The sequence below is a fragment of the Protopterus annectens genome, chromosome 9.part0, assembly GCF_019279795.1.
Source record: "Protopterus annectens isolate FY-2018-M chromosome 9.part0, PAN1.0, whole genome shotgun sequence".
Lineage (NCBI taxonomy): Eukaryota > Metazoa > Chordata > Ceratodontiformes > Protopteridae > Protopterus > Protopterus annectens.
The window spans coordinates 399,137,298-399,209,386 of record NC_056743.1 but is presented as its reverse complement, the minus strand read 5'-3'; the positions used below and the strand labels follow the sequence as shown (position 1 = coordinate 399,209,386).

The 72,089-nt window shown below is 39.3% G+C and overlaps 2 protein-coding genes across 2 annotated transcripts in view; both read right to left on the bottom strand.

The window, feature by feature from the left end:
• The window catches only part of BIN3 (bridging integrator 3), a 2,343,840-nt gene extending 2,339,714 nt beyond the window's left edge, over window positions 1–4,126 (bottom strand). Inside the window, exon 1 of the mRNA XM_044082933.1 lies at window positions 3,992–4,126. Within this exon, the coding sequence (XP_043938868.1) occupies window positions 3,992–3,999 (8 nt within the window). The 5' untranslated portion in view covers window positions 4,000–4,126. The remainder of the gene's footprint in view (window positions 1–3,991) is intronic.
• A 21,920-nt stretch (window positions 4,127–26,046) lies between these two features.
• On the bottom strand, window positions 26,047–32,614 carry EGR3 (early growth response 3). Its single transcript, XM_044082932.1, has 2 exons — window positions 32,268–32,614; window positions 26,047–30,427 (listed from the first exon to the last, which is right to left on the bottom strand). Exons 1-2 carry the CDS (start codon window positions 32,401–32,403, stop codon window positions 29,391–29,393), a joined length of 1,173 nt encoding a protein of 390 aa, XP_043938867.1. The 5' UTR covers window positions 32,404–32,614; the 3' UTR covers window positions 26,047–29,390.
• Between the last annotated feature and the right edge of the window lie 39,475 nt (window positions 32,615–72,089).

Below are 72,089 nucleotides of genomic sequence, written 5' to 3'. Positions count from 1 at the left end.
TGGAATGGTGTAAAAATATTTCCATATGTCTGGGACAGTGGATTCCTGCACAGACCTATTAATCAAAATGGAAACATACATGTGTTGTAGCATTTTGGGAGCCCCTAGCAAATGTCAAGTTGGGTGTCCCTAGGCACTTCCAGTCCAAGTATCACCCTGTCACTGCCACCCCTCCTAAATAACCTTTTACTTCACGCTACAAACTTTTAGGAGTAGTACTCACAGCTACAATGCTCTTACAACAGGCCTATGTACCACACTATGTTTGCCCATCTCACAAAGGGCCATTCACTTTTAGCAATGATGCATTACAACTCTATGTACAGGTCTGGACTTAGGTGTAATGATGCCCTATGCCTACTGTTTCAGCCTCCCCATATGCACCCTCCAGTCCTTTGTTTCTTCCATCTTGGGATCCCCATGCTATGCACATTCCTTTTTCTTCCTTTTCTTAAATTTTGCCTTACTTTTTTTCAGATTTTTCAAGAAGCCATAACTTTCTATAGTCTCTGAAGTATACTTTTAAAGTTTTTTTTTCTTTGTGCACAACCTTTTCATCCAACGAGGACTTAAAATATGATTAAGGAAAGAAATTTAGTGTTGCTGTTCAGCTTTAGTTTTCCTTGCATCCTTTCAATACACCTTTCTTGATCAAGATAGCACAGTAATAAACATTTAGAAAATAACTCAAATAAGCCAGGGGTTCAAGAAGCCACAGGGAATACTGCCCGCCCACTAACCCCTCAAAAAAGTCACTGCCTATGCATCCCTCTGGTGTTAGGCTAGAATGAAAGCAGAGGTTCAAAGTGACACATTTGTGTATTTCAAGTGTCTGCTGATATATACAGCATGCCTCTTAACTCCTCATCCCAAACTCCCCAAAGGTAGTCACCTGCATACATGCCTGATGTGTGATTGTGAAGATTATAGTACTCTACCTTGTTGCTCCTAGACAGTGCACTGCCCCTACACAAGCTATTGTAATCTTCTTTGGACATCTCCGATGTCTATGAGAAAGGTAAAAGAAACAACGACCACACTGGCCTTAACCCATACACAAGTTATAAAAACCTCCTGTGCACACCTCTAAGGTGATGAAAATTAAGAAGTAATAACTACACAATCCCCAGCCCCCCCTCCCCCCACATAACCTACAGCAGCTTTCTCTACACACACATCTGAGCACAGCTGGTTTTAGAATGGGTGTGGCTGACATCAGAGGCCATTATCAGCTTTATCCTAAAGAGGTCATATCACAACCCTGTTCAGGTTAGAGAGTGCAAGCAGAAACTTAATACATTTTTTCCTCATCATTTTTCCCCAACCAGCAACATCTTTTGTGGGGCCCACACAGTCAAAGATGATTAAGACAGTCCCTTGTATCCATTTATACAGTCTGCGGAGTGGTGGCCACCAGATTCCTAGAAGATCTGAGTCTGAATGTTTTGTGATGTATTTTATGCCTTAGTTTTGAAATATAATTACTTGACAGCTGCATTTTTTACGGATATGAAGAAGAGAAAGTATGTGTCCTTGCATTATTGGGTGTGTGCACAGATGAAAAATTAGTGATACATTTAAAAATCAGACATGCATAAGCCATAGCAATTCTAGTTTTGTACTTATTTCAGCAAACAGTAATACACTGTGCAACACTGGTACTGCCACACTAGATCAGTGACTGACCTTTTGAAGTTGGCAAACAGCAGCATGGGTAAGTCACTTTTATTTACCTCGTTGAGGAATAATGCAAACCTTTCACTGTTTCTTTCATAGATCTTCCCTGATTTTGCTCATAATTTTGCTCCGTCCTTCATAAAAAGACGGATTTGCTGGTAAAGCATTCAGGATTACAGGCAGTCAATAAATCTAAGCATCAGTGTTTTATACTGCCTATTGCACAAAAAGTGCATGTTGATGTAAAAACATGTTATTCTATTAACTTTTTAAGTGAATTAGAGTAATATTTAAAACAGGTTTTAAATATTTAATGTCTGGGTGGCCGCGGTAGTGCAGCAGTTAGTGTTGTCACCTCACAACAAGAAGTTCTCCGGTTCAATTCTCAGCTGGGGTGCCTTCTATGTGGAGTTTGCATTTGCTCCCTGTGGTCACGTGGGTTTCTTCCGGGTGCTCCAGTTTCCTCCCACATTCCAAAGGTATGCAGTAGGTGGAATGGAGACTCTAATTTGGCCGAGTGTGTGTGCATGTGAGTGAGTGGTGTGAATTAATTACCATAGCAGGGCTAGCCACATGGCAGTGCAAACCTTGGCTTGAGATGATTGTCACCGTAGAAGTGACACCCTGACCCCATGTGCAAAATGAGAAAAGGGGTTGAGGATGGATTTAAAACAAGTTTTTGATTTTGAGCCTTTATTCAGCTCTTATTTTCAGCTTTGCCCAGAATTCTTGAGCAAAGAGTATCTGGTTCTGCCAGCATTTATAAAATTCCCTGAAAGAGAAAAATATTTCTGAAGATAAAAAGCATCAGCTCTTCTTGAAATCCAAGGTATGCACTGATATCAGTCACTCTGGGTTGTTGCTCTCTCTAGTGCTAACACTGCTCGTGTTCATTATCAGCTTTACCCCAACAGGGTCATATCACAGCCCTGTTCAGGTTAGAGAGTATATAATCAGGAAATTAGTACATTTTTCCTCGTCATTTTTCCCCAACAAGCAGCACCTTTTGTAGGGCCCCCACACAATCAAGGCTAATTAAGGAGGGGGCTTACTGCACCCACATGTATTGCAGATACCTAAAGCTGGCTATGTTGTTAGTTTTAGTGGACATAATGCCCACCAGCTGGGTTTAAGGATCAGTATGTAAAACAGTTAATGGAATTGTGAAGCCTGTTACTTGATAAAACGCCATTACTATAATTAGAGATATCTTTGAATTTTAAAGTAGATATAAATAAGAGTTATTACCCACCTGCTTTATTAAGTAGTCAATATTGCTGTACCAGCTTTTTTACGGTTTTACAGACGTTACAAAATATTAAGATAAAATAACTTGCTGTGGTTGGGGGGACCACCAGCAACAGCAGGGTTCGCTGGTGCCTCAAGCCATAAAAATCAGTATAGCATGATGACTAAAGCAGGAAACAAACTTGAAAAAAAAATTAGTTCGAATTCCATCATCCCCCACATGCGTACAGTACGAGCCTTAGTAAGTAGCGAAGCTTTACTGTTATCACACGAAAAGAGTGCTCTAGACTACGCGATTATTTGCCATGTAAAACTAAATAAACTCAAACTATATTAAAAACTGCAGCCAAAATATATCCATATTTCGAAATGAATTGCACAGTTAAATGCAGAATATTTCTGGTGTAATTAAAATACTCTATGCCTGCAATGATAAAAACAATGAAAATAATTCAACACTTTCTCCTTCAGCTGTTGGTACAACTTTTGGAAAGGACACCAATGTTGCGGAGGGCCTGGCCTGCATTATTAACGGCTTGTATACGTTTTAAGTATATAACGAACGTATTTACGTTGTGGATATGTACGACCACTCAGTGATAATTGGAAGGGCTCCAAGTTCGTTCATTAGCGTACCCATTACACAGGGATGTAGCTCGTGTTACATTACAAAAAGGTCACTAGGGTCCTAAGTTTAACTAGCAATAGCAATGACAGGTATTTCGGGTTCAGTCCACTTTTTGTTGCAAGCCACCTGTAGTTTTACGCTAATTAAGCTACTTACATTATCTCAAAGATATGTTAATACCTGCATAGCTCTGCAAGTTTATCCAAATATGAAAAAAAAAACATTTTGACAGTACTGCACTTTTTAACACGTACCATCATCTATATACCATACCTAAAAAGTTTGCTTCCTCAAACTTGCAGCAGGTGTTTATAAACATACTGAACTCAATAGTTGGTAGTCAGTTGTGTGATGTCAGTGAGCTTCACATCAGTTGCATTCTCCTTTACATAACTGTAATAACCACCTATTCCCAAGTCACTAATTTGATGTACTCACCAACTCATATTGCCGACCCCTTCTGGCTCTCTACACAATACTTTTCCCCCCGACTCCCCGCTTCTCCAGTCCCTTCCGGAATAGCTCCGTTTCTAGGAAATAGCTGCCAGGAAAGTAGGGTCAGAGAGCGAAAAGGCGGTGCGAGTTCAAGGGGCGGAGCCGAATGTTGATTATAGGCACAAACGAGCGTGCGGTACTCTGGACACAAGGAGCACTGTCCTCGCGGTAGGAAGTAAGAAGGAAAATGCCTTCTAAACCTGTATAGTACCTCGGCATGCGCATCGGTTTTCGACTTAGGTGTTGGTTGCAATGGTTTGGAAGTGGCGTATTTTAGATCTGCAGCTTCTTTTAGATGTTTTATTTGAGTTGGGCACCGCAATTTTAATTTTAATGTAGGTGGTAGTAGTGGGTTGTTAGCACAGCCTTACTGTTTCTCAGCGTGTCTTTTTAATGCGCTTCATGTATTGTTTCCACCCCCTTACACCTATTTTAACCTCACTTAAACTTGTGGCGAGGGCGTGAAGGTGGGAAATAAAAAAGCATGGAAATGATATACTGTTTGTTCGGGAATTGCATGAAAGGTGTCCACTGGAAACAGATGGTTATTCGCTTAAAAAAGTATAAAATCACAGCTGTTTTTTTTTTTTTCGGAGTGTTTCAAATCATATCAGAGCCTATTGTCCTCAGCCTTCTCTTGCCTCCAGAATCAGGATCAAATATAGAAGTAATTGAGCACTTTCGTTGCAGTATTATAGGCATACGAGTGTGATTTTTTTCCTCTCAAAATTGGCGGCACTTCTAGATTTATTGATCTTCAAAAAATCAAAATTAAGAATTCTCACATTTAGAAACTATTCATCTGTTAATAATGATGTATTTATTGCATAGCTCTCCAACCTTTTCGAACAAAAATTCTAGACAAACGCCCACATATAGGGCCAGGTTTTATATATTGTTATTATAAACTTAGAAATTTGGTAGAATACAAGGATTTATGTTAGGCGAATTGCATCTAAATATTATTTATGCAGGAAAGTAACTCATGCTGCTCCTTCTGACCCTTGGCTGTGATATTTTACAGGTCACTACTGTGTTTTTTAATGCATGGAAGAGAGATATGCAGTAGCCAGTACCCAGGAGTAACACATGGAACTTCTCTGTGTAAGCACTATTTCCAAGGTCAGTACTTCACAAGTCGGCTATTAGAACACCTACTGATCGTTAGCTTCCATACCTGTTGACCCCCTTCTTGTCATCCCTGTCTCATTTTATAGTACTGTATTTATTTGCAGTTTAACAAGCCGGGAAAGTCCACTGGGCCGTTTAGAACCTATTTTCAGTGGAGGCCCAGGGAGAAAGGCTCCTGAACCCAATAAAAAAGCAGAGATTTATACATTGGTAATTAACAATAACCTAACAGATTGATTTACAAGTTAGAAACACAGTTAGGAATCCAGTTGCAAGACAAAATAGCAGAAGCAAATTACAATGTTTTAGAGATAATTAGAGCAAAGAGGAATTATTGGTAAACGGAGAGTTAAAGTAAAATAAAAAAAAATGTATCCTTAGAACTTAGGTATTCAAGGAGGCTGAGTGCAGTACTCGCTCATCTGCTGACCTAGAGTGGTGTCGTAGCAGCTCGGGATTTGGTCACTCAATACTTTCAAGATTCAGGGGCAAAAACGAATTCTAGTCACATGCCTTCTGAACCCAGTTATTATACCAGTATATCCAAACCCATTCTGTCATCTATAGGTAGGTACTAGGCTATATTGGCCCGAGGGTATAAGTAAGCCTAGCCAAAAGTGTCTTGGCTTTCACCACCCATGTAGATTAAATTCCTGCCCCTCTATCGAGCAGAGCCATAGACATGATTCCAGGGGTGAATTGCCTATTACCCATCCACTCATCAAGGTTTTTCTGGAAGAGTGGTAATGATGAGCTCTGCTCGATACAGATGGGAATTTTGTTCCAGAGCATTGGAAGTCTCTGGGTCAAGAATCTAATATATGTTTAAAATTATTCTCAGTGGTAATGATGTTTAGGATGTTAGAAATCTGCAATTAAACTGGCATTTTTTTTTTCAGAAATCTGTTTTATTTATTTCCGAGATAATTCACCAACAAATGTACAACAGTCCATTGTACAAAGTGGGGATATACAAACAAGGAATGCAACCATATAGGGCGTAAGACCATATAGATAATTTACCAGCAAGGTTACAATAAACAAGGAAATGGCACATAAGCAACAGTAATGTTGATAGCTTTGCATTTAAAAAAAAATAGTAGTATGAATTAATATAAAGATTTTTGACCTTTAGTTAACCCACAACTATATACAATATTTACAACTGCTATGATAAGAAGTATCATAGAGCAGGGAGTTTACTGTTTCGTATGTTCTATACAGCTAATATGAAACTGCAGAATTTACCCTGCTTATATTATTACCTATACAGAGGACAGACGGTAGTGATTATTATAAGCTAATGTCTGTAATATCTACAGAAAGTATAATTCCTTAAGAATGTGGTCAATGAGAAAACCCCAAAACTTCTGGTAGTAGGAACGTTTTTTACTATTATTTTATTGGAGGTGATGTATTTGAGCGCCATGTTTCTGTGTCCCTCCCATGCTAATTTGGATCAGTCTAACCAGTTTTGAGTGATATAAAGTTTCATTAACATGAATAAAGTGATAAGAATGTGGAATTTCTGCTGGGTATTCTGTGTGTGGCAATGTGTGAAGGATTACAAACTCCCATGAGATAGTAGTTTTCCCATATCCCATCTTTTCTAGTCTGACTCTTAATGAACCCCATAGATTTTCAGCAAATTTGCAATACCAAAGTATGTGAATTAGATTTGCATTCGTCTTTGGACAGAAAAGGGAAGAGTTTGAGTTAAATTTGTTCAGTCTTAATTGGTGTGTTATAAGTGTTGTTATTGATCATTAAGTGTGTATATAGTAGATTTCTAAAAGGAGATAATGTAACAGTATTTTCTATAGCATGTGAAACATGTTCCTTGGGAATTGTATTGTTTATTCCGTTCCAATATTTAGAGAATAGGGTACAGGCGTGATATTTTATTATTGTAATTAATTTGTACACAGTAGAAAGCATTTTCTTTTTATACAATAGACATGGAATTTTATTTTTATTGTCCTGACTTGAGAGTGGAAGTACTTATTTGTGTATGTGCAATATATATATGTATGTGTATATATATATATATATATATATATATATATATATATATACACATATGCACACACACACACACACACACACACACACACACACACACACACACACACACATAATAAAAGAAGCACTGAGTCCTCATCAGTTTAATTGTTTAAATAAGTTTCCTTCGGACGACCGGCAGGTGTTCAAAAGGCAGTTTTCAAGTGGGCAGAATGCTGAACCAGAAAACATCAACTACACTACAGAGAATGTGTACTGTAGTTCGATTTTCTGAGTTTGGCATTGTGTACGGAGATCGCAGTTCAGTGAGGAACAGGGAATTAACCCATTTCCTCACTGTAGTGCGATCTCGGAGTTGGTATATATAATTTGCAGTGGGCATGATGGGGGCTTGCCCTCCCCTGCAAAATAGTAAAATACACGTACCGATGACTGTGGAAAGTCACGGTACGGTAAGCTGTATAGCATGGTTGACTGAGGTCACCTCCTGCTATGTCAAATACATCGAACTCCGAGAATCGATGTATTCCATTTCGAGTTTGCTGCCTATTTGACGATACGGATTTGTCTTTCCAGGTCGATGTTTTGACTGGTCGACCAAAGCAGTTTCAGGAATGTAATAATAAACCGTTTAAATAAGCTGTCATCCTTGATAGCATTTTACTCTGATACCGGGTCCCCACTTTGCCTCATATCCCAGAAGGAACTGATTTAAACTTAAAGGCCTTTCAGCACAGAAAATGATATTTACTTATTGGTATTTTATTTGTGAAATTCATTTGAATGTGTTCCCCTTTTGACATGTGAGCACACACATAGTGGCATAGAAGTGGATGCTGAGTATAGGGATCACTGAAAGCACTTGCCTTGGAGAGAGAGAGCACACAGGCAAGTCTCAAAAGGGAATAGGATGGAGCATTGGAGCATTTTGGGAAGGATATCATGCACAGTACCAGAGAAGCAGGTAGATGCCAGACCCCTGGGTACAGAATTTGCAGAGGATTTTCAGAGAAGCTGTCCCTAAGCCTGAAGCTGGGGTGTTCCTTATGCTCAGAGGAAAAACGGGTGTTGCTCTGTATTGAAGGCTAATGGAATTGCCCTGCCTTTTAGAAAGTTGTTCTTAATGAAATAAACTTGAACTGTATTAAGTATTGTCTTGGGCTTTGAAAAACCCCATGACTAAAGAAGTACAGAACTTTATACCCTGATTGTGAACTGAACTTTGAATCTTACTGAATAGAGTTCAGTTTTGTTCTCTAAAATATTTTTGTAATTTCTTTACTGCAAGAAAACTTGATTATATTTATCCTTGTAAACAAACTTGTAATGAATAATCTAAACTGGTTAAATCACAGTTTTATTTCTGAAGGCACTAAAAAGATGCTATATTGGTAGCTGCAGCAGGCACAAAAATATTGTTTATATAAGTCGTAACTTCTGAAACAGCTACCTGTAAAGTACTGTCTATGCCTAAGCTTTTTTTCACATTCAAGCAAACTTTTGTTCATAGATAGTTAGTAGGCATGCAGTTCAGGAGACCATTAAGTAGCTTACCCCAGTGATTGTCTGGTTAAGTTACTATGCTTAGCCCAGTTATTGTCTGGTTAAGTTACTATGCTTAGCCCAGTTATTGTCTGGCTAAGTTACTATGCTTAGCCCAGTTATTGTCTGGCTAAGTTACTATGCTTAGCCCAGTTATTGTCTGGCTAAGTTACTATGCTTAGCCCAGTTATTGTCTGGTTAAGTTATTATGCTTAGCCCAGTTATTGTCTGGTTAAGTTACTATGCTTAGCCCTGTTATTGTCTGGTTAAGTTACTATGCTTAGCCCTGTTATTGTCTGGTTAAGTTACTATGCTTAGCCCAGTTATTGTCTGGTTACATTACTATGCTTAGCCCAGTTATTGTCTGGTTACGTTACTATGCTTAGCCCAGTTATTGTCTGGTTACGTTACTATGCTTAGCCCAGTTATTGTCTGGTTACGTTACTATGCTTAGCCCAGTTATTGTCTGGTTACGTTACTATGCTTAGCCCAGTTATTGTCTGGTTACGTTACTATGCTTAGCCCAGTTATTGTCTGGTTACGTTACTATGCTTAGCCCAGTTATTGTCTGGTTAAGTTACTATGCTTAGCCCAGTTATTGTCTGATTAAGTTACTATGCTTAGCCCAGTTATTGTCTGGTTAAGTTACTATGCTTAGCCCAGTTATTGTCTGGTTACGTTACTATGCTTAGCCCAGTTATTGTCTGGTTAAGTTACTATGCTTAGCCCAGTTATTGTCTGGTTAAGTTACTATGCTTAGCCCAGTTATTGTCTGGTTAAGTTACTATGCTTAGCCCAGTTATTGTCTGGTTAAGTTACTTGCTTAGAGTCACTCATTAGACAAACTGTCTCATTAACAGTTCATAGCCTTAATCCTCTGTGCTGTCAGGTACTGAGAAGCCGTTACCAACTGACTGTTTAACAGCAGTAATCCTCCAGAGTGAATGCTACCTGTTTAAAGAAGTATGAACTTGTGTTGCTTAAAAAGCTTTCTGAAATTGAGAAATTGTTAAATCCTTCTGCCTGTATGGGTTGTTACTCTGAAATTCTGTTAGCAGTAAAAAAGGGTTACTCTGAGGAGCTGGTCAAATCCTTGTGCTCGTACAAGGATATGTTCTGTTCAAGAACCCTCATGGCAGTCAAAAGGGGTCATCTTGTATCTGTTCTCTGGTTGTGTATTTTCCTCTAAAGCCAAATCCCTGTGTGTGTGACTTAACTGCAGTTACTGATTCTTATGCAAAGTAGAAACGCTACTCAAGGCGTTGGTGAACTCGAGCAAGGCCCTTCATGAAATAAGTGTTGCTACTGATCAACACCTGCTTAGCTTCCAATGGAGAAGTCTAGTCAGTACTCCACACCTAAGTATGTACCTTTACCTGCAAACAAGAAAGAAGTGTTATCAGCTGGGGTTGTTTTAAATGTTCTAGAAAAGGATGTATTGTCAAGTACTGCACAGCTAATAATACTTTGCTTATAAAAGCTGTTATTGCTAACGAACACAAATCTAAAAGCATAGCTATGGAATGTGAACCTATAGAATATAATAATGCTGAAGTTTTATCTTCTGGAAGTGTAGACTATCTTTTTGTCTATATGCTATTAGTAAACTTGTGCAATGTAATATAGTAGAGGAAAAAGAAATGCAAGGATTGCTGTATTCTGGGAGTATAATTACATTAGTTAAATCACAGTGTGCTTTCAAGTACGAAACAACTACTACACAGAAAGATTGACTAATATGCCTACATGGGAACAACTGAGAATACTCCGTAAAACGTGTAGAAATGCAAAGTTTTCTAGGTTAAGTGTTATATCCAGTAACTGTAGTGCCTAACTTAAAACATGATAATTAGCAAAGACTTTCCCCAATCTAAAGAATATGGAAATTATAGGGAGAAAAGGTTCAGACAGATTTACTGTCAGAAATATATTACACAGGTAAAGAAAAGGGGGTAGAGCTAGAAAGCACAAAAGAAGCTAAGATTTGGGTCTTGGTGGAAGAGTAAGATATAGCTGACATGGAGTCTTACCAAAAGGCTCCAGTAGGTAAGACAAGAAAAGAAGTTCATGTAGAAAGTGGCAAGAGATAGGAAATCTTCCCAAAATGCCCCAATACGTAAAATAATAAGTCGGTGTGGAAATTTCACAGGAAAGAGACAATGGTTTAGAATCCACTAAGAGAAGTCGGTCTGGAAACTGAGGAAGAATGGACGACTTTCATACTGAAGAAAAATGGAAGGTCCAATTAGGAGCAGAAGTAGGACTCTTAAGGGTAAATAAAATGATAAAACACTGAAGAAGAGAGAGGCATTCTACCAGTACCCCAGTGGAGTTTTTTCATGTTTTGCTTTTTATATGAGATGAACTAGATGAATGGGAAAAGGTAGTACCTGTATTTTTATAGGAGAAGAGACTATAGCCTCCATCTCAGGACTGGATCGTGAGGATAGTAATGCTGAGTTTTCTGTCCCCAGATAAGCTGTGTCAAGTTCAAGAACACTTGGTGGGAAGGCAATACATTAAATAGAGCTAAAGAAAATCTAGAAGCAAAAGAACAGAACAAACCCATATTTTGAACTAAGACATGGCCTGCTGTCCAAGGTAACCAAAGGCAATGCAGATAATGATCCATTAGTTCCAAATCGTTTTAGAACACTTGGAATAAAGTTAGCACGTAGACACATTTTTGTGGTCATTTATGAAGAATAAGACATTAGGTAGAGTTTTAGCTAGATTTTACTTGCCTGGAATTATGAAGGTTGTAAATTGTGCAGCTTGCCCAGCTCGTCAAAGGCAACATTTGATTTTGGGGTTAAGAACCCTTTGAAATTCTTACCCGTCATAATATCAATTGAACATACAGCAATGGACACTGTGGATCTATTTGTAAAATTGAGTAAGGGCAGCCAGTATATCCTAGTAATTCTTAAGTATGCAAAACTGAAGCAATACCCAATACAAGAAGTCAATGCAAAGGCTGTAGGGAAAGGACTACTACTACTACCTTTTTTTAGGGGAGGAGATCCACAAGAAACTCTCACAGATCAAACCACCCCATTGGTGTCCTGAGTAATGCACAAACTTTGCCATTTTTTTAACTGAGACAACTAAGAACATCAGTATTCTACCTTGAGACAGATGTATTAATGGAGCACTTTAATAAAACCTTAGTCTGTTACAAAAAAGCTACATGTAGATGACAGAAACTGTCCTTATATCTTCTTTTTGGTGTAAAGTTAATACTCTGAGCCTCAAATTTGTTCATGTTATTTGAGCTACTGTAGGGCAGACATGCCTGAGGCTTGCTAAGTGTAGCAAAAGAGATACTGAAAGAAGCAAATACCCTTTTTAAAAATGTGATGGAACATTTTTGTACATCTAGAACAGGTTAAGAACTATAATGCCTAGAGTTGGAGGGTGGCCTAATGGTTAAGGTGCTTGCCTTACAAACACAAGGTGCAGGGTTTGAGTCTCACAAGGGATAAATTGGCTAGGCTTAAAATGGCTCGCAAGAGCAGTTAGCCTAGTACTAATCTATGAATCTATATGGGTAAGGCACAATAGAGAGCATATAAAAAATTGTTCATCACAGAAAATGCAAACCAAGTGATATATACTTGTATTAGTACTCAGTGCTGGCAAGCAGTTCCTTTAAAAAACTTTTAGGAACATTCTGAAGTTGTCTCAACTTCTAAGTCACTTAATTTACTTGTTTCTACAACTGGGGTAAAAAGGAAACAATTATATTACATAAATGTTCTGAATCCTTGTAGAGAGAAACTGAAGTTTCTGTAGGAGGTGCGTTTGCCGAAGAAGTTAAAACTTCCACAGTATGTCTTGAAGTTAGAAAGGAAACACATCCAATCGAAGGATTAAGGGCATGTTCGAGTAGGATCCTAGCATAAAAAACATGCCTGGTGAGAAGGCATTGCCATAGGTAGGGAAGGGTGAAGGGGCAGCTGCCTTGAGTGCAAACTGTTAGTGCAGTAAGGTAAAAAAATTGCTGATCAGGCACAAGTGGGGTATTGACAATTACTTATGCAGCAGGGGTTAATGTTCTTTACCACAGTTAATAGTGTTAAGATGGGTTTTTTTTTAATTTGTAAGAGGGTGCAGCAATGGGTGCCACTTGACCCAGCTACAACAGAATCTCAACACCAAGCACTTGAAGAAGAGATAAGAAAATGTTCGGACTTGGGGTTATAGAAGAATCATGCAGTTAGAGACATAGTCTCATTGTATGTGTACCTAGATCTGATGGGTTAGTATGATTTTGTAGTGATTTTGGAAAGTTAAATAGAATCTCAAAATGTAATTCATATCCTATGCCTCAACTGAATGAATTGGTGCTAAGTTTCTGCCTACTTTGGACCTAACCAAAGGCAACTGGCAATTTTCCCTAGCCATATTAGCTTAGGAAGACTTGATATTCTCTACTCCTTTAAGAGTTGCTTCCACTACACTCATACCCCCCTCCCCCAGAGCACCTGCAGCTTTCCATAAGCTGATGTACAAGATTCTAAGACCCCATACCAGCATCATTGCAGCCTGTCTGGATAACATTGTAATATTCCCTGAAGAGTGACAAAGTTGTGTCAGACTTGATTGACAGTTTCCCCAATTAAGTGTAAGGATAGCAGAAGCTCACTATTTAGACTATATAGTGGGTAAAAACAAAAAAAATCCCTTTTGCTGAAAGAATAGCAGTCCAGAACCAGCCCACACCATTTATACACACACACACACACACACACACACACACACACACACACACACACACACACACACACACACATACACACACGACTTCTAGGCCTGGTGAGCTATTATAAATGTATCCCCCACTTTGCTAACATCACGTGCTCCCTGACTGAACCAAGGGTAAGACTGCACTGAAAGTCAAATGTACAATTGAAGCTGAGCATATATTTAAGGAAGTCTGTGTTGTGTGGTACATATTTTGATGGCTCAACTTCCCCAAGCAGTTTGTGGTCTCCACAGACCCCCTCCAACGTGTAGGCATCAATGAAGTGCTGTCCCAGATGATAAATGCGGAGGAACAGCCTATCTTTTGTATCAGTAAAAGCTCAGCAATGCTAAGAAACACTATTCGGTGATAGAGATTGAAGCATATACACACAAAGCAGGTCGGCAAGTCTCAACATCGGACAGGTACGGATTGGGAGGAATATGATGAACAATACTAGAGAAGCAAGTAGATTACTAATTTGTTGCCCTTAGAGACAGTCTGACAAGTAAGTATCAAGAAAGCAGTGTTTGTGAAGGAAGCTGTCCCTAAACCTCAAGGAGTAAAAAGTATTACAGTATGCTGAATCCTGAAGGAAGAGCAGGAATGTTATCCCATGCTAAGAGGTACATGGGAATGTTGCTCTGTATTGAATGCTAATGGAATTACCTTGTCTGTTCGATGGAAATAAATTCTTGATGGCAAAAAAACGGAATTGTACAAGTATTGTTTTAGGCTTTGGAAAAACTTACATGAAAAATTGCAATAATTATGAACTGCACTTTAGAACTAGATTATAAACTGAACTTTGGAATCTGCTGAATAGGCTGCAGTTTTGTTGGCTGTAAAAAAAGTATGTATTTTTTATCCTTGTAAGTAAACATCTGTTTTCAATAGCATAAAACCAGGTAAAAGTTTTGTTTGTGAAGATACTAAAGAATAATGGGCTGGATTCAGACACATTGTTTTTGTGTCATGTAAGGTCCAAACAGCACAAACAGCCTAGCACAATGTGACATAAAGCCAATTATGCAGTAAGGGTACTGTTTGCGTGATGAGGTCACACTATGTATGAAATTTGCTGGCAAAACATCAGTGGGTCCTGTAATGACCAGCATAGAACAATAATGGTTACATGACCTCATGAGTCCATTAGTATGCTGATGACAGTGCATGTCCACATACAGAATAATGCATCATACTTTGTTAAGCTGACAGTCCAGCTAATGACTATACAACAAATTTCATTTAGATTTTATATGATAAAATGGGAAGGACTTGGGTGCATGGGGTAAACAGAAATGGAGAAGAGCAAGCAGAGGAACCCATTCAAGGGTAAGAGAAAAGTAAATGTGGTATATGTGTGTGGAAGCAATTTTTCTTCTTTTTTATGGGACAGATGCAGTTTTTCCATATTTCCAAGAAGGGTAGAATGGAAGGTAGTAAAGGGGAATGTATGAGGGCAAAGTAGGTATGGGGATGACAGCAGGAGCAGATAAACACAAAAAACAGACATGACTTTTTACAGAATGTCCATTATTTGTGGGATCATGTTAAAATGAGACACTTGGGGAATTTGGTAGAAATGAGATGTTGAGCAAGCAGATAAAGAAATGTAGGAAGAAATTATTCAAAAGATTATAAGTAAGATAGGACTATGGAAATTGTTATTTATGGACATTGAAGATAAGATACAAGAGATTAAAATTATTTTGGTCTCATTGGGTGTTTATGTAGGTCAGTCTTACATGAATCAATTAAGAGATCAGATATGGAAGAGAATGAACAAGGAAACGAGGGAGTTTCTTTGGAATGACAAAGGAGAAAGAGTGTAATGGGAAGAACTAATGCTGACAAAGGAACAGGATGGTTTGAGACTTCCAGATTTGGTGACCTACTATAAGGCCATGCAACTTAGATTAACATACTTTAATCAGAACATGGAATATATGTCCAAATGGAAGTGCATATGCATAGTGACCAGCAAGCTAATGACAGGATTGCAAGTTGGAATTTGGACAGTTCTAAGAAAAGACTATGAAGAACATCATATACAGCCTTAGTTACATAAATGTGTTAAGTTTTTTTATGCTTAAGGAGGTTAGACCTTTGAAAAAGCAGGATAACCCCAATAAGTTATACTATATATGTAGTAATAAGGGCATGATAACCCCAATAAGTTATACTATATATGTAGTAATAAGGGCATGATAACCCCAATAAGTTATACTATATATAGTAATAAGGGCATGATAACCCCAATAAGTTATACTATGTATAGTAATAAGGGCTGGATCATCCCAATAAGTTATACTATATATAGTAATAAGGGCCGGATCCCCCCATAAGTTATACTATATATAGTAATAAGAAAGACAAAAACATGGAATTATCATTTGGGAAAGAAGAACAAAGAACAGATTTTGGAAGCAGGTGGTAAAGGAGATGAACTAATAAAAATGGGATGAAGCTGGATTAAATATTTTAGTTCTTGAACTTAGGACCTGTACGTGCAATTTACACTATGGTAGACATTGATGAAGATATGAGGAGGGTGCTTAGTCATTTTGTTAAAATGCAAATAGTAGATAGTAGGGCAAGAACATAAATGGCAGACCAGAAAACACTATATAAGGCATTATTAGAAATGAGAATACAGTACAATATAAAGGGAAAACAGAATGGAGTAAATGAACACAGGTATAAAGAGATTATAAAAGATCAATAGAGACAAATATATCTTAATCCTAAATATGCACCTAAATAAAAAAATTAGAACGTTTACAAGGAAATGTCTACACAAATGATGTTATACCCCTATGAGTCTTAAAAATGTCCATGTGATAAGAAGCGTGCTGGTTCAAAAAGAGGTTTTTGGGAGCAACTATTTTTGGAATGTATTTTTGCTTCAGTACAAAAATGATTTGAGCAATATGCAAAGTTTTGTACTTTGAAGAAAAATTGACCTCAGTATAGAAATGTTTTTGTTAAGATGGTGTAAAATAACATGGTAAAGAGGTGAAAGCTGTTAGTGTTGGCTAATAAGGCTATACCTAAGACAGATCACCAATAACAGAGGTAAAATATGATTATACAGATTAAAAATGTGGAACTGATAACTATTAGAGTTCAGAAAAACAACTGCAAGTTAAAAAAGGAGTGTATGTGATTCTGTAAAGGAAAATTAGTCTGAAGATAACAGTAACATGGAATAAACTACCTGAGATGTATATCTGTTTAATAAAACAGATTGAAATACAAGATGAAAAGTCACTGTTGTAGTTAAAATAAAACAATATGGTCACTAATTCCTGACATATTATGTTGTAAATAATTTATTTGTGTTCAGTTGTTTTTGTTTAAAGAGCAACGTTAAATCAAACTTGAGATTATGACTAGAGTGATGTTTGGATATGGGTGCTTAAGAATGGCACTTTAGTGAAAGCTGAATGTAAGCACTGACTGTCTGCATGATGCTAGTTTAGAATTGTACAAACATGTAATTATGAAATGGTTGTATCGGCAATCACTGTCAAAGCAGCAAGGACACCATAATTGAACTGTATCTAAAAATTAAAATGTGTTAACTAATAAAGCATTTATATTTGCAAAAGGGGCTTAATATACAAAGCAAAATATGACCAGTTTTAACTGCAAAGCCTATCCTTAGAAGGCAGAGAGAGAAATTATTACTTTTTTTCTATTGTGTAATGATGTTTGTAAAGTCTTGAAGTTTTTAGGTTCATTTTGGTTTTGTTAGCAAAACAATGCAACTGTGAAGTGTAATTTTAAATGAGTGCTGTGATCCACTTGTAGACAATTAATCAATTAACTCTTCATGATATAGAGTGGATTTTTGCTGGGCTAACTGTTTTTGTTTTTGCTTTACATCTGAAGAAGTTTGGATATTTCCCAAACGAAAAGCACTTAATTTTATTTTGTTTTGGTATTAAAGTGAATAAGAATGGCTTTTTACATTTATTTCTTTATCAAGCTGAGTGAAGTGTTGGTGCTTGTTCACAGTGTGTTCCTTTCTTCAGTTTTTCATTTGTCAGTTCTGGTATTAAAGTGAATAAGAACAGCTTTTTACATTTATTTCTTCATCAAGCTGAGTGAAGTGTTGGTGCTTGTTCACAGTGTGTTCCTTTCTTCAGTTTTTCATTTGTCAGTTCATCTTCTACTTGGAATGTGACAAATGTCAATCCCAGTGGACACAAAGGTTTGTGTAGCATTAGCGATCCTTGCTACATGCACCTGTCAGCATCTTAAAGAGGACACTTCAGAAGTTTCAAAGGCATTGGCTTCATGAATCCTTTGCCAGTGCCTTAATGTGATGTTTCAGAATGGAAGGACATATTTGTTTTTTTTTTTTCTTTTTGCATTCCACAGAAGAGAAAACCATATGTCACTAGATGGATTGCAAACTGGCTCAAGGACAGAACCCACATGGTTAGAATTGCTGGAGCCATGTCAGACTCCAAACCAGTTATAAGTGGTGTCCCACAAGGCTCAGTCCTGGGACCTCTCTTGTTCGGTATATATTTCTCGGAGGTACAGGCCAACACGGAAGGACTGTGGCTGACCAAGTTCGCAGATGACTGCAAACTGGGTGCCATAATCGACTCTCCAGCCGACACAAGCATCCTCCAAAAGGGCCTCATAGAAACAGACAACTGGTGCCAGAGCCATGACCTCAAGCTAAATGCCAAAAGTGTATAGTCATCCCTTTGGCAAAAACAAAGTGCCCACAAATTACCACATAGGTGGAAATCCATTAAGTACAGAAGAAGTAATTAGGGACCTGGGGACCCAAGTTGATAGCAATCTCTCATTTGACAACCACGTGGCCAAAGTGGTTAGAAAAACATTTTATATAGCCCACCTAATCATGAAGGGATTCACATCTAGATCAGGGAGGTCATCGTGCCTCTTTACTCATCCCTCATCAGGCCCACAATTGAGTACAATGCCCCTTTTGGGATGTACCTTACCAGACACCTGCAGCAACTGGAAAGACCCCAAAAGTACCTCACCAAGAGGATCAAAGGGCTCAAACAGATGCCATATGCTGCCCGGTTAAAGAAACTCCAGCTCTACTCAGTGGCATACCGCCTGTTCAGAGGAGATCTGTGCCTGACGTATAAAGCCATGTCCAACCCGGAATTAATGGACATGCTGCACCTCAGAAAATCCAAATCCCATCGAGCTACGCACTCGAGAGACTTGAACCTCAGCTCTGAAATAAATAGGACATGCTGGAGGGACAGATTCATAACCCAGAGGCTCCCTTCACTCTGGAATAAAATCCCAGTCCAGGTTAGGCAGAGTCCCTCATAGACTCTCTTCAAGAGGAATCTTGATGAGTGGATGGGAGATCGTAGGTTTACCCCGGGTATCACTTCTGTGTCACTGTTAGATAGAGGCACAGTATACTAACCTCGAAAAAGGGCATAGCAAAATAAATTTAAAATGGGTGGCGAAAGCCAAACACATTCTGGCTAGGCTTATAAATGCCCTAGGGCAGATAGCCTAGTATGAACCTATGAACCTATAATTAGTTTGGTATTCTACTGCTACTTAACATGTTTTTCTGAGATGTTGGTGGCAACTGACAGTATCCACATTTGTAGTGAAGCCCCATGTGTTTCACATGGTGCCATATATCAACTACAAGGTAGTGTTCCATGCATATGGTATTATATGCACTGTGTCTGTACACCATCCTAGCAGTTCCCATGATTCCCACATCTGGCACACATTTGACATGTACTAGAATTTCTTGGGGGTGACTTTTCACAGGACCGTCTTGTTGGCAGATTCAAATATTACCACCCACAGAGTCTTCAATCTGATCCAATGAGCATAGATAGCAGACCATTTACAAAGGTGTACATTGCTGTATGCACTGTATGATGCTGGATACACCTTGGGATCTTGGCTGATGGCCCCATCTGCAGCCCCCACTCAGTGGCAGAGATGGCACAGACCCTCAACATCATTAAATGTGTTTGGACTTCTGAAGGCCCACTTCTGCTGCTTAAATGTATCTGGTGGTACACTACAGTACACTTCAGAGATCTGCAGCAATATATTTGTGGTCTGTGACATGCTACATAATATGGTGCTGTAAAACCGGCAATGTGGGGACATCAAACCACTGCCAGACATAATCTGTAAATGCAGAAGAGGAGATGTTATAAAAACATTACCCCATCTGAGGCAGAGGAGAGAGCAATACATCATGACACTAGTAAAGAGGTAGCATCTGAGCAACATGTCTGGGCTATGACAAAATAACAGAATTAAATCGATACATTCAATAACACACCTAAGCTGTGCAGTACAGTGTCCTGATGAGAGACACTGTGCATCAAACATCATACCCAAAGAAGCCGGAGGAGTGAGAAGGGCATAGCCTTTATTTGCACTGCAGGTGAAATGGGGCTCAGTGATTGGAAACAATAATACTAGGATTAGTAGAAGGGTCAGGAAGAGTTACTGTGTAGCCACACACACATGGCTAGGAGGTTGGGAGGAGTCAGAGTTAAATGGAATGCAGTTTCCATTGTAGTAATGCTGGCTGGGGGCATCATAGAGCACCAAAATGTCTGGACTGTAGGGATCCTGTTTATTATTTTAGTTTTTGTTTGGTTTGGTTTTTTTTTTTTTTTTTTTTTTTTTTACAGGAGTAGCCATGGTACAGGTTGTGGTGAGGTGGTTGACCAAGTTTTACACTATTGTGTGATCTCAGAGTAGGTTTATATAAGTTTGCTTGTAGGTGTCCCCCTTCATGGAGGGCTGCAGGGGAGATTTGCCCCCTTCAAATATAAGGAAATATCCATCTTTCTGCCAAGGATGTGATCAAACTATGGGAACCCTAAGCCTAACCTAGGTAACCCCATCTCCAATTGTAAGAAAAAAAAAAACACACACTCCTTCAAATGCCAGGTAAACCCCATCCCTCTTATACACGTCTGGTCAGTTAGCCTTCATGTGAGAAAGGACTACATGAAGACCCCCTTACCCTCCAACAGTTTGCTCACTTTATTATTATTATTATTATTAATCCTGCAGTGCATTGTCTTTAGTACCCTAATGAACCTGGGCCCACTCTGCCTCAGTCTCTGTAGTACTTTGAAACAGAATATGTTGGCTCTTTGCCAGTGTCTGCCCTATATTGTTTCCTTCCAGATGCAGCAAGATGGGCTCTAAACCCCAAGTACCAACCCATTGCCACACTTGCCTAAGCTGATATGGTCATGTTATGGTTTTCAATCACTGCTCCTCCTTGCTCTTACACAGACACTGGTTTTCGATCACTGGTCCTCCTTGCTCTTACGCAGACACAGGTTTTTGATCACTGCTCCTCCTTGCTCTTACACAGACAATGGTTTTCGATCACTGCTCCTCCTTGCTCTTACACAGACAATGGTTTTCGATCACTGCTCCTCCTTGCTCTTACGCAGACACAGGTTTTTGATCACTGCTCCTCCTTGCTCTTACACAGACAATGGTTTTCGATCACTGCTACTCCTTGCTCTTACACAGACAATGGTTTTCGATCACTGCTCCTCCTTGCTCTTACGCAGACACAGGTTTTTGATCACTGCTCCTCCTTGCTCTTACGCAGACACTGGTTTTTGATAACTGCTCCCCCTTTCTCTTCATGTTACAACCAGCTTTGCATTGTTTTTTTGGTAGGAGTGGCTTATGTTCCACAGCCACACTTGCTTTGGTACTCTGAGTGGTAGAGCAAAGAAAATAATTAAACTGCTCCTAATGTATGTTGTATAGGTACTGGAAATCCACCTCCCCAGTCGTTTCCTATCTGCATGTGAGTTTACATTCCCTGAGAGCATCATTTTGGCCACCTGCAGACTTCCACATTATTGCCTTCTAGTATATGCCATATCATCTGCAGAGATAGACATGGTGTGTAGCAGATGGGAGGGGAATTTACAGCTATGACAGCCCTAACAAAACTAATTAAGTTATTGCTTTCAAATTCTAATAGCATCAATATGTAAATAACGCATGGAGACATTATTACATTTTGAAGTGAGAATTGTCGCTTATTATAAATTATTACCTTGAAGTAGACATTTAACAAAATCAAATGGTTTAAAACCACTGTATAGAAGCACATTTAAAATTGATAAAAGCCTTTTTTGTGAGCTTTTTGCTCCTAATGCCTGCTGACCGTCGAGCCTCACTCAACCACCCATTTGCACTGTAGCCACTTGTGTTACTCATCACACTGTGTGGGATCTCCTCTTTCTTACGGCAACATACCCTTGGCTGGCTGAGTGCAGGAGGTAATAGTCTCCTGTATGAGAACCATCATTCAGGCAGCCATGAATGGTGGTTTGATCCCCACATCCTGTTACTACTGTGACAGGACAACTCTCATTCCAATAGCCTGAGGGTTTGGGTTCACAATCCCCAGACTTTAGCCATACACATATTTCCAGGGCAGAAAATTAAATGTTGATGCTGGCAATACCATTGGCAAACTCTGATTAGGACAAGGATTCTTTTTTTTTTTTTTTTGCAATTACTAATTCCACCACTGGTTCCCAAAGTGTGCTCTTGCATTATCAGGAGGGCTTGCCATGCCGCATCCTAGTGTGTGCACATTCCTGTATGCTATCCTGAGATATTTACCATGAATGGCTTGTCTGGAACCAAACACAACCCCCCCCCCCGGTCTCAAATACTACATGCCACCCCTTCCTCTGATGGGACACAGCATGCTCCCTCCCCCTGGATGGGCATGACAGTGTTGGCTGCTGACTTCTACTACCCCCTGCAGTACCTGAATTGCTACTTGATGCCAGGTCACAGCTCCACCCCTCTGTACCACAGAGCCAGTGATGACAGTCTGCCTAGCAGGTTTCATTTATCCAATGAGAGGGAGACAGAAAAGAAGGTACAGTGACCGTTTCCCAAGAACCATTGAGAGTACACCAAATTTAAAAGTACTGCCAGTGAAGAAAACAGGTTACACAGAATTTCTGATTTTGTTCTCAGCTCTGAAATGATGTATCAGTTTATTTATAATTTTTATTCAGGCACACTGACTGCTACACTGCCAACCACCTTTTTAGGAAATATAGTGCTTATCCAGCTGCTATTCCCATTAGCCAACAAGCCAAATTCCAGTTTGGATGAATGCTGATAAGCATTATAAACCTAATATGTTTACTTAGGTATGAACACTGTTTCATCTTTGGTAAGACTTTCACATCAATAATAATAACAACAACAGCAAAATGATGGAGGTATGCTACTCCAAAACTGTACTCCTGAATGTGCACTACATCTAGCTACAGCCCAGCTGAGGAAACACGATGAATGTGATGCTGCTGGATCGCAAAACAAGGACTCAGGCTCCACTAGGAGAAGAAAATCACCTGACTTCATAACAAAGTTGTGCCAGTATGACCGTCCCAGGCAGACCATTTTGACAATTTAATAACTAATGCCAACCATTTAGACTGACATATGGGCATTAGTACTATACACAAAATATGTTTAGTTTCTGAGTGGAGTTGCCTTTAAATGTGCATCTGTGACAGCATTTTTCACTAGAGTAATCTTTTTTATTATGTTTCTTTTTTTTTTTTTTTTTTTGCTGTATGGCACAAGCGTAACCTGCAGACTTCAAGGATCCTGGGGTCATACTTCCATTTTATTACCTGTCATAAAGCCCCACCTAGAGCACAGTACCCATCGTTCCAGAACCAATAAGCTATTGGAAGGGTTTGCAGATGAAGGTAACAAAAATATTCAAACAGGTGGAGTTAGGGGCATTAATCTACAAAGGCAGAATTATTGTCCTAAACACATCTGGCCCAAAAATTCAGAAAAAAATATGGAACATATGTTTAAAAGAGAGATTATGTGGAACTCAATAATCTGGCAGTCCTTGCAGAGGGTTAAGATTCTGAGCTGTTATGAGCTGCTTTCTGTATTACAAGGTTTGATTCCCACAGCCTTCATTTGCCTACCTTGTGACTCCGAGCAAGTCACTTAACCAGAGAGTGATCCCATCTCACCCATGAAGAGGGTCACTTGTGGCCAGAATGTGCTAGAAAAAGACAGGCATGGTAGAGCTAGGAAAATGTGGGAAGGCTAGTAGAATGATTTCAGATTACAGATAGAACTGAATAGAGATTACTTTAAGGAATAAGAAATGGCTTTGTGGCATTCTGGCCTTCATTAGATTATGGAGAACAACTCAGTGGCCTACTCTCAGAAGAGACCCAAGGTGAGATTCACACTTCTGGGGGAAATTTGGTCAGGGAATCAGGGAACTTCCCCTACTCTTTTCTATAGGATCACCCCCCCCCCCCCAAGCTACCACCATCTCAACCAGGGTTTAATATCTCATCTAAACAAAGGCCCCAGTGCAGGTACATATTTTATTTATAAGCAAATTTCACTAAGAAAGCTATAAGTGGATTTGTATTACCATGCATTTAAGACTAAAACATTTCTAAATGATTAGCTGAGCTGCTTGGTGGTTTCATTCTTCAATCTCTTTCTTTAAAATCATAAGCTGTAAAAGGGACAAGGTAGAATTTTAAAGCAAAATCAGGGAGAGCCCTGACAATCAGTTACAGTTGAGAGCTGTGCTGATGGCTATGCTACAAGCAAAGGTAGGAGAAAGTAGAAGCTGTAGCAAAAATGCAGATTAAACTTGTATGGAAAAAAGTATGAGTATCCCTGGGTGGTGCCCCCGGCAGGATTTAAACTGAAAGGACAGCTGCCTCCCCAGACATCCAAATGTCTATTGAAGTTATGCACGACCACTCAAATTCTTACTGTTTAGGCACTGAGTAGATAAAAGAAGTTGCATGACCACAGTTCACTTACTTTAAGGAAAGCAATCTTAACAAGTGGTTACTTTAAAATAAGGCAAATTTAATTTCTTAGATGTATAATTTGTCACAATGACTTTCTGTGCCAGGTTATCCTATATTATGATATTTCAATGTTGTCAATAGTTTAGTGCCCTGTTATACAGTCTATATGCATATTTAGTTTTCCTATGCTGCAGTACTTGTCCATATTAAGTTTCTTATACAGGCCCACACTAACATGAAAATTATCAGTTGTGGCCTGTTGTCTTACTTATCAGCATATATTAAAAAATGAACATGATGTCAGATTGAGGTCAAAGATAGCTAACAAAAAATACAGAAAATCAGAACACACAGAAACATAAAAGAAAGACGGAAGCTGCAGTCAACCAAAATCATACCAAAGAGGAAGAACCACTCATGCTGAGACAGAGCACAGACAAATAAATATATCAAACTATGCAATTCAACCCACCACCATAAAATAGAATATGTAAAGCAATATAACACCAAACCATAAAACAGCATATACAAAACAATATAGCACCAAACTATGCAAGTGCGAGAGGTTATTGCTCAACAGCTTTTGTAGTAATCGAATGAACAGCCTATGTGCCAAATGTTTTCACAGAATGCAGTCACATATGTCATTTTTATGCTATACCTAGCAAAACAGTGCTTTCTGAAGTCACATTTCTTTCTTAATTCATTCCAAAACTACTGTATATGCACCAATGCACTCCTAGTCCTACTGTACATACACCAATCCACTCCTGGTTTGCACACAAACCATTCTTTATTTGTAACCAGTAAGTTCTCTTCCACTGAATTGTACAGAACTCAATATTCAAGTGCATCCAGTTCAATATTCACGTAGAGATTTCTTATCAAACAGTTATCAACTACAATTTGTGAGTGATTCACTTCCTTTTCACTGTCATTTTGTCCTGTTCACTGTTTTGTTACAATTGTTTCCACAGATAAGCAACAGAGACAGTGCCCACCCCCCAAGCTGTGGTTCCAAATTATTTATGTTCTATTTTAAGACTGCTAATAGAAGATTTTTTATCTTTGTATATGCAAATTATGGTTAAAATAGAATAAAAAATATTTAGGTGCTACAAGGAAATGACAGTTACATTAAACTAATAGAATTTTATAAGAAATTACACATCTTTCATTTTTCTTTCAAAACTACCAGCTCTTAAAATGGGCAGACAGACAGAAGAATGTAGTCCAGTAGCACTAACCCTTTCAGTTTTCCTGTCTAACCAAGCTGTGTGATGCCACCACCCTCTGCCTCTCCCTTCTGCAGTTATGTTGTAATTGAACGCCTGGCGTAGAGTTTCTGAGAACAGTATGATTTGATCAATTATACATTTCTGGTATTCACGTTTCCACCATTCTCCAGAAGCTGGACATCACCTTTCTTGTCATTCTCACCTTCATTTCTGTCCACTTACTGTCAGTGACTTTATGTATGTTTATATATATATATGTATATATATATAAAACTGCTTCATATGATCTTTACACTTTACAAAGAAGGAATCAGTAAAAACAGCCACTACCAAAGATGTGTAGGCTGAAGGAAATCCATAGTTATATACTTTTATGTGAGATGGATGGATCATTTTCTTTATGTAGAGCACATGTGATAGAAAAAGATACAGACACGCACACTTCAGAAATGATTGTCCGCAAACACAATATATTTACTGTATCAGCATTTGCTCACAGTGCAAATGGTACCACATTACATTAGTTTTAATGCTTTATGCATTAACTATAAATTTGTGTTACAATGTGACAAATGAGGAAGTTAAAATGCTGGGTGAAAAAATCACCATTCTCACAATAACAAGCATTGCTCAATTTTACCTTATTATAAGGTACTGTAAGTCCAAGAAATAGAAACATCCACAAAATATATATATATTACATCTTTTTAGAGATTTCAACTTTATTTAAAAGTCTGTCAAAAAATATCATTCCCACAGGTTTTTTGAAAACCTTTTTTTGTTTTGCTCTTCTGCAGCATCACATAAATAATTCTGTTTCTGTACATGCATCACAATGAACTGTAATAGCGAGACCTTTTGGCACCAACTCTTAGCTTAAACATTTAAGCATGTTATTATTTTTTCTGTCATGGAAAAAAAGAAGGGGGGAAAAGTAGGTGGCGTGCAGTTAACATGCAAATCCACTGTGGACTGAGAAAAGTGGGGCAGAGGTTCCAAGTTTACTCTCCCCACCTTTTTTTTGCATCAGTGACAAAAATATCACATTAGAAAATTCGTCAAGTAAAATAGCATTTATGTATTTAAGAAAGTTGTACTTCTTTCTATCAAAAAAGTTAATGCTTAGTGTGTCCCCTTCCCCTAAAGCAGCTCACACATGTGGCACGTGTCCATTGCATGTGCAGTGCCTCACACGCGTGTTTCCATACCTGAATAAGCCCTATGGTGTGCTTGAAACAAGCAAGGGGTACACATCTTCAGTCCAAAGTACACATTCTGATTTTTATACATATAATAAATGAAAAGTGCCAACTCGACATTCAGTCAGCAAACTCGTAATCAAGATGAGCTCCTCAGCAGTAAACAGTTACTGTTGGCATCAGCCTTTTAAGACTATATTCAAAATGTCCAAATAAAGCTGAATTTCAAAGTAGTGTTTCCTTATTAATAAGACTCTATATAATTTCAAACAACCGTTATTCTTTAAAAAGGCCCCAACCACCCCAGTAATGTTCTGGAATTCTAACTGTAAAAGCTCAGATTTTATATGTAATGAAAAAAAAAGGCTTGCTACAAATACATTTGTAACTTAGAAAAAGGTTCGATCATGATATGCAAATAATATAGCCCAGCAAGCTCAGTCCCTAGGTCTAAATGTTATAATTCTGGATATAGGTACCCTGGTTGTATAGATCTGTGACCCACGTCTGCTAGTGTTTATTGTGCTGTGTGATTGACTGACAGTGCAATTTATATATATAAACTGTGATCTCATGCAGAAGAGTTTAATGGCACCACTTGTGAACAGTGTCAAATAAAAATTAAACTCTGGGCTTGCAACATTTCTCACATACCAAGATAAATCCCTTGTATATCTGCATTTTATTGGCTAATTTAAAAAGAATGTTTATACTGTTGTATCTGTAGAAAACAGTCAGCAGTCTTAAATTCTACTGCTGTACAGTTTTAGAAAATCCTTTCCATTCGCTTCACCTTTTGAAAGCATGTGCTCATACAGTGTATCCCCACACCAAAACTGTCATGCAACATAGTTAGCCAGTATGTCAAGGAAGGAACACGTTTTAAGAACTTAGAAATACAGTATTTCATATTAGGAATTAAGAAGAAAGTGGCTGTAGTATTTTACCATAAATATGTTAAGTGGGGGAAAGTATGGTAAAATCTTTATAAAACCAGGGCTTCTTTAAATGACAATGACTGCCTATGCTATACAAATTCCTACTGCTAATGGACTTGGTGATTTAGCCATTAACTTTAATGTTATACTGCTGAAACTTTACCTGCTGATGCCAACCAGTTTATTTTACTGGTGATGAAGCCTTACATTGATACTGCAAAACAGCAACTGCCATGTAAAGGCCTACATCATAAACGAGGACAGATTTATACATTCAGCTTTGTTTGCAAAGGAAACACGACCAATATTTTTTCATAAAAAGCATCCCCTTCAATACCTGTAAAAAGCACTTGAGTTATTAAGTATACATATTTATTAACATGTCACAATGGCATCAAAACTAGTACCATTTGTACTTTACAAGGCCTTTAGGAGTAAAAAGGCAATAGCAACATAATCTGTACATTAAAAAACATTCAACAAGTATGAAAATACCTGATAGCACATATTTCCTACAGAGGGAAAAATGTAACCCCCTTTTCCCTGTTTCCTTATCTCACAACAAAAAGTGTTCATTTTTACAAACCGTCTGAAATGGTTTGAGTTTCAAGTATAACAGAAATATATATATAGATATTTTTAAGTTTAACTGTTTAGGTAAGTGAAGCCTGACCTGCTTTCCATGCACCAGCAGGAAAAAAAAACTTCCAGGCAAGCAGTGCTAGAAATCTGTTTGGAAGCTCAGAAGAGAGTAAAGTACAAATAACAAGCCCAGGGCAGGTAAAGCAGCTTGCTTTGCACATTTGTCTGGCCTTGGATACAGGCAGGCTACAGAAAGTGCTCTGAAATGGTACCAGGAATTGTGTATGTGGAGGGGGTGTTTTTATAAACTGAGACATCTGAAACTGTGTACAAATCCAGGGGTAATGCATTCAATGGCAACTGCAGCCATCAGATGACCAGTAAATAATGCATGCAGTATAAAGTGGTCAAATGACCATTTATAACAGGTTGCTGACAAACCCTATACAAAAAGAAAAAGGTCCATAACATTAGAGGAGGTTTTGCCAGCAAAGTTTGGTCCAGCAGCTGTTAAAAGATTTAACAAATTGCTGCATATGCACATTTACAGCTGTTACCTATCACAGTTTAAACACAATTAAAACATGGTTTGCTCATGTCTCCTGGCCCCTTCTGACAAATAATTGATTGAATAAATGTGTTTTGTATATAGGAGCGTACTTGTACACGTACATATGTACACACTATATGCACACCTATGTAAGAACATTAGAGACCACATACTAATTGGAGCTAAGATGCCCTAGTGAAGACTTCAAAATGACAAGTTTTGTTCCCTATTCAGCGAAGATGTGGCCATATGTGGATTCCCAGTTCTGTGCAGGTGCTGACAGTGGGACCCACCTCTGGTCACAGTCATTCCCTCAGAATGTGCACTGGAGCACCCCTTCTCAACAATGGCTTCATTCCAACAAGCTTTGCTGAAGTGCATCACATCATCTAATTCGGGTCAAGGCGATCCGAATGCACAGTATAAACAGGACCCAGTAGGATGGAACAGTCCAATTTCAGATAGGTTGCCAACTCCTCAGAGAAGAGCTGAAACCGTACAAGACAAAACCCCTTCCATTTCAGTCTATGCACATGTGGTTACAATTGGTGCTGTGGGAGTAGGTGTGGTAGTGATTAGGGGCAAAAGAGAATTTTTCTCCACTTTCTTTTCCTTTTGCTTAGAATGGATCTTGGCATGCCTTTTACGTTCATCGCTACGTGCAAATTTGCGCCCACAAAACTCACAGGAGAAGGGTTTCTCACCTGTATGGGTACGGATATGAGTGGTGAGGTGATCACTGCGACTAAAGCTGCGCATACAGATACGACACTGGAAGGGCTTGTGACCTGTGTGAATGCGTAGATGCCGAGTAAGCTCATCTGAGCGGGAGAAACGTCGGTCACAACCTTCAGCTGGACAGGCATGGGGGCGTTCGTGCACAGGAGTCTTGCTAGGACGGTTTGGATATTTCCTGGGACGGATGGGCTTTAAAGTCAGAGGCTGCTGCTGATGTTGTTGATGTAGACTTGCAAAGCCTGGATGAATTTGTTTGTCCTTAAATGCCTTAATAGTTTCTAGTGGAGTAATCGGTGGCGGATTTACCCTAATTGGGTCCATGCTTTGGAAAGGCTTGTGTTCTGCCATAGTACTCATGTCACCTTGGTGATGATATATACTGTAGTCTGGAATCATAGGAAATATGTTGTTGGAGTCCAAGGCAGGCTTGGGTGTGGAATAGTCTGCTGTGGTATAAGGAAGGGAGGTGGTGGTCTGGGGGTTATGGAATGTGACTTGATCTTGATACATTTCACCACAGGATGTATAAGAGGACAGACCAGGGTACATTGACTCCACCTCTCCTTGGTTAAGCTGACTTTGCCCCATAGTGACAGAAGTTGAAGTAGGTGTTGTGACAGTACTGCAGGAAGACGAGACACCCAGGATGCCAGCACTCATAAGGTTAATGATGTTATCTGTACACCAGCTTGTAGGCGAATCAAAAGCAAATTTCCCTAGGTAGGTTACTGCAGTCTTGTTGCCAGGAGTGGGCTGGAAAGTGTTCGGATAGGGCAGTTCCTGGTTTCCTTTGTCACTTCCAAGTCCCATATCCATCACATTTTCTGAAAAAAAAAGAAGGATAAGACAGTAAATGTGACTGAAATATTTCAACAAAAAGATTGTGCAGGTAACTTGAGAGTAACTGTCAAATTAGTTAAACGTTGGTTTGATAGCTAATGAATTTAAATCCAAGTAAACCCTAAATAATTTGAGAACAATATAATCATTTTCCATGTAAGTGGGCAGTTTCTAACTAGCGGGAAACATGATTAGAGTCTGTAAAATCTAATTCATATTACATCGGTACCCACTTTTCTGTCACATAGTGAACTCATGCATTGCGGTGCAATGCTTCACAGAAGGGTTCCCCTTTTTCTAATCACAGGCTAAAATATTTCATAGAAAAATAAAGCTTTTGGGGGACGTTTCATAACTGGGCTAATGTAAATTACTTTTTCCCTATTTTACCAAAAAAATCAAGACATTAGGTATTTCATTATATTTTAAAACCAGGGCAAAACTAGCCTAGCAATAGCATCCTGCAAAAAAACGAGATAAGACGTACAGCTGGTATATCCATGATTATAAACTAAGGCCACTTGTAGTGTAGTTAATATAATGAGAAGCGCGGTCCAAGTCACCCACTTACTATCTTTAAGAAGTGCTCACTGTCTCTGCCCACACATGCCCACCTGGTAAAACACAGAGATATACAAGCAGCTGTCACCAGTTACATGCAGTGTGACCAAGTTGGGAAAATGCAGTTAGAGTTTATTAGCATCGCCTAGCAGAAATCAAGCAAAAAAGCATACTCTTGGTCGCTGGGCTGTTGCTCACCTCAGTGTAACGTTATTTCAGGGTTGTCAAACACACCTGTTCCTCTTATATGAGTATAAGCATTAAGAGTATCTTCCACCGACACCCAAGACTTTCGTGCATGGGGTAATAATTGTTTTCTTTTCAAATTACTTAAAATTGTATGAGGTAATAGACATGACATTGACACAACATGGGAGATGGCAGTAGAACCACAACTATGTTCTTCTACTTGTCAGTAACCCCGTTATACACACACCAACTCTCTGGGTTTCTTCAGTACACAACAATGTATCACTCTTTCTTATAATACTTCACTAATGAGTGGCCTGAGAGGAATTAAACCTCCACAAATATACACCCACTGTGTGAATGCACCCCCGTACCCTGACTGATTGTTACGGACTATTGATCTGCCCATCGCAGCCTTGTACTCTCCTACAACTTGGGTTATAACATTGTTAGGAGAGTGAGGGTCACCGCATGGGTCAGTAATATTTTGCAGTGCGTATGTCAAAAAACACTTTAAGAAAAACGCAAGGCAGGTGAGAGAACGGTAGCCTTACTATACAGATGATACAGTAATACATAGGGTGGGAATTCAACTCGCTCTTCTTAGGAGCTTAGGCTGGTACCCACTCTTATTATTTGTATTTATGTAAACTAACAGTGGCCAGACAATATCACTTTACTTACCATATGTGCAAAAAATGGACAGAAGACAGTCTTTAGTGTTCAGAAGGCAATAGAGGCAGAACATGTACGTTTTTACTAGAGTAATAACCCAGTCAGTGGATTACTAGGTATGTCAAGTTTCTGCCATGCGGCCGGGCTTCTTTCGAGTAAAATAACGTACAACTGTTCTCTCAAATCTGTAGCATAAGCAACAGCTGATCAAACTGCCTGACTGAAACATACACACCAAGCAATGCAGCTGAACAATACAAATGCATCCCATCTGACAGACTTGGCGTAGTATTAAATACTGTATATCCATGACTACACGAATCTCATCATGCACAAACCTCACCTAATCACGTCCCTTAGAAAACCACTCATTTGAACTGGGAGCGCAAGCATCCTTACCTGTATTCATTTGGTTATAGTGAATAGGGTCCGAACTGTAGATGGGGAGCTCCTCTTCTGGATACATGCTGTCTGTCACCTGGTTTAATAAACTGTTCATGGTCAAGGGGAGCTTCTCCACGAGTTTGCCTGTCATAGCAGGTACTAGAGACCAAGAAAGAGACTCAAGCTACCTGCTGGCGGTGGCAGAGATGGGAAAGTAATATTCCGGACAGTAGTAATAGAATATTGGCAGATTTGTACAGTAATAATCCAGATGGAGTTGGGGGCCTGCTGCCCAGCCTCACTGTATTAACTAGTGGGGGGCTGCGGTGCCCTACTCGCTTTCTTAGATCAACGCCGCTGTCTCTCAGTGCAATGCTTGCAGAAAGGGGAGACTCCACCACTATTTATGGCAGATCCGGGAAAGCTCCGTGACGTAGATGCCCATGTATGGACATACAAAGACTTGCACGGCCCACAGCGTCACAATGGAAGCTCCTCATAATGGAACATTAGAAAGGAGGAAGCTGCGCTCGCGTTGCCGCTGGGGATACAGAGAAGAGAATGTGTAGTACAAGAGTGCACGCAGCGGGCGCGAGCCGTGACATCAGATACTCCACAGCCCGTGGCAGCCTGCTCATCAGATACACCACAACCGTGACAGCCTGCAGCCAACTTCTCTGGTAAGAAGGTATCATTAATGGGCTTTTACCAGCCAAACATGCCGCTGTCACTAAAACCGTCTGTTACTCAGATGTGAAATGGTCATGCCACTGCACCTTTATGTCTCACTTCACTACGTGCCACTGCCAGAATTTTGTCACCCTCTAAAGCTGCATTTCAGCTTATTAGAACTACTGTAACCAAAGCACATTATCACTGCCAGTGTGCCTCCTTAATTTATAGTACATTATATATTTTTTCAACACCTTGCATAGATCTGTATCACTATGGCAGCAAGTTCTTGGATTTTAAAAACATATTTTTGTCATCCTAGTATATTTTTATATTGTGGTGGAGATGTATTTTATATAGAGTAAAAAAAAAAGCACAAGTTTCAGGTGACTACGAAAACGCTTATTACTACTATTACTTCTTACTTCTTAATAATAGTGAAGGATTAAAATGCAAAAAGTACAATTACAAAATGCATATCTTTTATACTGCTACTACCAGTAATACCATACTAATAAAGGGTTATATAAATACGAAACGGTGTCAGCGGTTAGCGTTGCCGCTTCGGCGCTTGGTTTTCCAGTTTGGTTCTCGGCTGAAGTCCCTTCTGTGAATACCTCTCAACCTGTTAGAGCACAAAATCTGGACAAAACCTAAAACGATGAGGGGACAAATAGGAACAGATTTTAAATATTGCTCTTGCAAACTTAGAAAGTTGACTGAATAATAGATTTTGCATTAGCATTAATTTTCTGAAGGAGGTGGAGTCTTAAACTCAAATGTTTGTCGTTATTTAATTACTTTAATCCTCAGCTATTTGCCAGAAAAGTACAGATTTTAGGAGAAACACATCAAAAATTAGGCAAAACTTGGACATTATGCGAAAATATGTACAGTTGAGAGGTATGATCTGTGCGAGTGAATAAGGTTCCTTCTGTGCGAGTTAAAAAGGTTCACCCTGTGCTTTCCAGGGTTTTGACAGGTGATCTGGTTTACTTACACATTTCAAGCCTTCGGATACCTGGTGCGAGAGCTTGTGTAAGGTGAACTCGCATCCTTCAAATTGCTTGCTCGTTTGTGTGTCTGCCTGCCTATGCCTGAACGTGTGCGCGCCTCGCCTTAGACTGGCGTCCTAACCGAAATTGATTTCTCAGCTTTGAGGATTTGGATAGGCTCTTGCCCGCTCCCCACCCAGGAAATGGATAAAGCAGGTAATCGAAGAATAAATGATGCGAAAGCAGTGCTTTAAATCAATTTCCTTTCAATCTCCGAGCAGAAAGCGTAGTTCCCCGTAAGTTCGCCCTTTCTGTTGTCAGAACTAGCACTTACCCTGGAGTCCCGGGTTATGTGAACCGTTCCTTTAAATTCACAGGGGTACACTTAAACACCGCAACTCCAGGTCAAGTGGCCTCATTGTGCACATTTATTTATGCGATAGAGTTCCTTATCTGATACGCACAATTTGTGTAAAGCCCTTATAAGCCTAGCCATGCAACACAAATGTGACTGATAAATTTGATTTTTATAGGGGGAGATTTATTGACTGTCTCTGCCCATCACAGACATAGAAGCCAGACGAGGGGCGAATTTCCAATGCCCATCCATTGGTCCAAGTTCTGCTTAAATAAGGTTAGGGAGGAACTCTACTTTTCTTGAAAACTGATTTCATTGTGCTGTACCCTTTGATTGTTAGGGCATTTACTCCCAGATTTACCCTTGCGCTTATAGATTTATGATCGATCTTAATCATGTCAAATTTAGTCAACTGTTCTTAATCAATTCAATTTTATTTTAACAGTTCTTAAACTACTACGAATCTTTTATCTGGAGATGTACTGTTGTATAAAATAAGGCAGTGGAACATGACACTGGTGGATTATAAATAAACGCTGCAAAAAGGAAAGCGAGGCTTGTTTTATTCATTGTGAACCAAATCATTCAGCTGGGTTGAGTTTACTGTCATTGACTATTGGGGACAAAAGTACCCCAAGTCAAATGTCCGCTTAGGAAACTGACGGAATAAACAGGACGTGCCAAGTCTGCCCATCTGAGTAACAATGCACTGCACTAATACTAAACGAGCGTTCGTCTGCAGCCAGGAATTTGAAAAGGCTTCTTAGGAAACGCAAACAATTATAACCAACAGTACATAAGAATTACAAATTTAAGTAATTCTAATAAAGAAGGAAAAAAGTGCAGTGAACCTATCAGATTATAGGTTTGTCTCCGAAGCCAGTGACTTGCCATTTACCAAAACCTCCTCTTGAAATCCCTCCACCAGAAAAACTTTTCGCTGCGATGTTGTGAGCCTTTATGCAGAGTTATTGTTTTCCTTCTAATACTCACCCAGACTTTTAGTGCCCAGGAACCTTTCAGTGTCTTCCCCTTTTTTATTTCCCGTAGTGAAGGTCCTACTATTTTGTTATGCAGCTCTCACTTTATTTAAAAAAATAATTTGCTCGGTCGGCGTGTCACAGGCTAAAAGGAGAAATTCTCAAGTTTTCAGTGAATATGTGCCAATAATGTTACATATTAAGGGGGTGTTTTACGGGGGTCAAAACAGATTATTTTTAGTTTATTTAATTAATTGTTTACAATTTGCGGTGATCCTTGTGGATCATTTTCTATCCCGCCCGAAGGTTACAAAACAGTAAACACACCCGCACAAAACACGCAAAACACGCTCACGTAAGAATTTAAATAGTCGTAAGAGCGGTATTAAGCATAAAGTGCGGAAAGAATTTAAATGATGAAAACTAACAACAATATCTGCAATATATATATATATATACAATGAAGGCTAACATCGGTATGTATAATATATACAATATGAGGAAGGGGAGACCAGGGTAAAAAATGAGGATGATAGAGATGACTGATAGCTAGCTGAGTGAGAAAAAGAAAAAAAAAAGTTAGATGTAGATCACAGCGTGTATATGTACCTTTAAGAAACATTTCCATTTGTAAGCATATAAAATAGTGAGCAGGTGCAGCAGGCAGCAGTGCCATTTTGAGAGAACAGCCAGAGTGTTAATGCATGTGGTAGTCAGTCTGTTTATAAGTTTAGTTAAGTTTAAGTCACAAAGCCTAATTTCTGACGTGGTTGTGTGTAATAAAACTGCTTGAACAGAACCCAGGAATGTTTATCTGTTTTACCCGGGACCAGACGAGTGACGTGTCAGAACTGGGATTAGAAGAGCAACTTTTTCAAGTCATGAGGTGCAGAGTTGAAGGTGAAGGCAGATTAAGCCAGTTGAGTGAAAGGGAGCTCAGACAAACAAAAAGGGCCAGAAACAAGTTAAAGGTAAAGAAGACTGTACAAATGATTTATTTGGCACAGAAAATGAAACGGCGCATTTATAAGGCACAAAACACATTATTAATCAAATGAGTAGCAAACATATTATTAATCAAACAAAAAGCACAAACCGCATTATAAATTATACAAAATGTTCGAAACCATGATATTTCATAAAACTAGCAGAGAGATTCATATGAGGCTCAGAATTACCTTAAGTTTGCATACCGGCACAAGAAAAGTATAATGAGCATGATAAGAGATTAAAAGGGCATAACGAGTACAATAAAAGGGCAAATTAAGCTTGAAGAGCAAGGTGACTGTATGTATTTTAGTAAAAGACTGTGTTTTGGGCACAAACTACTATTTCATAGGTTAGTACTAGACTATCGGCCCTAGGGCCTATACAAGCCTAGCCATAACAGTTCCCCGGCTATTTCTACCCAGGACATTTACTTCCCTGGTCCCCTGTCTAGCAGGGTGACTGATGTGATCCCCGGGGTGAATTTCCTATCTCCCATCCAGTCGTCAAGGTTCCTTTGGAAGAGGGCCAAAGAGGCACTCTGTTTGACATGTGTGGGCAGTCTATTCCAGAGTATGGTGAGTCTCTGGAACAAGAACCTATCCATCCAGCATGTTTTGTTCATTGTGATGACAAGGTTTAGATCCCTGGAGCTCGTGGCTCTGAGGGACAGAGATTTCTTTAAGTGTAGCATGTCCAACAGCTCTGGGTTTGACATAGCCTTGTATGTTAAGCAGAGATCGCCTCTGAGTAGACGATATGCGACAGAGTACAGCTGGAGTGTTTTTAGACAGTCAGCATAAGGCATTTGCTTTAGGCCTGTGATTCTTTTAGTGAGGTATTTCTGCGGCCTTTCCAAGTGTTGCAGATGTTTTGAGAGGTACATACCAAACGGGGCTTTGTACTCTATAACGGGTCTAATGAGGGATGAGTACAGTGGGACAATGACCTCCTTTTTTCTGGATGAAAAGCCCTTAGTGATGAGATGTGCCATATAGAAGGATTTCCTGACTGTTGTGGCAATGTGGTTATTGAAGGTGAGACCACTGTCCACCGCTGTCCCTAAGTCCCTTATCACACTTTCATTGTTTAGAGTGCTGCCACTTATGTGGTAATTCATGGGTACATGTTTTTTCCTAAAGGGGATAACTATACATTTCTTGGCATTGAGCTTGAGCCCATGGCTTTGGCACCAAGCATCTGTTTCTGTAAGGCCCTTTGGTAGAATATCCACATCACTTGGGGATTCGATAATGGCTCCCAGTTTGCAGTCGTCTGTGAACTTTGTTAGCCAGAGTCCCTTGGTGTTGGTCTGTACTTCGGAGAAGTAGATGCCAAACAAGAGCAGTCCCAGGACTGAACCCTGTGGTACTCCACTTGTTACTTGTCTGGAGCTGGATTTGGAGTCGGCTGCTTTTACAGTGTGGGTTCTGTCAGTAAGCCAGTTTGTGACCCATCGAGTGACATAGGGATTAATGCTCAGTTTAGTAAGCTTGTCTATGATTCCAGAGTGGGGGGTGGTGTCAAAGTCCTTGGCAAGGTCCAGGTAGGCTGTGTGGACCATCTTACCCTCTTCCACGGCTCTGGAGACTGATTTGAAGAAGTCAAGTCAGGTTGAGGAGACAAGATCGGCCCTTCACGAAACCAAACTGGGTGAGGTCCAGTGTTTGAAGGTTGCCAATGTCTTTGTTTATAAGTTCCATGATAATGTGTTCCATGACTTTGCAGATCAGGCTCGTCAGGCTGATGGGACGATAGTTCCTGGGGTCCAAGGTGGATCCCCCCTTGTGGAGTGGGATAACTGTAGCTGTGCGCCACTCATTGGGCATGAAGCCTGAGGTGAGGCTATGATTAAACATGACACTTAGGTGATGTGCCAGTTCATTTTGTAGTTCATGTAGTACACAGTCTGGGATGTCGTCTGGTCCCATGAATGCTGTATTCTTAGCTTTGGAGAGTGCATTTTTTACATGTGTGGCCATAATTGCTGGTATTTGGCAATCTTTTGGTATTGAGATGGGCCCTTTAGGGGGTGAGAGGGGGATGAAGTTGGTGCTGAATCGATCTGCCAGGATATTGGCATTATCCTTGGGATCAGTAAATTTAGTGCCATTCTGTTGTAACTCAGAGCAGATCTAAGCATTACCATTTAGATTCTTGACATAACTATAGGATGCCTTGTGGTTCTCCTTAGAATATTTGGCAATTTTATTTTCATAACTAGCTTTGTAGGATTTTATGAGGGATCTCAGCTTCTTACTGAGGCTGGTAAGGGAGTTTTTTCTATCCTGGGATTTTCCTCTTTTCTGCAACAGTTTCTTCCTTCTGTTGTATAACTTGTTTATGGCAGGGGACCACCAGATTGGCTTCCTTTTTTTGGAAGAGAGCATCTTGGTTCTATTTGGAATGGCATGATTTATGCATGTGTGGATATGCTCATACAGTGCCTTAGTGTAGTATTCGACAGTCAAACTTTCAGTTCCCTTCTGCATGGGTGTTGTGAAGTTTGTCACTTCTGACTTGAGTAGCATGAAGTCGGCTTTGGAGAAGTTTTTATGGAAGTTTCCCAACTGGGGTTGGGGGTGGGATGTGGATGTCAAGGGTGATTAGCTTATGGTCAGACCTGACCAACGAGGGGGTGACCACTGGTGTGGAGCATTGATCTCCCATGTTGGTGATGATCAGGTCAAGGATATTTGAGCCCCTGGTGGGACTATGGATTAGTTGATCCAGGGCTTTGGAATTTCACATTGAGAAAAGCTATTCAAAGCATAACTATAGTTGATAGAAGTATCTCAGAGTGTGCAAAGTGTTTGCAGAGTGTGTGGTTTATTACGGTGCAATTAGTACAAAGAGTTTGCTGTGTGCAAAGTACAGTTATATTGCAAAGTGCAGTCAAAGTACAGTAATTTTGAAAAGTTTCTTGTGCTGTGTGGATTTATTCGCAGAGTGCTGCCATTTCTGAGTGTTTCTTGCACTGTACAGAGTTATTTTGCAAAGTGCAGCCATTTTGAAAGGTTCTTGTGCTGTGTACAGTTTATTTGCAAAGTGCATTCATTTCAAAGTGTTTCTTATGTGAAGATATGTGAAGGGTGCCAACCTAGCTAGATAGAATTTTGTACATAATTCTGTCATTTGTAAATATTATTAAAAACCACAGGCTTGTTCTCTTAAATGTGAAAAGACTGTATTGGATGTTGAACTGCAAAAATGTAACAACAGTACACTACACCCTGCTCTAAGAAATCTGATAAGTCAAGAATTCTATGACTGTTTTGATCTCAGGGCTTGGAGCCATGGTGTCTGAACAAGCAGATTCTTTCTATTGTTTTGAGACTAGAGTTAATTGCTAGATTTTACATATATAATGTCTTTAATTGCTGACCAGGTGCAAGCTTACTAAGAAATGTTAATGTAGAGTTTCTGTTAGGCTGGAAAACCAGAGAATTGTTAAGAATGATGTAGTCTAAAATGAGTCAGCAGGATGTATTATCAATTTAAAGGACTTTCTCAGGTGACAGAGAGAGAGCATTTTGCATTTGTCTTCAGAACTGACCACTCACCAGCACTTGCTTTGCTCTGTCTGTATGTAAGTAGGATCTTAGACTTTAGTGCCTCTCCTAGAAATAGATAGAAAATAGTAAGTTTAGTCTAGCTGTTATTTATGTCAGCCTATTCTACTGTAGTATTTTAAGCATCTTCCTGTGATCTCTGAACTCTTGACTAGCACTGTGTAATAAGAAGTATTGTCTTGTGTTTTTATTATTTATTATTAAATATTTTAAACCTTTCAACTGTGGCTGTTTTGTGTAGAGATAATTTAAGGTCTAGAGTACATTGCATGTATATAGTGATCCTGTACAAAGCCACCCCAAATAAGCCTTGCTGCTCAATCACACTTAGCATTTGGATAATAATATTGCACAGTAATAATTGGACACCCCTTGGTAAGGGCCTTATTAGTAGCTGATATTAGTGGTTAGTGGCAGTGATTACTACCTTATAACCTGGCAGGAAAGGGCATAGCTGGAGAACCTGTGCCAGCCTTCCCCAGGTGTGTCTATGTGTTTGTATATAACTCATATCTTAAAGAGAGTGTGTGTGTGTGTGTGTGTGTGTGTGTGTGTGTGTGTGTGTGTGTGTCAGCTGCTTGGGCAGGAACATGAAGCACTTTTAGCTTGAACACTAGACTGAGATCTGGACCCTATAGCTGTGCTAGTTAGGAGTCTTATTGGGGGTCTGGAGAGAAAGGGAGAAACCAGCCCCAGACTGACTGTGATCTCTGTGTGCTCTTAAGGGAAATTGTACTTTACTGTGTGTGTACTTGTTATCCTTCCCAATGTGGACGCCCCTCACTGGTGTTAGTAGTGAGGATTGAGGCTACTTGATTACTGGGCCAGTGCACGGGCGTCACATCTTACTTTGAGCTTTTTCTGCTCTGTACAGTTTATTCACAAAATACAGTCATTTTGAAGTATTTCTTGCACTGATAAGGAGTAGTTTCACAAAGTACAGTGATTTTCAGGTGTTCTTCTTATTTGTCAAAGTGCAGTTATTTCAAAGAGTCTGTTGTACTATTGGGCATAATTACAAGTACTGGCTTAAAGTTCTGGCATATATATATATTTATGTGTGTGTATGTTCATACATAATTTCAAGCACCTTCACTACTGTGTGTTGATATGGCAGAGGCATTTTGCAGACCAGGTCCACTTATGTCTGATCATAATATAGCAGAAAACTGGAGAGTATTTGAGCAGGAATATGATATTTTCATGCAAACAGCTTTTTTTTCTGACAAAGATGCATGTACAAGAGCATTCATTTTACTTAACTTAGCTGGGTCAGAGGCCATTGAAAGAGAGCGCTCATTTGTGTATGCAGGAAAGGGGGGAAACTATCATATTTTGATACCAGCTGAATCAAGGGAGGCTCCTTAGTGCTTAAAATGTAAATTTAGAGAAGTGTGCCATCCCCAGACAAATGTTACATTAGAGAGGCACTTATTTTATACAAGAGACTAAAAGCCAGGTGAAACTTTTGCAGCTTATATCACTGACTTGAGAAATAAAGCCAAAATGTGCAGAGCTGGTGACTTGAAAGATGAGTTAATAAAGGACAGGCTTGTGTGTAGTGTTAATAGTGCTGCAGTGAGAAAGATTTTGCTTTGTGACACTGATTTAACGTTATGCAAAGCCATAGAAATTTGTCAAATCCATGAGCTCACAGAAAGGCACACAAGTATGCTTGCAAGTGATAAGAGCTTGGTTTCAACAGCCTTTACAGCAAACGTAGACAGCATGTAACATGTGGCAAGCAGAAACAGGCCTAAGCACATGGCAGCTGCAACCCCTGCGAGTCTACCAGGGAAAACATGTAGCTTTCTAGCAAGTTCCATGACTAGCTCAGTAAAAAGGACATGCTCTGCACAGTATAAGAGTAAGTCAGTGAAACCCAAGTCAAGTCTTATTAATTGTCATAATTGTGGTGCCAACCATGAGTATAAAAGAGAGAAGTGATTAGCATTTGGTCAGCAATGCCACAAGTGTAAAAAATGGAACCATTTTCAAAAGTTCTGTAAATCAAGCAAGCCTCATTGAGTTATTAAGAAAGGTCACTCAAGAAAGAAAGTTGATCATATAGAGAGCTGCAACCCTAGTTGTAGATGGTATATCAGTGGTTGGTGAAAAGGTTAATGCAGTAAATTTGTTGGCAAAGAATGAAGTATTTTGTACTGTCCTGATTAATGATAAGCCCACGGAGCTCAATGTAGACACTGGTTCAAAGTGTAATGTAATGTCAGAAGAACATTTGCTAAAGCAAGGGCTAGTGAGCAACTTCATTTGGTCAATTGTGCAAAGTTTGTTGCTTATGGAGGTGAAGAAATTCAAACCGTAGGCTCAGTAGTGCTTTCATGCTATTTGGCTGGGAATAGTTACATCTTGCAGTTTTATGTAGTCAGAAGACCTGTGCAGTCATTATTAGGTCTCAGAGACAGTTTGAGAATGAAACTGCTTTCTTTTAACAAAGAAGTCATCATGTAAGCACATGTCCCTGTTCCAGCTTTACTGATGCTATTTTCTGAGTATGCTGATGTTTTCCACGACAAGCTATACAAACTTCCAGTTGTCTACTCCATGAAAGTAGACCCAGAGGTCAGTCCAGTGGTCAGACCAGCAAGAAAAGTTCTAATAGCTATGCAGGACAAAGTCAAGGTCCAGTTCGACAAAATGGTGGAGCAAGATGTGATATGTCCAGTCACAGAACCAACTGAGTGAGTATCTTCCATGGTAGCTGCTCGTAAAAAAAATTCAGATGAGATCAGAATAAGCATTGACCCAAAAGACTTGAACAAGGCATTAAAAAAAAAAACCTCATCATCCTATGTGTACAGTTGAAGAGATTGCAACCCTAATACCAAATGCCAGTGTTTTTTCTGTCTTAGATGCAAAGGGTTCATTTTGGCAAGTAATGCTTGATCGCAAATCTTCACTAACTAATGTCGTTTGGCTTTTCCCAGTTAGGGGTCACCACAGCGGAACTCCAGTCCACTAATGATTGGCATTGGATTTTTACGGTGCCAAGGTGCCAGCCCAATGCCCAACCTTCAAAGAAGGCATACCCATTCACGCATGCACCTACCTGCATGTCTTTTAGATATCACTCAACCGCGGGGAAGGACATACAGACTCCACACAGAAGGCGGTCCAGTGGAGAATCGAACCGGAGAACCTCTTGCTGTGAGGCGACAAGCACCACCGCGGCCACTCGATCGCAAATCTTCACTACTGACTATATTTAGTGCCCCATTTTGTAGATACAGATTCCTCAGGATGCCTTTTGTAATAAATTCTGCCAGTGAAGTCTTTCAGCATGCAACGGAGCAAATTTTTTCAGGCTACCTGTGTGCATTAATAGTTGGTGATTTACTGGTTGGAGGTAATGGTGAAGCAGAGCATGACAGAAACCTCAGAAAAGGTCTGGATGGAGTACATGAAGTGAATTTAAAGCTCAATTCTCTGAAATGCAAATTCAGGCTACCAGAAGTTACTTATGCAGGTCATTTATTTACCAGTACAGGCTTACAACCAGATCCTTCTAAACAAGCAGCCATTCTTGAGATGCCAGCTCCAGACAATGTCCAAGCCTTACAGCATTTTCTTGGTATGGTTAACTATTTGGGCAAATTTATCCCTGACTTTAGTGAGTTATCAGTGCCTTTAAGAGAGCTGACATGCCAAAATGTTGCATGGTCATGGTTAGAACAACACCAAAGAGCATTTGATAACCTCAAACAGCAAATTGCTAACCCTCCTACATTAAGATACTATGATGTCCAGAAACCAGTAGTTTTTCCTGTGATGCTTCAAAGTTCGGTCTTGGTGCAGTTCTTCTTCAAGAAGGCAGATCTGTTGCCTATGCATCTAGAACTCTTACCCAAACTGAGATGCAGTATGCTCAAATTGAGAAGGAACTTTTGGCAATTGTGTTCACATGTTCGAAGTTTGATGATTATATTTATGGCTGAGCTATTCAGATAGAAACTGACCATAAACATTTAGCCACTATTTTCAAGAAGCCTATGCATTCTGCTCAAGCAAGACTACAAAGAATGATGCTTAAATTGAAAAAGTACAATTTCAAAATGGTTTATACAAAGGATAAACTTCTTTATCTGGCTGATACCTTATCCAGATCACCCAGAAATACCACTGAACAGCTTGATGCAGAGAATTTTGACTTTGATGTCATGGAAGTGCATAATTTTTCTACCATGAGACTTGATGAGCTGAGAGATCATTTAAACACTGATCCAATTTTGCAAAAGATCAACCACTTCATCAAGGTAGGATAGCCATCAACGCAATCCTGTGTACTGCCAGAAGTGCAACCTTATTTTCCATACAGAGATGAGTTGCTGATGGAAGATGGTATAATTTTCAAAGGTCCATAATTTATTGTTCCTACTTTCTTACAGTGTGAATACCTTCAGATTTTGCATTATGGCTACCCAGGTTCCAATTCTACTAAAAGAAGGGCGAGAGGTCTTGTATTTTGGTCTTCTCTATCGAAGGACATTGATAAAGTGTTTTCTTCTTGTTCAGTGTGCAACAGTACTAAGCCGCATTTGCAAAAAGAGCCACTTCAGCTAAGCCAAATTCCTGAACTACCTTTGTCAACAGTAGCCAATGACATATTGGAGTGGAACAGTCAGCATTGCTTAGTGTTGATAGACTCTTATTCGAACTGGTTTGAGATCGCTTTGCTACCTAACCTGACTAAGTTTGCGGGCGACTGCAAACTGGGTGCTATAATAGAGTCTCCGGCCGACATGGAGATCCTCCAGAAGGGCCTAAATGAGACTGATGCATGGTGTCAGAGCCATGGTCTCAAGCTAAATGCAAAAAAATGCGTAGTAATTCCCTTTGGAAAAAACAGAGTACCCGCAAACTACAACATAGGAGGTAATCCCCTGAAATCTGAAGAAGAAATAAGGGATCTAGGGACCCAAGTAGATAGCCAGCTTTCCTTTGATAACCATGTTGCCAAAGTGGTTAGAAAATCCTTCTATTTGACCCATCTGATCATGAAAGGCTTTGCATCAAGATCTAAGGATGTAATGGTACCCCTCTACTCTTCCCTCATCAGACTCATTATTGAGTACAATGCACCAACTGGAATGTACCTGGCTAGGCATCTCCAGCAGCTGGAGAGACCACGAAGGTACCTAACCAAGAGGATTACTGGCCTCAAACAGTTGCCCAATGCAGCACGATTGAAAAAGCTAAGACTGTTCTCTGTTGCATACCGCTTTCTCAGAGGCAATCTCTGTCTAACGTACAGAGCCATGTCCAACCCAGAATTGCTGAACATGCTCCATCTTAGCAAAACCAAATCTACTCGAGCTACACGCTCTAGGGATATAAACCTCAACACAACAATGAATAGAACATGCTGGAGGGATAGATTCCCTTCGCAGAGACTTCCCTTGCTATGGAACAAGGTCCCGATCTACATAAGACAGAGCCCCTCACTATCACTCTTCAAGAGGAACCTTGACGAGTGGATGGGTAACAGAAAGTCCACACCGGGGATCACACCAACAGCACTACTAGATAGGGGCCAAGGGTACTAGCTGCTAGTACAAGGGTCTAGGGAACTACTAAAGGGGCGGTGAATACTGCACAACGTGGCTGGGCTAATATATGCCTTCGGGCAGATAGCTCAGTACCAACCTATGAACCTATAACTTCCAGTGTTGTTATTACTAAGATGAAATATCATTTCTCAGTCCATGTTAGTCCACACAGTTAATTCTGACAACGGTTCTCATTTTACCAGTCAATTGTTTCAGAGATTTGCAAAAGAGTGATACTTTATCCATGTTACTAGCAGTCCTGGATATCCATAGTCAAACGGCCTTGCTGAACGTGCAGTACAGAATGCAAAGCAATTACTGGAGAGGTCAAAGCGTGACAATACCAAAATATACCTAGACTCAGAAATATACCCCGTGACAACCTACTTGGGTGGCCTGCTCAGAGACTTTTATCTAGGCAAACCAGAACAACCTTACCTATTAGTTTTAGTTTGTTGGTGCCTAATGCTAAAAACAGCAGAGCAGTCAAAGCCCAACTTTTTAAGAAGTGTTCTTCTCAGAAGTCCAGCTATGATAAAACAAGCAGATTTCTTTGTCTGTTAAAAGGAGGAGAGACAGTGAGGATGCAAACGGTGAAAGGAGGTGATCAACTTGGTCAAGTGTGAGGTATATGTGCCAAGCCAAGATCCTATTTAGTGGAAGCTGAAGGTATAGAATACAGGAGAAACCACAGACATCTTTTTCCTGTATCAGAAATGATATCGCAGCATCATACCTGTGATACAGACTCTAGATCTCAGAGCAACCCTGACACCAAAGAACATGTCTCAGTATCCAGTCTTGTTCCTGATGATGTCCCAGTTGTCCCCAAAGTTGAACATTCCTTGAAGACAGTCCCCATTGCTAGATACAGTTCTGACTTTTATGTTATACAGTCAGGTCATATTTCTAGACCTAATATAAAATACACAGCAACCTGGACATGATTGTTTTATGTGTCTAATTTTGTATGCTTGCGTGTCAAATAATTAGTTCTGTATAATTGCATGTCAAAAGATCATTTCTGTAAATTACATGTCATTGAATACTGTCATTTTCATATATGTGCTATTTCTCAAAGAGGGAGGATGTAGATCAGAGCGTGTGCATGTACCTTTAAGAAGCATTTCCATAGAAACAGTGAATATGTGCAGGCAGCAGAGCCATTTTGAGAGAACAGCCAGAGTGTTAACATGTATGAGTGTAGTAGTCAGTCTGTTTATACTTTTATTTAAGTTTCAGGTACAAAGCCTTATTTCTGATGTGTTTGTGTGTAATAAAGCTGCTTGAACTGAACCCCCCAATGTTCGTCTGTTTTATCCTTTCCAGATGAGTGACAGGTGTCATGGCAGGTTGGCAAAGGATATTAATTATGTTGTATGAGTGATAAATAGTTAATGATAGCTGGTGCTTTGTAAGTGATAAAAACACTGTTTCTTAATCTTGGATAAAGCATCAATTCCTTGTAGGCCATATTTCACCTGGGCTAGTAGAATACCCTTGCCTATTGCATTCATCCCTTCTGGGAAGCATAAATGAGAGATTTTTTCCTGGCCTAGAAGAGTCCTTTATTGATTCTGGCTCAGTGATTATGAGGTGATGGAAAAGTGATTGAGGGGCAAGCGATATGATGAAATAATGGCACTATACTTCAATGGGGCTATTATTGTGGAAGATCTGCCACTTTAAGGGAGGTGCATTATGTAAGTATATATGTTTTGGGTTGGTCCCAAATATTGTGTTTTTTTTTTTTGTCAGGTTTAGAAGAAGGAAGTTCCTGTTCCAAAGCCAGTTGGAGAGGAGGTTAAGGCCATGTTCTAATTCTGCAGTTATAGTGTTGAGAAAAGAGGCAGATCCATGAATTATCATATCATAAGCATCTACTATGGTAGGTAGTAGTGAACATGGTGGCATGTTAATAAATACAGACAAGAGTAAGAGAGTAAGACAAACCTTTGTGGTACCACTTTATACAAGCTGGCAACAGGAGAGATGTTTGAGTTATTTTAACATGGATGTGAATCAAGGAGGAGACTGTGGTCTGCAAGGTCAAATGCTTTGGTAATATCTCTTAAGAGTGAATCTAAAATGGTACCTTTGTCCACATTAGAATATCATCAGTAAGGGTGCATAACAGTCATGATACTATTGCCAGCCCAAAATCCATGTTAGTGACAAGATAGCAGGGATGATTTCTGCATGTTGTCTGCTAGTTAAGACTAAAGTATTTTCTCAAGGAGTCTTTCTAGAGTAGGAGTATATAGAGACAAGCCTAAAGTCTTGGACAGAGGTTGGTTTGAGGATTTGGCCAGTAGGTAATGACTGCTTATTTCCAAATTGGGTCTAAATTAGTTCACTAAAATTGTTTTGCAGTGAACACCTAATCATCGACCCTCATACAGCGAAATTAGTTTCAGTGATTGCCTCACAGCAAGACGTTCTCCCGTTCGATTCGCGGTTGGAGTGTGGGGAGTGCCTTCTGTGTGGAGTCTGCATGTCCTCCCCGTAGTTGGGTGGGCGTTCGAAAGACATGTGTAAATGGGCATGCCTTCTTTGAAGGTTGAACGTCGAGCTGGCACCTCGGTGTTTGTGAAAATCTACTGCAAATCATTAGCGGACCGGAGTTCCGTTGTGGCGACCCCTAACCGGGAAAAGCTGAAAGACAACAACAACAACTAAATTTACTGAGGGCAAGGAAATAGTTGTCCTACAGCACAACTTTGCCCTTTTTTCCACTGTAGTGCGATCTCAGAGTTGGCATATATAGTTAGGGGTGTGTGGGGGTGCAGCCCTCCACACTGGGGGGGTGGGAGGCGAAGGCCCCCACTTGGGTGGGTTTGATTTGCTTAGCTGTCTGTCCATTGTGCTGTAGGGCAAGTATTTCCTTGCCCTCGGTAAACTCAGCAAATTGCTGAAACAATTTTCATTGAATTAGGGTCGATGATTAGGTGTTCACTGTAATACAATTTCAGCAAACTAATATAGACCCCTAAATTTGAGGCATCATGTTGTTGTAGAGCCAGAGTTCGTAGATGTGGAATAAAGGATAATAATGTGACCATAACACATAAAGAGCCGGGCATGGGGAGCATCTGATCCAGGTAGGGCATCATTTGGGCCAGTATCTTTGAGTTTTTCAATGGAACATTTTTAATGAGGAAAGTAGAAGGGGGATGTAAGAGGGGGATTGAGTCTGCAGATATATGGAGGAGACTGAAGAAATTATATATAAAATCAGTGGCTGAAAAGGGGTCGGATGAAGTTGTGATGATCCTGTTTATAGATTTTCCAGCCTTCCATGACCTGTTTTGTTTTGTTGACTAGATTCCTGAATTGCTTTGGCCACAGGAAAGTGGATTTCTATTGTGACTATAAAAGGAAGGACTTGTGCCACCTCAAAGTTTCACAAACCTACTAATCTACCTCTAATCTCAGGGTGGTTGATATTTTTCTGTTTGACAATCAGAGTCTCTGCTTTTAAGTAATGCATACAATTCTTTAGTTATATAGTCCAGAGCTAATTGGGAAGTGTTTCTCTTGCAAATAAAATAATTTATCTGTAAGTAATGCTGATGCTATGTAATGGTCTGTATTTTGCAGGATAGAGGATGAAACAGATGTTTCTACTTATTAGTTTCTATATGTTTAGAAGATTATGCTTGAAAGACTGTACATGTTTGTGAGGGCTTATGAAAGTTAAGCAAATAGGTAGTAGAAGCATGCTAATTGTGTGGGTGGGGGGGGGGGCTAAGATTTTAATAGAGGAAATTATGTTTGGGGAGTTTGTAATGACAAGATCAAGGTGAGAGTGGTTGTTGGTTATGAGGTTGGATGTTGTGGAGCGTGTTATCATTTCTGTGAAATCAAGTTGCGTATCCCATGTTGAATAGGACCTAAAAGATTGATATTGAAATCCCCAAACTAAATAAGTTCTTATAGGTGTGAAAGACTTGGAGTAGTTGTTATATAAGCTTTTTTAAGCTTGTTTGAGGATGACAGTGATAGATGATATGATATTGCCAGATTCAGTGAAGGTGTATTTTGTAGATCAACGTCTGCAAGATGGCAATTAAGTTGTAATCAATGAGGGAGTGTGTTTGGAACATTGGCTGAATTTATTAAGTATTTTTAAAAAATAAGAAAGTTGCTGGAAGGGAATTAAATGTATAGGGGTAGGTAAGAAAGTGAAAAGAGAGGTCTGAGGTGTCCTCATTTATCTATATGATTCCTACCAAGTCAGGAGAATGTGTTAGTATGATCAACAGGCCACAATGCTTTGCTAGAAATGGCCTACACCTGTTGCCGCTGGGATTCCGGATACTAGGCTCTTGCTGCCCCATAGTGTCTTTTTTATGCAAGGCTTAAACGTCAAATGCACCACCATAGTAGACATAAATAAGAGAAATCTAAGGGTAATGCTAGAAGTCTAAACCTCAACATGCACACACTCAAGGCTCTCCTTAATATGGAGAACATCGACATCTGTGCAGTGACAGAGACCTGGTTTAAGGCTCCAGAGAGCACCCCTGCATTACCAGGCTACAATTCTTACCACACCTTTCGGGCACCTAACCTGGACCAAAATACTAAAGGAGGAAGCATGCCCATGTTCATAAAGGATATCCACACCTCCAGGCTAGTTGCTCAACATAATGCCTCAGAAATTATCCAACTACAATTAACACTGGGCAAGACTGCAATTCAGGTTGTAGTGTGTTACAGATCCCCTGCCATGCCCCAGGACACCCACTCCATGTTTCTCAATGTACTGGACAATATTGAGGTACAGCCCAATACCCTAATTTTGGGAGATTTCAACTACCCCTCCATCAACTGGGAAAACTTATGTACTAACTCATTTGCCCAACGTTTTCTGGAATTCATCACTCCCAATGCCCTGGACCAGCTTGTCCCTACCCCTACCAGGGGCAGCAACATCCTGGACCTGGTCATTACCAATATGGGTAACAGATGCCCATGCCAGAGGCCAACTCCTTGCTGGTCAGGTCTGACCACAAGCTAATCACCCTAGACATCCATATCCCACCCCCCTCCCCACTAAGGAAACCACTATAAAAAAATTCTCCAAAGCCATCTTCATGCTTCTTAAGTCAGACGTGGCAAACTTCATTACACCCACACAGATGGAAAATAGTGGCACGACTGCTGAATCATACACAAACGCACTGTATAAGCACGTACACAAGTGCATGGACCGTGCCATCCCCAACACAACCAAGATGCTATCCTCCAGAAAAAGGAAGCCAATCTGGTGGTCCCCTGCCATAAACAAGCTCTACAACAGAAGGAAGAAACTGTTGCAAAAAAGAGTAAAATCCCAATTGCAGGAAATCCCTGGTCAGCCTCAGCAAGAAGTTGAGATCTCTCATAAAATCCTGCAAAGCTAGTTACAAAAATAAAATCACCATGGGTTCTAAAGACAACCATAAAGCCTTCTACAGCTATGTCAAGAATCTCAATGGCAACACTCAGATCTGCTCTGAGCTGCAGCACAATGGCACTAAATATACAGAACCAACTGATATTGCCAACATCCTGGCAGACAGGTTCAGTGCTAACTTCATCCCCCCTTATCTCCCAAAAGGCCCATTCCCATACTGGATGATTGCAGAGCCCCTGAAATCACGACCGCACAGGCAAAGACTGCACTCTCCAAAGCCAAGAACACAGCATCCATGGGACCAGACAACATCCCAGGCTGCGTTCTGCATGAACTACAGAACAATCTGGCACCCCACCTAAGTACCATGTTCAACCATAGCTTCACTTCAGGCTTTTGCCTATGGAATGGCGCACAGTGACAGTTATCCCACTCCACAAAGGGAGTGCCACCACAGACCCCAGGAACTACCACCCCATTAGCCTGATGAGCCTGGTCTGCAAGGCCATGGAACGCATCATCCTGGAACTTATAAACAAAGACATACGCAACCTCCAAACTCTGGACCCCACTCAGTTTGGGTTTGTAAAAGGTAGATCATGCATCCTAAACCTGATTGACTTCTTTGAAGCAGTCACCAAAGCTGTAGATGAGGGTAAGGTGGTGCACACAGCCTATCTTGACTTTGCCAAGGCTTTCAACACCATCCCCCACTCTGGTATTAGAGATAAACTCACTTGACTAGGCATAAATCCCTATGTCACAAGATGGGTGGCCAACTGGCTCACTGACAAAACCCACACAGTGAAAGTAGCCGATTTCAAATCTGACTTCAGATCAGTGACAAGATAAGTACCACAGGGTTCAGTTCTGGGTCCTCTCCTGTTCGGTATCTACATCTCTGAAGTTCAGGCTAATAGAGCTGGTCTCTGGCTAACACAATTCACAGACGACTGCAGACTAGGAGACATAATCGAGTCACCTAAGGATGTGGACATTCTACAATGATGGCTTACTGAGACTGATGCTTGGTGTCAAAGTCATGGCCTAAAGCTCAATGCCAAGAAGTGCATTGTCATCCCTTTTGGGTAAAATACCATACCCATGAACTACCACATAGGTGGTAGCCTACTAAATACCAGAAGTGTGATAAGAGACCTTGGGACACAGGTGGATAGTAGTCTCTCCTTTGATAATCACGTCACCACAGTAGTCAGGCAATCTTTCTACATGACACACCTCATCACAAAGGGGTTCTCCTCCAGAAAAAGAGAGGTCATCTTTCCTCTCTACTCATCCCTTATTAGACCCATCATAGAGTACAGCACCCCATTTGGCATGTACGTTGCAAGACATATGCAACAGCTGGAAAGGCCACAGAAATACCTCACTAAGAGGATTACTGGCCTCAAACAGATGCCATACACCGACCATCTCAAAAAATTCCAGCTGTACTCTGTCGCATATGGCCTACTCTGAGGCAACCTCTGCCTAACATACAAAGCCATGTCTAACCCAGACCTGATGGACATGCTACACTTAAAGAAATCCCAATCTCTTTGAGCCACATGCTCCAGGGACCTAAACCTTGTCACCAAAATAAACGGAACATGCTGGAGGGATAGATTCCTGTCCCAGAGACTTCTTTTGCTCTGGAATAGGCTGGCCATTCATGTCAAGCAAAGCTCCTCATTAGCCCTGTTTAAGAGAAATCTTGACAATTGGATGGGAAATAGGAAATTCACCCTGGGGATCACTGTTGTGGCTCTGCTCGACAGGGGCACAGGGAAATAAATTTCTTGGGTGGCAAAGGCCAGGGTACCTTTTTGGCTGGGCTTGTATAGGCCCTAGGGCCGATAGCCTAGTACTTACCTATGAACCTATGAAAACATTTATTTCAAGATTGTTTTGAGGCTGCTAGTGTTAAGAAGTGCAATGTTTAAGTGGTGTCTTGGGGGTGTGTGTGGATAATGTTGTGTAGTGGTTAAGTGATGTAGGTGTGGTAACACACCGCAAATGGGTTACATTCTACATTGCTTTTTAACAATGATATCAGTAATAGTAGAATACATTTTATAATGATTCTTTTTATATTTGCTGTCCACAGATTTAGGGGTCTTTGTTTTACAGGGTAGTGATGGCAAAGAGAGGATGGTTTAGTGGTGGAAAGTTTTAGATTTATGTGTGGCATTGTGGATGTACTTGGGAAGGTATATAGAGCTGTATGCTGAATATGACTAAGGTGTAAAGTAATGGAAATAGGTTTATGAGGTGTGAGGAGCAGGGGTGTGTATAATGTAAAGCAGGTAGAACTGATGCATGTGTGTGTGAGTGCATGTGCGTGCGTGCCGTGTGTGTAGATGCATTTGTGTGCAAGTGTATATGCATGCATGCCACGTGTGTGTGTGTGCATTTGTGTGTGAGTGCATGTGTGTGCATGCCACATGTGTGCATTTGTTGTGAGTGGATGTGCATGCATGCCACATGTGTGAGTGTGCATTTGTGTGCGAGTGTATGTGCGTGCATGTATAAAGAAAGATGCTACTAAGATGAAAGTTAAGCGAGAAGTCATTCTGAACTGGGAGTATTGTAAAATGTGGGGTAAGCCAGTAAGTGTTTGAGAGTAGTTAGTAAGTATGTTATGTTGGACATGATATGCCACTGGAAAAGGGAGCTGGTAAATAAGCTGTGGAAGGAGTTGTAAACAGTAGAAATAGGGGAAAGTAAACAGAATTCCAGGATAAGGTCGCGTCTCTGGAAGTCTGTGGAGGAAGGGTTTGCATGTATATTGATGTAGGCATAATATGAATAAAGCAGTTAATGAACAGTAGAAGCATTAGAGAAGACGCTAAACAAAAAATTTGTGTTTGAGAGAGATCTTGCTTTAAACAGAAGTTGTTCACAAAAAATTTGAAAACATATAAAGTGTGATGGTGTGATAGTAATCCTACATGTAGATTTCATAACAACAAGGGCATGTTGCTGTGCATTTTGTTACTGATGTTGCTAATCACGAGTTTATTTGCTGTAGAAAATATTTTCAAATAACTTCATTTATTCAGCACATTCTAATGTATGAGTTCACATGTACTGACAATGAAACGATCTCAGTAATATTCTGCATTATTGTGTGCATGCATTATACGTACAATTTCCATCATAACTGTTTTTGTCACTCTTCAGCATCACAACTTTCTTAGATACTTTTCAGCTCCTTTAAACCTACTTAATTTTAATCATCTAATTGAGCAATATTTTGTATAGAATTTTCCCAACTGGGCCATTAATTTTTATGAACATTTTTCCTCCATCTTTTAGTGATTCTATCCGTAGGACTTTTATTTGTTTTACAATATTTGGTATTTCATTTACTGCTGGTTTAATATTTGATTTCCACTTTCATGTAATTGCTTTTTTGGCTGCTAGTAACAATAAACTTATTGAGGCCTTCTAGTGTTTCAGCAGTTCTAAAGCTAGACAGCAATTCAGTAGCATCATCTCCTTAGTTTAATATGATATATTCCCCCAACAATTGTGTCTGTCAGGGATTCTGTAGGGCGATCTTAAACTCAAGTAATCCCTCACATTGACAAAAATGTGTAGGCAGTTTTCCTGTCTCATTCTGATCACATCTTCAACATTTGCTTTCTGCTTGATGAAAAATTCTCTTAAGTCTATTCAGAGTATAAAAGTACCCATGTAAACATTGCTATATAAATGTCCTAAATATTCTGGACTTCAAAACATACATAGAAGCCTTAAAAATCCTCCCATTACAGTTTTGTAATTAATTATTGTAATTTTTCCTTGTCTAATCTCCTCTGGATCTTATACTTGTCATGTGGTATTTTATATGCCTTACTAGTTATTTATTTCTTAACTCCATCTTCTAATCTTTGTTCAGCTGGAAACCCAACCAGAGCTAGTCTTTTACTTAACATACCCTCATATTTGTGCATATTTCACCAAAAGTTCCTGATGCAGGAGCACACTACTCAACCGCTTACTGCAAGAATTCTGGACAAAGCCAAAAATAATAGTGTGTGTGTGTGTGGGGGGCTTAAAATCAAGGATATATTTTCAGTATATTACTCTTATAAACTTAAAAAGTTGCTAGAATAACGTTTTGCATTAGCATGCATTTTCTGAAGGACACGAAGCTTGAAACTTAAATGTCTGTCACTTAGCGACTGCAATTTTTAGATTTGCCAGAAACCACACATTTTATGAGGAGCAGACCAAAAATATGAGGCAAAAATATGGACATTCAGCAAAATTCTGGACAGTTGACAGATATGTGTAGAAGACAATCTCTGACCTATAAGCACATGCTTGGCTTCTTCCCACTTTATTACTTTTCTCTCCCAACGTATTTGCTCTGAGTGGTGTGGTTCCTCGTTTATTTTCCTCCACGTACTTTCTGCTTATTTTCTGTACCATTAGTTGTATATATTTGTATTGGCAAACTCCTTTCTCCACTCTCCTTAACTACCACTACACATTGTAACTGTCACAGCAGGGAGCTGGGACTCTCAGGTTAATCAGCCTTTACTACAGCTTCTGCAAAGAGACCCTTCTCAAAAGTTACTCCAGCTAGTTGGAAAATATTACCATTTCACATGAGAAATGAACAAGCCCTCTTAATGTTAAAGAAGAAGCATCTGTTCAACACCTACAAGTGTCATTGCTTTAGAGACAATGGCTGATCACAGATCACTATTAGTATATAGGATTACATATGTGTAACTTGATGTCTAAATGTAAATTCTTTTATTGTCATTAATTACATATTATACAATGACCCCCCCATTAATATTCCAAAACATGCACGTTTATTGGCCAGCGTCCCCATTGTAAATCTCACACTATACCAATGGAAAAAGGTCCAGTCACCCGGACTTTCTTACTGTTGGTATAAAGTGTCCAAAATCTTTTTTTTTTTTAATAAATAAAAAAAAAAAGAAAAATAAACGGAGCAACGGAGACTTTCTTTTTTCCGTTGCTTCCATTTCAAAGCATTGATGTACTAGGTATGCGTAGGAATGCAAGTCCCATACGCATGCACAATGCATCAACATAAGGAAGCAGTATACCACCACCGACGGAAGAACAGTAATGCTCCATTATACAAAGACATTATTTAAGAAACGTAAGTATTTTTTTCTTAAATAATGTCATTGTATAATAGAAATAACTGACTCTGTGGTTGTGGTATATTGAAATTTACCCACAGTTGGCTTTATTTAATCACTCGGTCTTTGCCCTCGTGATTAAACCATGCCAACCCTGGGTAAATCTTCAATATACCATACTACATCGCCAGTTATTGCTTAATTATACAATGACCCCCATTAATATCCCAAAACGTGCGCGCTGATTGGCCAGCGTGCCAGTTGGAAATCCCCGAATATACCAACGGAAAAAGGTCCAGTTGCCCGGACTTTTTTACATTGGTATAAAGTGTCCACAACCTTTTTTTTTTTTAATAAAGAAAAAGAAAAAGAATGGAGACTTGCTTTTCTCTGTTGCTTCCATTTCAAAGCATTGATGTACTGGGTATGTGTAGGAACACAAGTCCCATACACATGCACAGTACATCAACACAAGGAAACAGTATATCACCACCAGCGGAAGAACAGTAATACGCCATTATACAAAGACATTAAGAAAAGTAAGTATTTTTTTTTCTTAAATAATGTCATTGTATAATAGCAATAACCAACTCCGTGGTTGTGGTATATTGAAATTTACCCATGGTTGGCTTTATTTAATCATGCCATCTCTGGGTAAATCTTCAATATACCACACCACGTCATCGGTTACTGCTTAATTACACAATGACCTCCCCCAATTAATATTCCAAAACGTGCACACTGATTGGCCAGCATGCCCATTGTAAATCCCACAATATACCAATGGAAAAAGGTCAGGTCGCCTGGACTTTTTTCCATTGGTATAAAGTGTCCAAAACCTTTTTTTTAAAATAAATAATAAAAAAAAAAAAAGAAACTGAGCATTGAAGACTTTCTTTTCTCTTTTGCTTCCATTTCAAAGCATTGATGTACTCGGTATGCGTAGGAACGCAAGTCCCATATGCATGTGCAGTACATCAACACAAGGAAGCAGTGTACCACCACCGGCAGAAGAACAGTAATGCACCATTATACAAAGACATTATTTAAGAAAAGTAATTTTTTTTTTTTCCTTAAATAATGTCATTGTATAATAGCAATAACCGACTCCATGGTTGTGGTATACTGAAATTTACACACAGTTGGCTTTATTTAATCACTCGGGCTTTGCCCTCATGATTAAACCACGCCAACCCAGGGTAAATCTTCAATATACCATACTATGTCATCGGTTATTGCTTAAATCATCACCATTGAGACAAGAGTGCAAATAATGCATCTGATTAACAGCCTAGTATGAACCTATGACCCATGTACATTTTGTTACTGATTTTTCAACTGTACATGTATTATGTTTTCTGTTTGATGTTTCATGTTTTTACATATTTAAATATTTTATAACTTGTATATATTTTAGATTTCTGTGCCTTCTTTCTCAGGTTGTGGCTGAGAAGGCAAAAGGACTAGTTTAGTTTCCCAGTTACAAAACAAAAAACGGTAACCATTTAAAATGTCTGGACTTGTAGTGTGAAAACTGAATGAGCAAATATCCAGACTTACATAAATTAAGTCCAAGATTGTCAAGTCTCATAATATTCCATATTCTCCAAGGTATGGTAATCTTGAGGTTGGTATATATAAGTTCATTGGGGTATTGTGGGGAGGGGGGGCTCCCTGCCATTCTTAGTAATCCATGTTAACCCTATCATTATAGGTTCATAGGTTGGTACTAGACTGTCGGCCCTAGGGCCTATACAAGCCTAGCCATAACAATTCCCTGGCTATTTCTTCCCACACTATTTACTTCCCTGGACCTATGTCTAGCAGGGCGACTGATGTGATCCCCTGATTGCTACTAACTTTAACCATACACCCTTACCTTAGAAAAAATAGGTCTGAATGTTGTGTTAGAGTTATGGTTTATAGATAATAAAATAAATAGTTTATTTTTGTGATCTTTTATACTTTTGGTGTTATGGGTTTTTGCTAATTTGACTGATTGAAAAGTTTTTGTCAGTCTTCAGTGTTTTAACTTCTCAAACAATCACACACTATCTATCTATCTATCTATATAATATGGATCAATCAATCGATCTATCTATCTATCTAGGTACTAGCTCTGCAATTGTACACTACTGGGGAAAGTAGATCTTTCCTAGACTCCACTCCTGTACAGTCTCAAAGCATTTAACTGCTGCAAACTAAAATACATTACTTGCATCATAATGGAATAAAAGAACATTTGAAGAGGTGTTTGGCACCCATGTGTGTATATACTATGAGGTAGTATGCATTACATTACACTGATCATTTTAAATTAACTGTGAGCCTACACTAGGCAAGGTATGATCTTTTTTTTAAATCAAGTAATACTTTCTGTATACATTCAAAAGTTATTCATTACATGCAGCTTGTCAGTCTTTTGAATCATGGCCAACTGTGGAGCAAATCCTTCTAAACACATTTGTCTTTCTCTTTGTTCATCTTTAAAAAAATGATTTCTTCTAGCACAGGTTCTACAAAATTGATTACAAAGTAGGACAGTGGTTACTCTTATGCCCATAACTGCATCCAGTACACAAGGTTTGAATTTCGGTTGGATCACATAACCTGTGTATATTGTGGCTCGTTCTTGTCTGCATTATTGTTACACTCACTCTCTTCCTGTTATATTGTGGCTCTCTTTCTTGTCTGCATTATTGTTACACTCGCTGTCTTCCTGAGATATCGTGGCTCTCTTTCTTGTCTGCATTACTGCTACACTCGCTCTCTTCCTGTGTATATCATGGCTCTCTTTCTTGTCTGCATTACTGCTACACTCGCTCTCTTCCTGTGTATATCATGGCTCTCTTTCTTGTCTGCATTACTGCTACACTTGCTCTCTTCCTGTTACATTGTGGCTCTCTTTCTTGTCTGCATTACTGCTACACTCGCTCTCTTCCTGTGTATATCATGGCTCTCTTTCTTGTCTGCATTACTGCTACACTTGCTCTCTTCCTGTTACATTGTGGCTCTCTTTCTTGTCTGCATTACTGCTACACTCGCTCGCTTCCTGTGTATATTGTGGCTCTCTTTCTTGTCTGCATTACTGCTACACTCGCTCGCTTCCTGTGTATATTGTGGCTCTCTTTCTTGTCTGCATTACTGTTACACTCGCTCTCTTCATGTGCATATCATGGCTCTCTTTCTTGTCTGCTTTACTGTTGCACTGGCTCCCTAGTGTAATTTTAAGATTCATAAATGTGAGTTGCAGAATTACAAAAAACAAACAAGCAAACAAAAGTAATAAAGTGCAAGAGAACAGCAATTGTCAAGCATCGCTGTTCTCCATTTAAAGTTGTTTTTCAGGAAAAGAGCCCCCCCCCGCACCACCCCAATGTGGGGGCAAGACCTCACACTCTTAGACTTGTATATATAAACTCCAAGATCACCATATCTTAGAGAAAAGGAAATACTTCAACAAAAAGCGGTCCTGGTCTTGGTATATACAAGCCCTCATTTTCACTCATTCCGTCTCGCTATTCTGAGAAATAAACTGAATTTTTGATTCCAAAGTGTATATTTTTCTGTTGAGTTTTCTTGCTACAAGAGAATTCCTAGTTTCCTTTTTGTTGCATTTTGAACATTTTTCGACTGAGCACTATACTTCTGTGCTTCCAAACACATACATTCTCGAAATAAACATATTTATTCACGAATGCAAGTATTTCTTATATTCTGCAGAAATTACATTCTGCAGAACTCTTTCTTCAGCGTATATAATCTCATTATACTACTTATCTGAAACAAGGAAAAACTTGTATAATTTTACTGCAACAGATCTGAAAAAATATATATTTATTTTCTAAACTAGTCACTTTTGCATTACTTATTAAATAATAGACCAGGTTTTTATGTTGCTGCTATGCAATTATTTTAACAGTTAAGATGCCAAAAGATTTAAGAAAGTTAGCTTTTTAAAATATGCATACTCACTAAAAGCCTCTGAACTGTCCAGAATTTTGCAGGCTGTCCAGATGTTTGCCTCATATGTTTGGTTAGTTTCCAATAAAATTTGTGGTTTTCTGGTAAATTGATGAGGACTGAAGTCACTAAATTGTGACAGACATTTGAGTTTCAGACTCCATGACCTTCAGAAAAAGTATGTTAATATGAACGTTTTCCAGTAACTTTCTAAGTTTATAACAAGCAGTTTTTAAATATTTCCCCAATTTTAGGCCTTTATTCCCCATTATTTTTGCCTTTATCCACAATTATTTTGCTAAGAGGTTAAAAGGAGTGTAAGAGTCCTATAGCACAGACTACAAAACTACAGAACACATCTTTATGTTGCCACTATAAAAAGGTGATACTGGACTGAATTCTTATAGGTAAGTTTGGTTAATAATGTCAGAAAAGTCAGGGCAGAAAACCCAAAACCAAGAACTAATTAGAAAACATGTGAGCTTTTAAGGTCTTCACTATGCCATGTAGGATGCTGGATCTGCCAAAGACAATGCTGCTGATATAGTGCCAGAGTTTGTATAATGTCTGACAATAAACATCGTCTTTGCTATCCAGACAACATGACTTGCATCTGCTCTGAGGAGTCGCAGTACTGACTAAATGAATTGGCGCTGCTTCATAGTATGTGCAGTCAAATTATCGGACATATTAGGGCATGCTCATTAGTGCTGGCCATAATAACAACACCACTGACCCAGTGTAGTGGCATGACACACTGCATTACAGAGACAGGCTATTGTAAGCTCTAAATTCCAGAATATTCCAGTGGAGCCACTGGATATTCTTGTATGCAACAATAATTACTGGTGCCATAACAGTCCATCATTTCAAATGTCAAAAGCAGCATCATTTTAAATGGTAGGTGACATCGTAGCAGCATCATTTTAAATGGTAGGTGACATCGTAGCAGCATCATTTTAAATGGTAGGTGGCATCGTAGCAGCATAATTTTAAATGGTAGGTGACATCGTAGCAGCATCATTTTAAATGGTAGGTGACATCGTAGCAGCATCATTTTAAATGGTAGGTGACATCGTAGCAGCATCATTTTAAATGGTAGGTGACATCGTAGCAGCATCATTTTAAATGGTAGGTGGCATCGTAGCAGCATCATTTTAAATGGTAGGTGACATCGTAGCAGCATCATTTTAAATGGTAGGTGACATCGTAGCAGCATCATTTTAAATGGTAGGTGACATCGTAGCAGCATCATTTTAAATGGTAGGTGACATCGTAGCAGCATCATTTTAAATGGTAGGTGACATCGTATAGTTAATTCTCTCACAAAACAAATCCTACAGTCAATCATTCCAATTCATTTAGCAGTGCTTATAATAAAATGGAGTATGGGAATTATCTGATCACCTGTGCAGTTCCCTGTTATACTCTAAAAAACAGCCTCATAAGCCTCCGAAGGAGTTCCATAACAATAAGGGTCTCGGGGTGTACCCTACAGCCAACTGAAGGGCCATTTTGTGCAGTTATGTCACCAGCCATAATTAATTGATGTTACATACTAACTGGTAAGGACTATGTCGCTTACAGTGCAGCCTTGATGTGCTATGAATACGTCTTCAAGCCCTCTAAAGGAGCATGCTGCTCTAAATATGTCATACCTGTATATGGCACACCACTCCACAGCCTTTATATAAGGAGCTCAAGTATTCACAAGGAAGGGATAAACAGAAGTATTTCACAAGCATTAACAGCACTCTTTCAGCACAGTGTCTTTATTTATAGGCACCATTAGAATGAATACTAATAGCACATTTGGGATTTGGGGCAGAGCTTATTCAGTGTCTTTTGGTGCAAAATGAACAATATGACAACCGCTGCTCTTCAGTGAAATTTGTTGACAAGTGTGCTTCCATGGAAATGCTAAAGCTACCAGGTCTGTGACAGAAGAACAAATGCGTTGTCATGGAAACTGCCCAATGCCATCATGTCTTCTTAAGTTGAAATATCACATACCCATGTTCTGGGTGATGCTGGCATACATACATGCCAGCAGAAGCTGTTCCTGAAAGGCTAGCCAGATTTACAGAACTCACACTGATGGGTAAAAGAAGACAATGCCCTGTTTTTTGTTGTATAACACATACTTTGAACTTTTATACTTAGCGAGAATGCTTGGAATTATTATATTATGGGAAAGAGTCATAAGAAGGGGGAGATGTAGTCTTAGAAATAAATTGAATTATGTATTCAGTAGAATTCAGAAAAGCAAAGAGCAGTTTTCTGGCATGAAATGATGAGTAAGAGTCATTTCCCCTTTATGTGAAGTATAAAGGAGTTTGTGGTTTATGTAAGGAGAAAAATATTTGTTTGCAATCCAGAGACAAAGTACTCTTGTAATGTCACTGAAGCTTGAATTTGGCGTCTGCATTTAAGTATCTCTTCAGTGAGGGGCATGTGCTAATGCCATCCATTGGTATAATATACCCCTCCATGCCATTCATGAAACAGGTGCAAGTGTCAGATATACCCCCAGAAAACCTGGACTACACATGCTATTTCTGACCTTCTGCAATCATACAAATCAAATATCTGGGATGATAAGCTCAGGGCTTGAACAAGACATGCAGAGCTGGTGAAAAGGCCCCAAATGTTCTGTTACTCTACCAGACAAGTACCGCTGTGGTTTTTCATGGGTACATAACAGTTACACATTACAGTACTCCTTCATGAGTACACAACAGTTGTACATCACCTCCCTTTTTTACAAGTACACAAAAGTTATATGTTACGTCCCTTTTCTCATGAGTACACAACAGTTATAAATCACTTCCCCTTTTTCACGAATACATGACAGTTATATCACTTCCCTTTTTTCTTGAGTACACACCAGTTATATATCACCTGCCCTTTTTCACAAGTACACAACAGTTATATATCACCTCCCCTTTTACATGAATATTATTACAATTATTTATCACATCCCCTTCTGCAAAAGTATACACTAGATTAGATTATACATTAGAGCCCCCCTATTGTTTTAATACAAAAGTTATAGCTCAGAACTGCTTCTACATAAGTAGAAAATATTCATACATCACAGCCCCCCTTCTGCATGAATGCATAACAGGTACACATCACACCCCCTTCTACATGAGTACACAACATTTATACATCACACCCCCTTCTCTGTGAGTACATAACATTTATTTGTTATGCTCTCCTTTTTGAGTGAGTATATAACACTAAGCTATCACACTCCCTATACCAACTCTATACCACTACCCACACCTCCCAGCCTTGTATATACCCTCCCTATACCAACTCTATACCACTACCCACACCTCCCAGCCTTGTATATACCCTCCCTATACCAACTCTATACCACTACCCACACCTCCCAGCCTTGTATATACCCTCCCTATACAAACTCTATACCACTACCCACACCTCCTAGCCTTGTATATACCTACTTTAAGATGGCACAACAACGGGGGGGGGGTCCAGGATCCATGAATTTTTAGGTAGAGCTCCTGCTCTACCTCATGATGATCTTCTGATTTCCTGTTTCAAGATTCAGCCTTTTATACAGAACTAGTAGGCGGCTAACAGTTTCCAAACATTTAAAAACATCTTCTATATTTTCTACAGATAAGATGTTACATCTACTCCCCAGCATAAAACCATTGGTTGTGGACTCCTACAGCTGGGTTGTAGACCTAGACCATTTATTATTTTATTATTTAATCAGTTATGGGTACCAACTTACCAGAAACATTGGGGTCACGGTGCTCAGCTGTTATAATGGGGCATGATTAGTCACAAGGATAAACTGTCCAACTAGCAGGTAATAGCCTACAGAACACAAGGTCCACTTCACATACAAGCATTCTCACTGATGGTGAAGTACCTTTTTTAAGCATTGCTTAACTTTAGGCTGATGTTGCACACTAGGTGCTCCTAACTTTGAATATCCTACGACAATACTGCTGCCAAACCAGCTTCCAATATATTAGCACACAAAGCAAATTCCTTAGCAAAATCAGGAGTCACTAATACTGGTTCAGAAGATAATAGCCTTTTTAGGGTCATCAAATGCTTTATCTGCTTTAGGAGACCATTGCACTTTGATAGGAGCTTTTTCTTTTGTGAGATCCTTCAAAGGATGGACTATTGCTGCAAACTTAGGTACAGATTTTTCTGTAGTGCCCAGCTAGTGCAAGAACGCCTTCATCTATCTTTTAGTGGAGGGTATTGGGCAGTTTATTTATTTATTTGCCTTTGTTGACTTGGAAAGTCTGACAAAAACCCATTTTCTGCAGGGGCACTGGGTGAAAAGCTCCAGAGTTAAATAGCTTCATTTGTTTCACTTGTGGGTTTACCGTCACTCTTCATATTAAGGTATCCCACATATGTTGCTTCCCCCCATGCACCCAGTTTGCTTTCTTTACTATTTACAATCAAGCCTCCCTTCTCTTCTATATTCTAACACAGCCCATAGTTTTGTTAAGTAAGACACCCAGTCCTGTAAATGTATGATTGTTTCATGCAGGTATGCAGCACTATATCACAAAAAGGGTGTCGGTATTTTATCCGTCAGACTCTGAAAGGAAGCTGGGAATTCATGCAGGTCAAATAGTAGCCACAGTTTCTCGGTCTTAAGCCCCAAAGTCTGGCAACTCTTACTGTCACCGTAAGGGATGCAGAGAATTTCATCAACCTCAGAAATTTTCTAAAGGCTTATCTAACAATAAAAAAAAAAAAAGGTTTCTTGTCATTGTGTCCCCAAATGTCGACATAACCCTATACAAAATTAAATATTCTTTTTTTATCTCCACTCATCACAAATTACCATCTCCTCTTCTGACTATTCCATTCCTACAACTTCTTACTCTAACCACATTTCTTACTAGACTTTCTGCAATACTATCCCCTATGAAGCTAAACCGCTAGTATGTACTGACAAAAGAAACTATTTCTCTAACCAGCTGAGTAACCAAAGAAACAACCCAAAACAATGCTGGAAAAGCATCACTAAACTCCTTACCCCGGGCATCAAACAAAACCCATCACCATCCCCAGAAAAAAACACTATGACAAATAGCCACTATGTTCAACTCAAATTTTATAAATAGCATACACAAATTAATAACAGAGTCTTCTCCCTCTACCCTCACCCTATCAAATCCCTTTCTCCCTCCTCCTCTACCCCACAAAAGCAGTCCTCACTTAGAAAGATCCTCCCCCCATAGACAATTCTTCTCCCCTTCACCAAAGCAATATTATACCATTTAGCCTCTTCTCACTACAACCAATACCAACCACAGAAATTCAGAGGCTCCTCAGAAAATTAAAACTACGCTCTTTCCTCTGATGACCTCGCACCAGAATACTTAAAACTCGCTGCCAAGACCATAGCATACCCCATTGGTATTCTAATCAACCTTTCAATTACAGAATTCTATGTCCTGAACCTCTGAAAAAAATCCATCATCACCCCATTTTACAAAGGAGGTATCTCCAGTTAGCCCTCTAACTATCGTCCAATCTCTATCCTGTCCACACTATCCAAACTCCTCGAAAACTGCATCCATAAACAGTTACTTCACCATCTCACACACAACAACCTAGTCACCCCCACCCAACATGGCTTTCGCCCCTCACACAGCATAAGCACTGCACTTATCTCCTTCATGGATACTGTACAGAGATTCATCGGCTCAGGTAATATTACTTCGACACTACTACTAGATCTGTTGAAGGCTTTCAATATAGTATCACAACACCTTTTTAATATTGGCTGCACCCCACACACAAACCAATGGTTTAATAGCTACCTCGCTAACAGGCAACAATGTGTAAAATGGCAAAATACCCTATCAGAATATCAAACCAACTAAACTGGAGTACCACAACGGTCCATACTTGGACCTTTACTCTTTAACACACTGCTTCTCCTCTTAGCTCTGTTATCCATTTGCAGATGATACTACCATCATCTCCTCCTCAAATAACCAACATCACCTCCAACAAATAACCCAAAATACCTTCACCGCTATCAAAGCCTGGTTAACTGAATCAAAACTACTTCTTAATGGCCAAAAACAAAGCTTTTACTCTTCACAGCAAAACCTCTCTCACCTGACTGTCACTTTCATGTTTTCTCCCAAAGCAGCACAGAAATTGAAATCATATCCCATGCTAAACTATTAGGTGTTACCACTGGCAATAAACTTACATTTGAACACCATATTGGTAATGCCATTAAAAAAAAAAACACTGTAAATTAGGAGCCCTGTGCAGACATAAACATTTCATGGCCAGCACCACCAAAAAAGCTCTCGTCAACACTTACATGCTCTCCTCCCTATTATATGGTGCCTCCATTTTTACTAATCTGTACTCATCTCTACAGAATAAGCCCCAGTCCTGCTACCATAAAATCACCAAATTTACCACAGGTAGCTCATACCGCTCACATCACTGCCAAGCCTTAAACTAATTAAACTGGCTGCAATTTCCACATCACCTTAACCTCATTTAACTGTCCATAGCACATAAAATTGGCTACAATCCAAACAACTGACCTGCCTTTAAGAACATTTTAATACCCTATAGCCCCACCAGAACCCTTTGGTCTGAAAATAAACAACTTATAACTGTTCATGTACCAAACAAAAGAGCTTGACACTGCCTTTACTCATACACTGTCTGTAAACTATGGAACTCGCTTCCAACCAGCATAAACACCATTAGCTGCTTCAACAAATTTAAACTCACCCTAAAGAACTACCTACTAAATACTAAAATCTGCCCCTGCATGTATCCAGACAGATAAACCCCCTACTCTCCTTGAGCCTCCCTCTAGCTTACCCCAATCTTTACCCCTCAAAACCAGCAGGAAACTGTTTTTGATCTATAAGTTACTTTAAACAGCTCTGTTCTTACTATAAATCTCACCAACCTTAACTATCATTCTACTCCCTCACCCCTTTAAAACTACCCCACTAGTGATCTTTTCCTTTCTTAGCTTTTAACTTATATCGATATTTACAAAAAATGTGTGTGTGTATAAATATCTTATAAATTACTGTTTTTCTCTCTGATATTGTAACTTCCCACAATTTATTAGTCTGTTTCTCTTTTTGTTATATTGTACTGTATTGTACTGTAAATTCTGTAAATCCTTGTAAAATACTGTGCAATCATAATGTCTTTTTGGAGCTTTTCTCCCCGGGTCTACAATGAAAATGGGCTGCTGTCCCAGTCGGACTTTCCTGGCCAACAAATGTCAATAAAAAAAAAAATAAATAAATTACTCCAGCTACTCTTCCTTACCTTTCTCCAATATCTGCTTCTTCCTTACCTTTCTCTAATATCTGCTTCTTCCTTACCTTTCTCCAATATCTGCTTCTTCCTTACATTTCTCCAATATCTGCTTCTTTCTTACCTTTCTCTAATATCTGCTTCTTCCTTACCTTTCTCCAATATATGCTTCTTCCTTACCTTTCTCTAATATCTGCTTCTTCCTTACCTTTCTCCAATATCTGCTTCTTCCTTACCTTTCTCTAATATCTGCTTCTTCCTTACCTTTCTCCAATATCTGCTTCTTCCTTACCTTTCTCCAATATATGCTTCTTCCTTACCTTTCTCTAATATCTGCTTCTTCCTTACCTTTCTCCAATATATGCTTCTTCCTTACCTTTCTCTAATATCTGCTTCTTCCTTATCTTTCTCTAATATCTGCTTCTTTCTTACCTTTCTCCAATATCTGCTTCTTCCTTACCTTTCTCCAATATATGCTTCTTTCTTACCTTTCTCCAATATCTGCTTCTTCCTTACCTTTCTCCAATATATGCTTCTTCCTTACCTTTCTCTAATATCTGCTTCTTTCTTACCTTTCCCCAATATCTGCTTCTTCCTTACCTTTCTCTAATATCTGCTTCTTCCTTACCTTTCTCTAATATCTGCTTCTTCCTTACCTTTCCCCAATATCTGCTTCTTCCTTACCTTTCCCCAATATCTGCTTCTTCCTTACCTTTCTCCAATATCTGCTTCTTCCTTACCTTTCTCTAATATCTGCTTCTTCCTTACCTTTCTCCAATATCTGCTTCTTTCTTACCTTTCTCCAATATCTGCTTCTTCCTTACCTTTCTCTAATATCTGCTTCTTCCTTACCTTTCCCTAATATCTGCTTCTTCCTTACCTTTCTCCAATATCTGCTTCTTCCTTACCTTTCTCTATTTGCTTCTTCCTTACCTTTCTCCAATATATGCTTCTTTCTTACCTTTCTCTAATATCTGCTTCTTTCTTACCTTTCTCCAATATCTGCTTCTTTTTTACCTTTCTCTAATATATGCTTCTTCCTTACCTTTCTCCAATATCTGCTTCTTTCTTACATTTCTCTAATATCTGCTTCTTCCTTACCTTTCTCCAATATCTGCTTCTTTCTTACCTTTCTCCAATATCTGCTTCTTCCTTACCTTTCTCCAATATCTGCTTCTTCCTTACCTTTCTCCAATATCTGCTTCTTTCTTACCTTTCTCTAATATCTGCTTCTTCCGTACCTTTCTCCAATATCTGCTTCTTTCTTACCTTTCTCTAATATCTGCTTCTTCCTTACCTTTCTCCAATATATGCTTCTTCCTTACCTTTCTCCAATATCTGCTTCTTTTTTACCTTTGTCTAATATCTGCTTCTTTCTTACCTTTCTCTAATATCTGCTTCTTCCTTACCTTTCTCCAGTATATGCTTCTTTCTTACCTTTCTCTAATATCTGCTTCTTCCGTACCTTTCTCCAATATCTGCTTCTTTCTTACCTTTCTCTAATATCTGCTTCTTCCTTACCTTTCTCCAATATATGCTTCTTCCTTACCTTTCTCCAATATCTGCTTCTTTTTTACCTTTCTCTAATATCTGCTTCTTCCTTATCTTTCTCTAATATCTGCTTCTTCCTTACCTTTCCCCAATATCTGCTTCTTCCTTACCTTTCTCTAATATCTGCTTCTTCCTTACCTTTCTCCAATATCTGCTTCTTCCTTACCTTTCTCCAATATATGCTTCTTTCTTACCTTTCTCTAATATCTGCTTCTTTCTTACCTTTTTTCTAATATCTGCTTCTTCCTTACCTTTCCCCAATATCTGCTTCTTCCTTACCTTTCTCTAATATCTGCTTCTTCCTTACCTTTCTCTAATATCTGCTTCTTCCTTACCTTTCCCCAATATCTGCTTCTTCCTTACTTTTCTCCAATATCTGCTTCTTTCTTACCTTTCTCCAATATCTGCTTCTTCCTTACCTTTCTCCAATATCTGCTTCTTCCTTACCTTTCTCTAATATCTGCTTCTTCCTTACCTTTCTCCAATATCTGCTTCTTCCTTACCTTTCTCCAATATCTGCTTCTTCCTTACCTTTCTCCAATATCTGCTTCTTTCTTACCTTTCTCTAATATCTGCTTCTTCCTTACCTTTCTCCAATATCTGCTTCTTTCTTACCTTTCTCTAATATCTGCTTTTTCCTTACCTTTCTCCAATATCTGCTTCTTCCTTACCTTTCTCCAATATCTGCTTCTTCCTTACCTTTCTCTAATATCTGCTTCTTCCTTACCTTTCTCTAATATCTGCTTCTTCCTTACCTTTCTCCAATATCTGCTTCTTCCTTACCTTTCTCCAATATCTGCTTCTTCCTTACCTTTCTCCAATATATGCTTCTTCCTTACCTTTCTCCAATATCTGCTTTTCTTCTGCTTTCTGCTACCAGTACATTTGACTATGTTAATCAATGAATGTATTTGCCATATAATTTGCCATCCCATGGGCTATATATTTTTTTCTTTTTCCATTTTATTTACTTTATTAATGCTTTACTCTTTATGGAAATATATTAGTTAATCTTGTATAATGTTACCTACTCTATGTTATGCAATATATGTTTTGTTTCTTGTAATGGTGTGTTCTTTTTTCACACCTGGGTTGAACCTGAAAATGGTCCATGTGGATCAGTGCTCTAACCTAGTTAGTTAATAAATTTAAATAAATAAATGAAAATAAACTATGTATCAAAATAAAACTTCAGCGTTACAAAGGTATTTTTTTTCTTTAGTAGATTAAAGTTATACCTACCAAAGCCCCTTTTCCATGTCTAGTGTTCTTAAATGTCTTGCTTTTCCTAGCTTCTCTATGAGCTTGTCAGTTTTTGCAAGGTGTAGCTATCAAACTTTGAAATGCCATTCAGTTTTTCTAAAGTCATTACAAAATCTAATAGTCCCCTCAGGTGTACAGACATGCATAATTGGGCTTATCCATCCACTCATTCTTCTGTTACTCCTAATTTCAGATTCTTTTGAATGTCTCCTTTTACTAACCATCTCTCTGATTATGGTACTTTGTAAGGCTGCAGTCAGAAGAACCTTCACTCCAGGTGTTGTCTCTGTGTTATCTCCTGGCACTTAGTTCATCCAGGTAATCCTGAGGACGTTCCTTTATGTTTTGTATATAAATTCTCCCTTATGTGAGTCTCAACTTATAGGCTAATTACAGAACTTTCTACTTCTTTCCATGGCTTTAGTGTAATAAAATGCTAGACTTGCAATATTTTCTCTTCCCTGGTTGCTAGACTTTGTAGATGACTGCATTTAACCTTTCAGTCTTTGAAGCCTTCTTTACATCTACCATCAGTAGACCATCAGCACTTCCTGTAGCTACTGACAACTGATGTGCTAGCTTGTCATTGTCCACTTGCTGTTTCCATCAGTAGACCATCAGCATTTCCTGTAGCTACTGACCACTGATGTGCTAGCTTGTCATTGTCCACTTGCTGTTTAAGCTGACAGATTACAGGAGAGGGCATTAACCTTTCTCTTCAGCCTTAAAGACCACCTAGTGGGATCACCACTCTCCCCACCACTATTAAGCTTGCCACCTTTTCAAATGCCCAAACTGGAACATTTTTTGCAGAAACTTGAGATTTTCTAGGACAAACCATATCCACAGTCAATGCAAAGGACTGAATTTTGCTTTTTTGCCAGAATAAAAGCACATTGTTGTAGCATTTGAGCTTATGCTGTTTCATGTAACACTTAGGTGTTTCAGATACAAAATAACTATTTTATTCAACTATTAAAGAAAACTCTTGAAATATTTTTTGTCCTAAAATTTCAGGACATTTGCCATTTTTTAGTTTTTTTTTTTTGCAGGACACAACTGCCAAAATAGGTACTATCTTACATGAAAAGGCACAGGTGGTAACTCTGCAGCTAGTATTGGAGCAGTCTGATGGTCACAGGGAAGTTCTCACACACACACACACACACACACACACACACACACACACACACACACACACACACACACACACACACACACCAAGTTGTTTATCTGATTTCCCTTAACCCTGCCTCCAGCGATTGAGGTCAGCACTTGTACCACCATGTGGGTCTACCACTCCCTCCATGTAACTGCACATGAGCTACGTCATTGGTTTGGCTCTGTGAAGACCACACCCCCAGTCTAATGGTGCCTTTCAATGTGCACAAGCCTCCACTTGCTGGTAGCATGTACAAATGACTAGAACCCCAGTGAGGGCTGAGCTGATGTTGGGCACTGACTCTCATCTCCTACCCTGGGTACTCCAGCACCCAAACTGTGACTGGACACCTGAGTCATAGCCCTTTAAGCCATGGAGCTTGGTGTCAGTATGGGAATTTCCTAGTAAATATTTCATTTGTGCTAAAAAACAACTAAAAATATCTTATTGTATGTTTTATAAGAAACAGAACTGTTAGGAATTTAGACAAAGTGGAAGACAGGTTTGTGACTAGACATGCATTAAAATATTACTAAGTCTGGATTCTTGAAAGTTCTATTGGCAGTTTCTTTATTGCAAAGATTTAGTAGCATTTGTATGAATACTCTAACATGACTTCTTGCTTATGTGCATATTATGTCTGTGTACCCCCCCTCCCCCAACTGGAGTGCTGTATTAAAAGCTAAGCTGTCAATTCTTGAAATAACTTTTAGCTGCTTTTAAAAAAGCATGATCTACTTCTGATATAATTGCTACTGTAGCGTTGAAAAGTCAGAGTAGATATACCATTTTATAAGACAAAACAAAAACTGCTTTTATATTTTGAAAGGAATTGCATTTTATATCTGATTGAACGAGCACAGCATCTAGGTTTAAATGTTCTAATATTAATTATCTCTAAATCATTCACA

Coding starts and splice junctions, on each gene's coding strand:
- EGR3 (XM_044082932.1), bottom strand. CDS start 32,403: ATGACAGGCAAACTCGTGGAGAAGCTCCCCTTGACCATGAACAGTTTA. Junction 30,428..32,267: donor CTATAACCAAATGAATACAG/GTAAGGATGCTT, acceptor TTTTTTTTTCAG/AAAATGTGATGGATATGGGA.